Source organism: Saccostrea echinata, unplaced genomic scaffold, assembly GCF_033153115.1.
Source record: "Saccostrea echinata isolate AGI-Se365-2 ecotype Australia unplaced genomic scaffold, CSIRO_AGI_Sech_v1 ptg000009l, whole genome shotgun sequence".
In the NCBI taxonomy this organism is placed as follows: Eukaryota; Metazoa; Mollusca; class Bivalvia; order Ostreida; family Ostreidae; genus Saccostrea; species Saccostrea echinata.
In genome coordinates, this window is record NW_026889758.1 from 12,471,457 (window position 1) to 12,542,010 (window position 70,554).

Genomic DNA, 70,554 nt, shown 5'->3' on the forward strand with positions numbered 1-70,554 from the left:
TCATATAAAGGTGCACATATTCAGTGTATCAAGTTCATTTTCAACATAGGGTACCTGCCTTATTTCTGCAGAAAAAAATGTTCAAAGACAATGAACTATTTGTGAACAGAAATCACTGTTGTTTACTAGCATCAGGAAAATTAATGAAAATAATGTATTCAATTACTTAATCTTGGTCTAACATAACATTAAGAATACTTTAATTCATAAGAAATTGTGTCATTAACTGTAGATTCCCATTTATACTATTTTTCTTCTAAGGGCAAATCACTCAATAAAAATACCCTACGAATAGAACTCTTTAGTGTGCAGTGTTTAGAGCTTCCTTAAGTCATGGTTTCAGCATTGAAAGGCCTAGCTCTTAATTATTTTATAAGAATTTTCTCCAATTTTTCATAGAAAATGAAAAAAAAAAATGTTTTATTTGCAAATAAGATGCTTTATAGTTAAAAATTTGATGTTAATGAATGCATTATGTAAATATCTCAAAATATGTGAAGAAAAGCCAGATAGACATTTTAATTTTTTTACTAATTTTTTTTTTTCGAAAAAGTACATTATTTGTGAATATCTTCAAAACATATGGATAATATATTCAAAAAACAAGTCACAGCTACAAAGGATTTGTTAGACAATCATATTTGAAAAAGAAATTGAATGAAATTGCGAAATTTTAGAGAAATTATTTTTTACAAATTTTAGCCGATCCCGATCGAAATTAAACTGATCCCAACCAGAATTTTATAATAATTGATAATAGATAATATTTTCACGAGGAATACAAGTTTGTTTAGGTGTAATACGCGTTAAAAAGTAATTGAACTTGATAAATAAATAAATTTCTTAGTGGTAAATACTTAAAGAAGGCAATAATTTCATCTTATTTATTTTGTGTTAATTTTGATCGGGATTGGTCTAAATATTGAAAAAAAATAGTTTCCCTAAAATTTTGCAATTTCAATTTCTTTTTAAAATATGTTTGACTAACATGTTCTCCATAGTTCTGACTAGTTTTATGAAGATTTTATCCATAAGCTTAAAAAAATGTTCACAAATAATGTGTTTTATTTTCATAAATAAATTTTTTACTTAAAATATTCAAATGTCTATCCAGGTTTTCTTTAGATATTTTATTACACATTCATATTATATATACATTAACTATAAATGCTTAAATTTGTTGTTTATATCAAAAATATTTAAAAAAAAAAAAAAAAAAAAAAAAAAAAAAAAAAAAAAAAAAGCTTTCCAAGAACTACATGTGTAAAAGTTTTTGGTCAGCAATGATGCATTTCATGCGAGAGGCGCACCAGTCATTGTCGGATTATTTTTTTTTAATATTCACTGATATTAAGCCGATATCTGTACCAGTAGGTACGCATATCCCAAGATGACGTCGAGCTTGACAGGTTCATGAGTTTACACCGCTTGATTTTGTTATTTTTGTCATATTTCATTAAATGAATCAAAGTGAATTGTAGATTTATTGAGTCTTAATTAGCTAGCGACAAGCAGATTTGAATAAAACCTACAAATAAATCATATATCTCGTATGAAGGTGATAAGCGTACCTTGATGTTTTGGACATAAAAACCATGTGTAAATGATATCGGTACCTGCTAGTTTTATTTTTTCTAATTCTTTGCATTTTAACAATTTGCGCATAAATGTATCTGTCAAATATTTCACAGGAACGTAGCATCGTTTTTGAAAAAAAAGGGGGGCAGCAAGAGAAAAAAAATTCAACATACTCGAAAATCCTATTTCGTGGGAGGTGTAAGTGGGGGAGGGTAGGTGTTCCATCTTTCAGTACCAAATTTTATTAATACATTACCCTGAATTGACTATACTGCAACAAAAAAGGAGGAGCTGCCCTTTCAATGAATGAAATATATATAGATAACGAACGGTATTCAAGCTCAAATGTCCATTAAACAATACAAATCGGGAGCAGAGCAAACACGGACCTCTAAAATGTCAGAGGTGGGATCAGATGCCATGGTCGAGCAAGCATCCCCTGCCGACAGGTCATACCCGCCGTGTGCTCCTTGTCATGATCGTGAAATACGGAAAAATCCGTCGACAATGAACCTTTTCAATCATGAAAAGTAAAGTTTGTAGTTTCAAGTCTGTAACAATGTTTTTTAAGGTGGAGAGGGGTTGAGCCACAGGAAAACGTTCAGGATTTTTTTTAAATGTTAAAAAAGCAAAATGTTTACAAGCAATAAAGGGAAATAGGCTGTTGACTATTTTACAAAACTAAAATTCTTAAAACTGAGAAAGGAGGGGGAGGGGGTGTTGTAATACTCTCATTTTCTTTTCTGCACGAAATATATTCTGTACAATACGGTGCAAGCGGTTCAACGCTACCACAGAAAAGTGTGGAAAGTGTGTGTTGGGGGGGGGGGGGGGTCTCAGTTTAAATAATACCATGCATACAGAGGTGTATCTGCAAAAGACGGATGGGTCCAAATCCAAATCTTATGTAGAGAAAGAATACATATACTTTTACATGTACCGGTAAATACAATGTATAAAAATATTTGTTTGTTTGTTTGCTTAGTTGTTTAACGTCCCTTTGAGAATGTTTCAATCATATTGAGACGCCAACACTTGCTGGTGGGGGGCTGCAAATTTAGACCTGTACTCGACACTTGCGGCTTTTGAGCAGAGAGAGATCTTTTTCGTGCCAGCATCTACTGCGACAGGGGACTTCGGTTTATACGGTCTTATCCTAAGGACCGGTCTCCACCTTATACAGTACGGAAATAATCCATACATTGTAAAAACAGTTTAGAAATGAGGCAAAAATAAAAATTATATACATTTTTGTATGCTACGAAGAGATGCAAAAACAGATATATTCGAAGAGCCGTAACATATTTGGAGATTCGACCGAACATTATTTCGCCTACCACAATATCGAAGTGTATGCTTAAATCTTTGATAAAGTCCCAATATTTAATTACATTGTGACCCATATTCTTTTTCTTGAAATTTTGGGTTTTCTTTGGTGATTATTCAGATTTTCAGCGCTATAATCATTTCCTTTGATTTAATGTATCGTATAAAGGTATATGTTGCAAATTTCTCTCTGCTTTATAGAAAAAAAATTGTTTCCTCATCAAATCGAATAACAATTATTTCTATTTTCTGGAGAAAGAGAGAGAAAGATTATATTTCATGTAACGCATATCCAGTAACTCGATCACAAAATGACATGGTACATGTATATCTTTTTTTTTTTTTCATCAGGGTTTCCATTTACGCGTTAAATATCTATTCTGCATTTCTGGATTAATCTGCATAAAGCTATGTTTAAAGACTATATGTATATATATTCAAATCATTTTAATTCACCAACAGATTGAAGGGATATATAAGTATATCTATAGATCTAAACTCTCGAAGCTGTGGAGCTTTTCGATATCTGAGGATACATGTATGCGTACCTACTGGTACGGATATCGGCTTAATACCACTGATTTTTAGAGTTGTTGAAATGATATTAATATATAGTAAACCCAATCCCTCTAGAAAACACGGACCCCTGTTACAATGGCATAGAAAGTCACATACATTTATACATCGTCTGTATATCTATAAAGGCAAGGCGATTTAACACCCCCTCCCCCTCCAAAACGAAATAGCTATATAAGGTATGGATAAGTTTATGGTTTTTTATCCTTGCTTGACAATAATGTCTGAGTCCTCTTTTTTTGAGTGCGCGGCTGTGTACCCTCCTTCCCCCTCCGGAAAATGCCTGTATCCGCGCTTGATATGTATTGGTAATAATAAAATGTTTCAGAAATTTTATAAATAATCGCTATTCCTCGATTTTTTTTTTTTCAAATTTTTTATCAGGTTTGTCCATTCTTATCCCGTTTTCATGTATTGAGCTGTAACAGATATAATAGAGAAATAAAATTAAAAAACAGAAAAGAAAATCTATATGCATTTTTTAAAAAAATATTTATATTAATGGATAAGACAATTTGAAAAAAAAATGAAGCATTCCCTTTTTGATAAACAATAAAAATTAACATTATGATATATTTATAATTCACATATAAAGAACAATTGAGATTAGTAATAAGATTTATTTTCAAAATATCACTTCTTGTGGTTGTTCGTCCCCAGATGTAACAGCCCCCCCCCCCTCTCTCTCTCTGTAGAAAGGTTGGAGGTTGTGCCCGTCTGCATCCGCGCCGTAGTCACGCTTATGAACGTTTTAACCTGCTACATGTTTCATTCATCAATTAATAAATGTATTTTCATTTATCACTTTCTCTTTTTCTATTTGTACGGTTAAATGCATACATATACAGTGACACGGCATAGTGTCTACTTAATTGATTTAATTCATAAAAGAAATTAATATTTTTACAAAAACTATTGGATTAAATTATATAAGCTCTGTAAATTCAAAATATTCTAGTTGTTTTCCTGACAACAGCGCTTCTGATATCATTTAGATATGTCCTAGGATAAGCACATCGTCGTCTTGAAGTTAGGGCAAAGATAAGCAAATCTCCTAAGATAGGATAGCTTCGTTGCCCCCCCCCCCCCATCATATAGAGTCAAATAACCTTCCCCCCAACCCCATAAGGAGAGGAAACGCAGAGCTTTCGGAATTCATAAAATGTACATGCATTTACAAGAAGGAAAGGGGTCTGTCAGTGTAACCCTTTTCTAGTTAATTTTGTATCATTCATTTGATTTATGCCCAATTCTTTTTAGATGCATGTATAATATTCCTCTAGTCCCTTACAAAATCTTGTGTGATGTTTCCTTTTTTATTACATGTGCACTGCATGCATCGCTTGATATTGGTAAAAAAAAACCATCTAGTTCAGAACATTAATAAAAGTGTTAAAGTTCTGCCGGCAATTAATATTTCGTAGCAAATAAGGAAATTCTAAATACTAAATTTGGAGATTTTTCAAATTGTTGCGCTCATATCTCAGTCATTGTCCCAGTTTATATCAAATCAATGTATTTAAGAATAGTTTGATTTATATTAAGATTTGGGTTGTTAAGCGCAACATCTTGTAATTTTTGCTAACCAATGCAAAGTAACATGCACCAATCACCTTTGCCTAGTGAGTACTGAATCTATAAGTATTAGTATGCTGCCACGGTTGTTAAATTCCTGTTAAAGTACATCGTTGAAAGAGTTAGCAAGATTCCAGTTCCCCAAGGCCAGGACTATTTCCCGAGGCGAAGCCGAGGGAAATAGTCCTGGTCGAGGGGAACTGGATCTTGCTAACTCTCTCAATGATATACTTTTAACTGTTCTATTATACCGATACAAACGTAAAATTTAGAGGATTCGGATGGTGTGATTTCAAAGCAGGGATTAGCTCACTGAACTAACACACGGGGATAAGTTCATTCACATATCATACCAATGTAAAAGTAAAATCATTTCGGATAACCGGGAATTAGTTTTCGAAGGAGGGATTAGCTCATTTGACTAACGCACGGGGATTAGTCCATTCATAACGATTTCCAGGGAATTAGTCACATCTAATGATCTAATGTTATATAGGGAAAAATCAGTAGAGGTATAATAAAATAAAACGTTTGAGATGTTATTTTTTAATTTAATTGCACAATATGAGCAATAATGTATGATAATTATAATAGACTTTTGACATTACTCAGTGAGTTTTCCTTTGAAGTAACATACAATAACTGCGATACAAACACTTCGTGGTCGTTTCATTTTGTAAATGAGCAGAAACTGTACAATAACTACAAAATATTAACAATACAGAACTGTTTAATTTTAGCGATGATGGAAAGCTGTATGAATCATTCAAATTACATGACAGAGCTGTTACGTATTTACTCAAAATTTTAGATGAATTTAGGATAGAAGTGAACAGCGGCGGATTCAAAATTTTAGAAAGGAAGGAGGAAGAGAGCAGTTCACGGATAGTTTTCTTTGACAAAATAAAGAAAAGAAAAAAAATTGTCCAAACTCTAAAATCGTATTTCCTGGGTTAGGGATACTAGCTCATCATTAGTCCTGAAACTATGTGCCTGGTCGTTACGTGTGGATAAATTAAAAGCGTATACAAGTTAAGCAAACACAATTTACGAAAGCCAAAAAGAAAAAAAAACAACTCAAAGTTGGGGGGGGGGGTGATGCCCGACCCGCGCCAGTATGTGCTGGATCTGCCTTTGGCTACTTCTTTACTCTTCCTCCCTCCTCTTTCATCAGATTCTGTTTGTTTTACTTTCGATCCAGGAATACTGTACATGTATGTGACGACCGGTGGATAACATTTCTCTTAGAATTCAATCTGCCAGAAGCATTTTTGCTTGATACTATTAAAGAGTTTTGACTGTACACATTAAAAAAAAAAATCTTTGCTTGGTTATAGCATAATCTATAGGAGTTTTGAAAAAAAAAATAAACAAGGTTGATCAAATGCATTCTTAATTTCTGTTAACCATTTGTCATTTTTCCTTATTCTTTCTTCATATATACACTCAATATACAGTCACATGAATTTTGTTGAGTTTAAGCTAAAATTTCAGTTTCCTTGAAAGAGGCGTTCTGTCTAATTTTATGGGGTTCATGATTTCACACCTACATGTAGGGCTTTCTCCCAAAAGTATGTATTTATTTATTTTTTTTTTTTGCATCTTCTTTGGCATATTTTATAAATATGCGTCCTTGCTTGCACTTATTCACATGGTTTATTTGTTAATCTTTGGATTTTTTTAAAAGTTAGTGTAGCATATGCACTCAGAATAGCACATAGCACCTGCATGGAATTAGCATCTAGCACCTGCATGGAAATATCTCTTATATGTAGCAACTGCATGAATATGAACGTAATTTTGAATATTGACGCCCACATTCATGTACATGTATAGTTCTGTACTGTGATATACAGCGTTCTATATCATTTGTATACTAAATTATATATACATATATTATATTAATTTCAGAATATATTTACTGAAACCTTGTTCTTTTTTTTCAATGAAGAAAAATAAACTAAGATTAGAATAATAGTATATTTACTGAAAAATTGAAAAGGGGGGCTAAACCAACCCCCACCCCCCAAAAATTTTCTCTTAATTATGCGTAGAAAGGTTTGTAATCTATATAGAAGAGGAGAAAATATAACGCATTAAATTATATGACAATTCTACATTGTAAATACATTCAACTATGGAAACCTATGTTATTGTTATACAGTACTTTTTGTAATGCCAAAATATACTGCCATGGGGAGTTGTGTATGGACTTTTGTTGCGAGGATAAACATGGCAGTGCATGTCCATAAAAGATTTATATTTTCTTTTCAAAGATTTGCTTTTGTATTATAAAATGCATGTAATGAATTATAATATCTAATAATATCTATTTTCATGAATGTAAATAAAGGAAGAAAAAGAATACTATGGAAACCTAGCACTTTATATCTGTTCTATAATGCTTTTTGTTGGGCCAAATGCCATTAAAATCATCAGCCTTTGTAAGTTCACTTATTGTTAAAGTAGTTCTATCAAGGAACGGCATTGATAAAAAAGGGTGTTGAAGTTCTTTTATTATTTTCCTTAATCGGCAAAAATTATGAAAAATATAAAACAAAAGCCGAAAACTAATTAAGCTGTGTATGATCTCTCGAAAATATTGGCTTTCTTTAGTAGAAATCCTTCTCTAGATCCAGTTTTTCCGGGGGACTCCCCCTCTAAAACCATTTTCCCGGGAAATACTTGAGGGGGGAGGGGGGGTCTACCGTACAAAGTCGGTACGTTTGCTGGTTGGAACAATGTTGAGGTCTACATGAATATTTTATGTGTTTGAAGGGTCGAAAAAGGTATTGATTAAAACTATGTAAATTAAGATTTATGTCCGACGCTATCAACCCCCCCCCCCCCCCCCCCCGCCTGTGTATGACGAATGATGACCCTTATTGTCAACACACATGGCGCACATTCTTACAGCGCACCGTAAGAATGATTGAAGACAAAAAATGTTTCCTAACTTTGTTTACATCTCTTTTGTGGGGGATAAGCAAAACGTCCTCTATCGGATAACACATAGTCCTCGCAAGGTTAACACAGCGTCCTCTCAAGCTTAACACACCGTCCTCTCAAGGTTAACACACCGTCCTCGCAAGGTTAACACACCGTCCTCTCACGGCTAACACACCGTCCTCGCAAGGTTAACACACCGTCCTCTCACGGCTAACACACCGTCCTCGCAAGGTTAACACACCGTCCTCGCAAGGTTAACACACCGTCCTCTCACGTTAACACACCGTCCTCTCACGTTAACACAACGTCCTCTAAAGCATAGTGAAAAAATCATGCTTTAATTTTCAAAATACAACATAATGCAACCCCCCATCGTGTAACTAGTGCCAAACCTTATAAATATACCAAATCTTGAAAAAATATCTCAATTAGAAAGTATAGTCCTCGGAGGAAGGTGGGGTGTCATAGTCCTCGAATGGTCGGTGATGCATGTGAGGGTGTGTGTGTGTGTGTGTGTGTGTGTGTGAGAGAGAAAGAGATTCTGCAGCCATGAGAGAGAAAGAAAGATCCCTTTTTTATCAATATCGCATAATACCAGAAAAAAACTTTTATTTTTAGAAATCCTGTCTTAAGATCATCTGTGAGAGGGGTTTTGTACTTATTGGACCAAGGTGCCAACCTGTGATAAACGAAGTGAGCGAGGCCACGTACATTTTAAACAGCTTTTTCTGCTGTCCGATAAATAAAGATTTAAGCTTCGGTACCATCCTCCGTACAATACAGTATGGCCAGGAACATATATGTCAAGCTAGTTTAGAAAATACCTTCTTGCCTATACTAACTGATAAATGGGGACAATGTTTAATATTTTCAATATGGTACAAAGTGTTGCATCCACATCAGATTCTCTTCATGATAGAACGATTATATAACATACATAGAACACAACCCTTTCATAATGGGCTTTTACACAATTTATACACATCATTTCATCCCAATTTTTCAATATTTTTCAGTGATCCTAACTTTGTCAACCCTATATCAGTTATGCATTATCCAAAAAAGATTTGTTTGCAATGTTCAAGACATCCTTCTCTCACTCTTGCTTTGGCCCCATGGCAGACATGTCCGAGAGTACTTGTTGAACGGTCGAGGATGTACTTTTTTCACAAAGAGCTGTCATTCTGCTTCGAAGAATACGATGCCTGTGTCAACAATTCTTACGTGAGGGTTTCCGATGATAGACAGTATTTTGGAGTATGTATTGACCAGTACTTAGAGGCCATCAGGAACACTTACATTGGTGTAACCTCAGAAGCAAAAGGCGTATATTCCTTCATTGTCTGTATACTTATATCCTTGCTAGCATGCTTGTTTCACGTGATTTCTACCGTGTTTCTAAAAGAAAAGTGGTCCTCTATCGTTCTCTCTCAAATGAGTCAGTCTCTGACTTATTTCATCATGAATTTCATTAAAATTCTGATTCAACTAGTCTATATTGGTGAGCAGGCTTGTGGGGTTCTTGGAATGATCATACATTTTCTTTTTGTCTCCGTTGCCGTCTGGTCCAGCATTGCTTGTATTGACATGACACGTTCCATCTTTACGCTAACGAAATCTGGGGTTAGAGATCAAGACAGACCAATGCGCTTTGCTGCTTATGCCGCCATAAATCTTGCATTTTGCTGTCTCTTTGTTGTTTCCAATACTTTTCCAAACCTTGATGCAGATGATTCATTGCTTGGCTACTCGACTTCCGCTTGCGAGATTTCCTCGTCCATGATGAATGTTTTTACTCTTGGTTTGCCTATCAGTCTTTCTCTTGTCGTTGACTTTGTGTCCTTCATTTGGATTTATTTGAAAGTTAGCAGAAACGTTACTCTTATGTCCTGCCCAGAGCTGAAGTGGGTAAAATCTTTCTCAGTCGTCGCTTTTTTGGTGTGGTTATCCTGGCTCTTTGACTATCTTGCGTCTCTGACTGGTATCCCAATTTTTGCTTCCCTTCATACGATGACAATAGGCTTGATTGGAATAGTCATATTTGTTAGCTACAGCCCGGCATTTTCCGATGAGTAGAAAACTGTATCTACAAACAAATTTATAATTCTAAAAGAATATATTAAATGAATAAACAGCAAACTGTGAATTTTTTTATAAATTGTACCTATTTTGACAAAGTATCCTAGTGTAATAACGTGTCTTTTTTTAATCATTAGGAAACAGTACATCATTATTAAATTTAAATTGATTTAAATCAACATATGCAATTTGTTTTCCTGTTTCGGAAATTTTGTAAATTTATAATAATTACACTAAAAAGGGTTAAGATAACGAACGTTGATCGATCTCAAAAAATCTACAAACAATTCAAATCTGTGAACAGGGCATAAAACACGGAACCCCCGAAATTCCAGAGGTTGATAAGGTGCCTAGGAGGAGAAGTATTCCCTGTTGACCGGTCAAACCTGCCTTCGACCCTATATATTGATCAGTAGACGGAACATTCCTTAGATGAATATAGTACAAAAACAAAGACCTAACAGTCGGCATGAAACACGTCAGCCAAAATATGACTCAGTGATATATTATATGTTAATATGTTATATTTGTTAACAAGAACATTATAACGACCATAGAATTTACGAAATGCTGACTTTAAATGAGGTTGTTGAAATCCCTGTAACATCAACGTATCTGTCAGTAGCTAGCGTGCCTCAGTGTAAAAATTGATCGTACTCAGAATATGCTCTTGGCTATCGAATAAGTTGGGAGACATAAACATCATGTGCAGGTGACAGCGGAATATTACTGCATAAATAAGGGAAGTTAACGATGGAAAGGCTAAAGTCAATTAGTTTGTCATACAATCTAGTTGTCAGTCGGTCCGTATATTCTATATCAAATAGGAAACAGATGTGGCAGACTCTGTGGTGGCTTTTATTTCATGTTCACTGGGATATATCGAGTCGACATGTGAATGGAAGTAACTATTGTTAATTGATAAAACATCGTCGATATATCTGAATGTCGAGTTGAAGGCCACAGTAAGTGTTTTCTTCTTCTCATGTACATATATAAGTTTTTTGAATAAATTCTGCTTCATAGGAATACTAAAACAAGTCGGCTAATAAAAAAAACACAATTAGTGACCATCGGAATTCCAACAGTTTGTTGGAAGACCTGGTCTCCGAAGACTACATAAGTGTTGTCAAGGAGGAACTCCAGCATCCTTTAATATCAACTTCATATTACATTTGTGTAGAATCAGAGTAATTTTTAACAAAGTAATTTTGTTGATGACCAATTACAAGATGACAAAAATTCCGAGTTCATTTTTTATTGAAGAAGCAGTTGTCTATTATATCAAAAAGCCTAGATTTTAATTTATCGTCAGGGATGATTGTATGAAGTGTAGAAAACTCGCAAGTTTTGATGTAATTGACGTTAGAAAAATTGGGTGATTTTAAATTTTCTGAAAGTTCTTTGGCGTTTTTTAGAATCCAAATCTGATTTACACCACTTATATAGATATAAGAATATGCTGTAGTACAGAATATCTGAAGTTTCTCCTTTACAGCGGTTTTAAATAGTTTTGTATAAAGGGCTTGGTAGAGCATTTGCTGGACCAGACAATTTATCTTTGTAAGGATTTTTATGAACTTTATGAATCCAGTATAGGTAGGGTAGATCGAACTCACTTTGGTTGACTGGAATGTTGAAAGTATTTAACACTGAAATGTGATTTTGTAGAAGTTCATCCTTAGAAAGAGAGCTTTGAGTATAAGTTGGATTAAAACCAAGTTCTTCTAAAATGCAGTGATAATAATGAGCCTTACAAACAATGACGATATTATTACAAGCCTTGTCTGCTGTAACGATAACATATTGTTCATGTAGTCTTTCTAATTCTTTATCACCTCCTTTTTGGTGAAAACGAAAGGATAAATGGTAAACATATTTCCTTTTAACCTTTTTATACGGTTCTTTAATACATTTCTAAAACTCTTAATTCATTCTGACGAAATGTTCAGGTCTTTCCGTTCATATTTAGCCCAACGTCTGGTCTAATCTTCGACAGAATTCATGGTAATGAAGTTCTGTCACCAATTGAAAGATCGGACTTACCAGTACCTGTATTTTGCACCTTTTAAGATGATCGTCATTTTCAACTATATTAGCATCACCGGTATTGAGGTGTAAAGCGGGACTGTAGTTGAAAGACGAAGAAGAGCAGGAACTCTTAACAGGATTTTGTTTTAGATGTTCAATATCTAGACACTGCAAGGTTTGTTTATAATTGAAAAGTTTGGAAGCAACAGTTTGGGTATATCTGTAGGAAATGCAAGGTGTAGACTTCAACTTGAAATATGGTGGAATGCATTACTGTTTTTTTATGATTAAGAATGTTACTAATGTCAACAGCATCTATTCCTTTGTTGGCAAATTTAAGTTTAAGAAACCGACAGGTTGAGTTATGCAGAGCTATCTTCCGACGTGGTGGCTTAAAGAGCCTGTGTTGTGCAACATCCATAATCACAAATACAAGCTTGTATTCTGCAGTTGAAGCATCTAAGTACATGTAATGACTTGCTAAAAAGCTTCTTCAAATAGTAATGTTACAGATTGAGTTCTCTGCTTTGATAGCTGTGGTTGTGTTTTTTAAATTATCATCTGTTAAAACTGAGACTTCATTTAAAGCATTTAGGAGACGATACCAGGAGGCGGCTTCATTTCTTGTTCTATACGTTTTTAAAGACTTCTGCTTTTCTTCAGATTTCGTACAAATTAATGGAACAAACTTGAAGACGCGTGGACAAAGATATTAGTTTTCAAGAATCATTTTAAAATGCTTTTAATTTAAGAATTATACTTTTTCTGGCAAATTTCAAAACACAGTGTGACAATTTCTTTTGTAATGACTTTCGTTTCTTTGTTATTTAATTTATTTCTATTTATTTATTTATTTATTTTTAACACATTCTTGAATGCTTGCTTGCTTGTATTTGCAGATAACTGAGTTTGTGATCTGATTTGAAACTTGAGTCAATGTTTCTTATTATCCAGATATTATGACTGAGATTTATGTAGGCATTGATTTTTTAAATATGTTAATAACTTAAAACCTAAGAGATTTACAAACCTGTAACTATAGCTGTTGTTGTTAAGAAAATTCAATTATCTGTCATCATTAAGACGGATACCCTGCTGACAGTTAGGAATTTTTGTTCATTCGGCATCCATCAGATAATGTTTACTTACGGTTTAGTTGTCTTGAATTTCACCAATCAACAAAACTAACTTGAAATAACATCAGAAGATAATTAAATATACATATATCAGTTATTTCAAGGAAAGAGAAAAAGAAGGGTTTGGCTCCTGTATTATGAATTGACATAATTTAATGTTTGATATATGTACATGTACATGTATGTACAGTGTATTATAAACTTAAGTGTAAAATTAATGACGATTTTAGGTCATCAAAAGCATTAATGTGTCTAATTACTAGATTAGGATTTATAAATCCAAACAAACATTAAAAGATACCGAAGTACCCGCATACAAACCTTGAGTTAAAAAAAAAACCTTTGGGTAACTCGGAATCTTAGTCTTTGTTTGTATTTGTGTATGCTTAACAGAAAAATACGTAACAATAGAAACAGCAAATATTTTAAGGTGACCTGAGCTCTACTTCACTCTATTGTTTATTATATAATAAGAGCAGAGCAAAAAGAAATTTAAAACGTAGTTTTTAACATTAATGTCTGCATAACTGATATATTGTTAAATCAATCATGTTGAAATAAATGTAGTTTTGTCTCTCAAAAAGACTTGTTTTCTTGGCCAGAGGGTAAAGTGTTTCCTTAACGTGAGGTAGTACACAACGTATAGCTATTTTTTTCTTCATATCTTTTTTATGCCCCCGTATCGAAGATTCGGGGGTATATAGTTTTTACCCTGTCCGTCCGTCTGTCTAGCTGTCTGTTTGTCTGTTTGTCCGCAAAAACTTTAACATTGCCCATAACTTTTGATTGGTTGGAGCTATAGCTTTCATATTTCACATGTGTATTCCTTGTGACAAGGCCTTTCCTTGGGTACCATCATATTTGACCTTTTGACCTTGGTCTTGGACTTTGACCCAGTTTTACAAAACTTTACCCAACTTTAACCTTGGCCATAACATACCAACAACTTTGACCCTTTGACCTTGACCTAGGAGTTTGACCAACATTTGGAAAACTTTAACCTTGGCCATAACTTTTGAACGGTTTGTGCTAGGGCTTTGATACTTTACATATGTAATCCTTGTGACAAGACCTTTCTTTGGATACCAACAACTTTGACCTTTTGACCTTGACCTTGGAGTTTGACCTACTTTTGATAAACTTTAAACTTGGCCCTATCTTTTGAACGTTTGGTACAAGGGCTTTCATATTTCACATGTGTATTTCTTGTGAGAAGGCCTTTTCTTTGGGCACCATTAATTTTGACCATTTGACCTTGACCTTGATGTTTGACTTACCTTTGAAAATTTTTAACCTTTTCCATATCTTTTTAATGGTTGCTGCTAAGGCCTTCATATTTCACAGGTATATTCCTAGGGACAAGAACTTACTTTGGGTAACATATTTTATTTGCATTTGAGAAAGTTTAACCTTCGCTATAAGTTGCCATACGGGGGCATCAGTGTTTCACAAACACATCCTGTTTTTTTTGAAACTTTGATATTTTGTTGACAGTTCTAAGATACAAAATCTCTCTTTATATGTAATATGAAGTAAATTCAACCACACATTTTTTGCCCACATATTCTAGCAGACCATTGTAAGAAGATGGTGCAATCAGACATTCGACATGAGAATGTGCATTGTTTAAAAAATACCATTCAATATATTACAAATGTGTGTGATGCAGCGAGGGGATATATTTCCATGCCGTTATCACAATTGTGACATAGAGCAAACGCTCTAACTACTGTGCCACACGGGCGACCAACAAAAATTAAAAATAAAACAGATGACGTCATAATATTTGACCTTGACCTCTATACATGACCTTGACCTTATTGTACAGAAAGAATGGAGATTCCTTGTAGATTTGTCCAAATATCAAGTCTTTTCATGAAGGAATCAAAAGTTACACTTTATCTAATAACAAATGATAAAAGCGGATGTAAATGACAAACACATTCTACATGCCCGAATGACCGTTATAGGAAATTAATGTTTCTATTGTTTTCTAACAAAATATGGCAAATACATCTCAAAGTTTATAATTTTTCCTTCAAAGGTCATTGATTATTGACAGATCTACACGATTCGCTAGACACCTTCTTGTAAAAGGTGAAGATAACGAATGGTGAAGAATCTCATAAATCAAGTGAACAAAATGAATCGTGAACAGGGCAAAAACAGGGACCCTGGATAGAAACACCAGAGGTGGGATCAGGTGCCCAAATAAGCATCCCCTGTTGACCGGTCACACACCACTGCACACGGTTACGTAGCCGTAAGTCGTATGTACTGATCAGGTGAACGGAGTACTCCATAGTCAAAGAATGAGTGCACTTTAGTATGTGATTTAGAACCTTTTCGGCTATCCATTTTAAGCTTTGAATTACAATATTTCGCTAAATTAATCTATGATTTTTGTGCATGCATATGCTTTTGATATTTAAGCCTTGAATTTTTTGTCATGCATATTAGACAACGTCTTTGAAAAAAACATGTATAAGACTTTAAATATAATGTCCCTCTGATATAAGAGAGATAATTCTCCAAGGAAATTATTCCAAGCAGTCCACTGAATTGTCTTACCAGAGTTTAAAGGACTTTTGAACTTGAACACCGTTCGTTATCTCCCTATATTTCATCTTACCAGAGTTTAATAATGAGGACCATCATTCGAATAATAATAATGAGGACCATCATTCGAATCTGAACTATGTTACAAGTATCGATTTTTATTTTCTATTGGCAATTCTTTTATTAATTACTTATAATAGTTTACCTAAAACATTTATACTCAGTTCCTTTAAACTGTTAAAATTGAGATATTTCTATCTCTTAACAATTCTTTTAATTGTTAGAGGAATGCATTTTTATTTTGCTACCACAGAAAACAATGTGATATTCTGATTTTAAAAGCAACGCTTCATTATGTTTTCTTATATGAATTAAATAGGTATGACAGTAAATATTACTTTCATATATACCTCATATTTCTAATTTTATTTTGAGATAAAAAAAATATCGATCTTTTTATTCAACTTATCAAATTTTCTTCATATCATGATTAGACATAATATTCATTTCTCAAAAAGTAAGCAACGTTTCATATTTTACAGTATTTTCCATTTGAATCTAATGATATTGTTGTTAATGAAAATCAATGTTGGGAATTAAAAAAATTGCTGAAGTTTAGAGCAGAGGGATACTTCACCTTAAATTTCGGAAGTTTGAATTCGACCACTTTCGAATTTAATGTACCCGCAAATAGGCGGAGACATTTAGATAATAAAAGATTTATGGCAATACATATCATTTTCATGATTTGTATCAATATGTTTGCTGCCTATCACCAAATCAGTTCAATCTTATTTGTTCATATATAAATGTGTATAAAAATGCCCCCCCCCCCTTACTCTAGCCTAATCATTTTTCGTTTTATATGCTGAATGCTTTTCAATTCAAAGAATGAATGTATGTTCTAAGCAAGAGTCACATTTACATGACTTCGATGTCACACTACATTTAATCGCAATACACGTAGTAATACAAATATGTGTAGTGAAACAAATTATACGTGTAGCACTCAAGGAAATACATTTTTTATTATATGCATGTATGGATAAATACTAGTAACACTCGGAAATGAAATTAAAACTTTAACTAAAAAAATTGAGCTGTGTCGCAAAAGTTGTTTGGTAAACATGAAAATTTCCAAGAAATAATAAATTATCTGTAATTTAAACATTTTATTGACGGAACAAGTATATTTGATATTCACAACCATGGTCAACAAAAATTCACAACGTTACAATATCGATAATAACACGCTTTTGTCTTCAATATCTGTTTCATTTCGGCAATCCAAAACATTGCCAGGCATGATATTAGTTGTTATTAAAAATATCATATTACTGTATGTATACAAAAAGAAACAGTAATATTATATTTTTAAAATGTGCTAATTTCAGCGATTTTTGATTTTTATTTGAATGAGTGTATTCAGAAACACCTAGAAAAACACATAATACACAAAATACACCCTCCTGAAACCAAGCACCTATGGTCTCATCAGGGCGTCGGGATGAAATTTGCTTAAAGGCAGGCCCGTATAACGGGGGGGGGGGGGGGGGCAGCCCCCCTTTTTTCTGAGTATAGTATTTTGCTATAATAAATTTCCCTCAAATGCTGGTTGCCCCCCCCCCCCCCCCCCCCACACACACACACGCACTTTTTGATGTTGTAAGGTCGAGCACTGGCAAATTCCAGGATTTGGACAGTAAATGACTTTTTTTTGCTTGTCAGATAATTTTGGGAAGTTGTAACCCCCCCCCCACACACACACACACACACGTTGTTTTTTGCTTGTCAGATTTTTCGGGGAAGTTGCCCCCCCCCACTTTTGAAACCGCTGCTACGGGCCTGAAAGGTTCATTGAATGGCACCTGGTGAATAGTGATATTAATACATTGCAATAAATAATATTTTTGTACAGTAAAAGTAAATACAAAACGGAAAACTTTGCTATAAATGCACAACGCACATTGCTCATTTGCGCTGTCGCCGTCATCTTTTGTTCAATGCGATACTGCAGTTAGCGCGTGACATGTTAACTTCCTATTGAAAAGATGGCGGACGCTCAAAAATATCAGAAGTTGCCTTAGTTGGCCACAGAATATGCAAAGGTTTTCGTGTTATTTTATATAATTATTAAGTTATTTATTGTTAATATAGTTGCTTAAGTTTTGAGTTTATATCAAAGCTGTTTGTTTTTATTCTTCAGTGTTTTGTGTTTATGAGATATCGTCATAATTGCATGTAATGTCAACTTAACGCCCCCTTCCCAGAGATTGAAAAAAAGTCTGATTTTTGTTCTTTTGCAAAAGGAACGTAGCAGACTAATAAACGAAAAAGTAGCCTTTTGATTTAATTGTAAGAAAGACGAATATGTTTTTTTATACTTTCAATTTCGATTACTTTTTGAACAGTTGAAGCCATTAAAATATATAGAATTTTAATTTACAGGAGTAAAATTTATTTATGTAGATCATCCCATAGTTTCTTGTCATTTTTTAATTGCAGCTCAAAGCACAGATTCCTGTTCTTAAGAAGGCCTATATAGAGGAACAATCAGCTTGTACTGTGTAATAGGAGTAAACTTTAGAACACCATTTTCATTAGTGGTTCTAGAATATTTTTTTTTGTACACTCTCCTATAATTTCATGTTTATTATTTCCCAGGTTCTTATTTTGATTTGAGATTCTGCTTGGTCTTATTTCCGAACTTATTTGTACCTTAATTCAACACCTCATGTCAGTCGTAATGAACACACCAGTTCCAACAAACAACAAAATTTATTAACCTTTGTATAGACAAACAAAAAAAATATAGTATAAAAAAAATAACAACTGTAAATTCCTGCCTTGTCAAAAAAAATCCCAACAACCGTATAAAAATCACCCCCCAACCTAGTGTACGGAAACGCTAGCCCAACCTAGCCGGGGGGGAAAGGCCTAGGGTAATTTAGAAAAACCCCTTATTTATTTAAGAATACCTTAAAACCTATCTCCTAGCTTTTAGAATTATGGCCTAATAAATTTAACAGGAGCAATAGACGACGACAATTTAGTCAAAATGCCTAATATCTTAACATAATTTCTAAGGGTGCAACCTGTTAAATACCTAATAAACCTTTATTAAAGTGAGAGAACTTACAGCAAGTTAATGCTTTCCAAGATTCCCCACGTGTCTAACAGTTACACGGGTTTATATACTCTTTGGAAACAATAGAATCTTTAACTTGAAATCTAGTGAATACACCCCAAGGGTATGAACTTTGACTGAAATTAGTAACACCCAAAAGGTTAACTTCCGTATTGATAGCCAATGAGAATTTAGATCATCAAACATAAACATTTACCCGTAAGATTTGATGGAAGCAACACGTGCTATTAAGGTTTGTAAATATAAACAAAATAATATGGGGGATAAGGCAGTATACCAATATATGCATGAAAACATAAATAACGACATTACATTTAAAATACAAGGCATAAATGCATATAACAAAATTCATTCTTGCTACACTCCCCCCTTCTTAAGACATAAATGATAATATCATTTATTTCAAAGTAATATATATTATAGCAGGAATTAAAAATAAGGTAGAAGCTAAATATCTTTTAACTTCTCAATATCAAAAGTAAAATAAAAAAAAACAATTTTCTAGCATTTAAACATGTTAAATGTTAAATTTATAACTTTTTCACTGTCTTTCTGGAAGTTGGTCCCCAGAGTCTGTTCGTTACCACAAAAGTGTCTTCCCCTTGAATGACCACTTCCTGGTCCCTGGCGTTGGTCTCTTCCCGCACAAGGGATCCTGCATGAGATAAAGCTGCTTTATTCCTTCGCAACCTTGCTTGTTCATCACGGAAACGCTTCCGGGCCTCAGGGATCGGCTGGATTGGCATAAGCCCCTTCCCTGGATTTTCATATTTGATGTTCCTGACTGTTTTGCTGATCACTCGATTATCTAGACCTGGATGCCGCTTTGCCTGGTGTCGCGCAACTTGATTTCGCCTCTTAGCAGCATAATTAAAATGTCCGCACTGGAACAAGATAATCTCCTTTGAGTGTTTGTCCATCCAGTGGTGTCTACACTTGGGAAAACTTCCCAAAAATGTCCCACATCCCTCAGCAGGGCAGGTCATACCTCCCTCGATCCACTGCGGTCGTAAATCATAGTCTAATGTAGCCATCTCCTCCTCACTTACCAGAATGTCTAATATGTCCATGAAGGCTACCTATCAAAATAATTGTACAACTAATATTAGTTTTTATTTTCAAAACAAATCAATTATGCCAAGGCAATATCAGAGTATAGGAATAGGGCCCAACAGTCCAGCTGTTTTATAAATATTCCAACTCTTTTATATTACCATGAAATAATAGATAAAACAAATTTCCAAATGTTAATTACAGAAATTTTTAAATTACAAATTATGACAGATAATATTTAGAAAAATATGTAACTTTCAAATAACAGATAATTTTGAAAAATTTACTTATTTGAAATAACTTTGAATAATGTTATGGTGAGTAGATCTCTCTGGGTTTAATTGTTCTCCCAGCTCTTGTTTTTACAGGAGATCTTTGATCAGGTTGCACCAAAGGACTATTTGGAAGTGGTTCTGCTATTTCGCTCAAAGTTCCATCAGAAGTTTGGTTTTCATGATCTTCTAACCAATAGACTGGAGGTTGTCTCCCTTGGAATGGTTTCAAATGATCCACATGGACAGTTATTGGGGTACTTTCAGAGTTTAACTGGATTTCATAAGTAACATCTGAAATTTTCTGAATAATGAGATATGGACCCGTCCAACCCTGACCTAATTTATTTGACATTGCTGGTAAATACCATCTCCAAACCCATTCACCTGGTTCAAATTCCCTAGGTTTTAACCCTTTATCATAATAATGTGTCTGTCTCTGAGCAGCTATACCTAAATTCTGATATGCAAACTCAAACGCATTGTTCATTGACACTTCTAACCATTTTACATACATTGAAGGACACAGTTTCCCAGGATTTGCTGGTGGTATCCCGACCATGATATCTAAAGGGCATGAAATTTCCCGACCCAACATAAGCAAGTTTGGAGTACACTTTGTACTTATATGAGGGGTTGCACGATATGCCATCATGAGGTAAGGTAAATGGTCATCCCAGTCATCTTTATTTTCATTGACAAAGGCAGACAACATGGCAATCAGAGTTCTATTAAAACGCTCAACAAGGCCATCAGATTGTGGTCTATATGGAGTGGTTCTAGTTTTCTCCATACCTAGAAGTTTACAAAGTTCAGAAAATAATTCACTCTCAAATTCTCTCCCCTGATCAGTATGAATTTGATTTGGAACGCCAAAATGTGAAATAAATTCAGTAGCAAGTTTGTCAGCAACTGTAAGGGCAGTATGATCAGATACAGCATATGCTTCTTTCCATTTTGAAAAATAGTCACCTACAACAATGATATACTCATTTCCATTACTGGTTGTAGGTAAACCACCTAAAATATCTATTGCAATTCTGTCTAATGGTTTTGTAGATTGAAGGACAGAAGATTGAAGTGGGGATCTTCCAAACCCTGGACCTGGTTTTCTACGTGCACAAAGATCACATGATTGACACCATAATTTAACATCATTTGACAAGCCAGGCCAATAGAACCTTCTCTTGACAGATTCGTATGTTTTATCTCTCCCTAAATGACCTGAAATTCTGGAATTATGTAGGGATTCCAAAATCTTTTCTCTCATAATTTGCGGGGCAACAATCTGAAAAATGGTATGACCCTGTGGATCTTTTTCACTCACTCTGTATAAAATTTCATCAGAACCAATTTCAAACTCTTCCCACATTTGACATAAAGTTCGAATTTCATTGGAAAATGAACCAATAGTTTGTCTGTTTGGTTTACTGACTTGTTCAGTTTTGAGTTGTTTGAATTTACCAATGTTTGTACCTTCGTTTTGCCATTCTTTTATTTGAGCAGGACCCCAACTTTCAACTCAATTTGATACTTCAGGAGTATTGTCATCGGCTTGGACAGGATATATTCCCTGATCAGAATACTTAAATTCTTCTTTAAGGAATTCTCCTTTTTCCGCCTCAACCTCCGAAGTCAAATTTTCACTACCTAACATAGATTTATGAAATTTTGAATCACAATCGGGGCAATTTTCTCTTGTACATTTACGCTTGACTGGAATTCTGGACAACCCATCAGCATTTCTATGCTGAGTACCTTGACGAAGATTTATGTCAAAATCAAACATATCAATAATGCTTATCCATCGAGCAATCATTCCCTCAGGATTTTTGAAATTTTTAAGCCATTTGAGTGAAGCATGATCGGTTAGAATCAAAAATTTCTGACCAAACAAGTAATTTCTGAAATGTTTCAAAAACACTACAATAGCCAAAGGTTCTTTGTGGGTAGTACAGTATTTTCTTTGAGAGTTTTATAATGAAACACTGGCATATGCTATAACTCTTTCTTCTCCATCTTGTATTTGAGATAACACACCACCCAACCCAGTTTCACTGGCATCTGTGTCAAGTATGAATTTACCATTTGCAGTAGGGTAGGCCAAAATTGGGGCAGAGGTCAATAATGTCTTCAGCTCATTAAAAGCTTTTTGACAATTATCATCCCATTTAAACCTTTTGTTTTTCCTAGTGAGTTGACTCAATGGAGATGCTATGGTTGAAAAATTTGGAATAAATTTCCGATAATAACCAGCTGTACCTAAAAATGATCTGATTTCAGTGACATTTGTTGGAATAGGCCAATTTTGAACTGCATTTATTTTCTTTGGATCACAGCTGATTCCAGCTTTTGAAACTCTGTGGCCTAAATATGAAACTTCATTTTGAAACAGAGAACACTTTTTGGGTTTGAGTTTCAGGTTTGCTTTTCGAAAACACTCAAAAACTTCTCTAAGATTTCTCAATGCAATTTCAAATGTATTGCCAAAAACTATGACATCATCCAAATAACATAAGCATCTTGTCCAATTGAGTCCCCCTAACACCAAATTCATAAGGCGTGAAAAAGTCGCAGGGGCATTGCATAACCCAAAAGGCATAACATTGAAATGATACAATCCCCTGTGAGTAGTAAAAGCAGTTTTGTTCTTATCTGACTCTTTCAATGGACATTGCCAATACCCACTAGCCAAATCTAATGTGGAAAACCATTGTGCACCTGATAATGCATCAAGCGCATCATCTATTCTGTTCAAGGGATAGGCATCCTTCTTTGTAATGGAATTTAATTTGCGAAAATCTATGCAAAATCTGGTAGACCCATCTGATTTTGTAACCAAAACAACAGGAGCAGACCATGGACTATTACTTGGCTCTATTATTTCTTGTTCAAGCATTTTATCAAGTTCTTGTTCTACAATTTCTTTCTGTTTTGGGGATAATCTCCGAGGAGGTATTTTAATGGGACCTTCACACCCGGTATCTATGCTATGTTCTACCAAATCAGTTTGACCCAGTTTTCCATCAGGTTTCATAAAAATGTCTTCAAACTCAAGCAACAAACTCTCAATTTTCTTTTTCTCTTTCCCATTTAATTGATTGGAGCTTTTGTCTTATAAAATAGCCAAATGTTCGGGAAGTTTTGAACTTTTTGTTTGAGTTTTAGAATGAGGCTCTACTTGATGCACACTCTCAACTGGTTCTAGATCAGCTATGCAAGTATTTCTGTTGATTTTAACTGACCTGTTTGTTAGATTGAGAAGGGAGATAACTATTTTCTCCTTCTTAGGATCAACTAATGTTTTTGCCATTAACAGACCATTGACATTGACAATTTGTTTAGGTTCAACCAACCCATAATTGGTACCAAGTTTCCCTTGAATATACCCTGTACAACAAAATTCTGTGTCAGGAGGTATTTTAATCGTATCACTGAGTCTTATTCTGGCACATCTAAACAAAGTTTTAGGGTTTTCAGAAAGAGGGAAATTTTGTTTACCTATTTTCAAGGTCTCATTTTGGAAGTTTACAACTCCTTTATATTTCTTTAGGAAATCCACTCCCAATATACTAATATCACCCTCCAACTTCCCTACAAGCATTTGTTGTTCAAAAACAGTATCTGAGTCACACAAACTAAATGAAAAATTTGACATTCCTAGTATTGGGATAGATTCACCTTTCGCACACAACAGTGTTTTATTTACACTTTTCAGCTGCTTAGGTTTTATCTTCCCAGATAACATGTCAAATATGTCTTCATCCAGGATAGTAACTGCAGAACCAGTATCAACCAGAAAACTCATTTGAACATCACCTATCTTAGCTTCAATAAACAAGCAACTTGGTTTTATGGTGTTCAATGTCATCATTGGCCTATTGGTAAATTTGTCAATTTCACCAGTTTTAAGGGCTGAATTGTCGGCCTCGAATCCAACCCGACCTAGTTTCCCGAATTTTTATTTGCATTGACTGAGTTAGAAGGAGCATTTTGATTCCGTTGATAGGGTTTTGATGGACATTTCCAATGAGGATGATCCATTTTCTGACAATATTTGCATTTGAATTTTCTTTCATTTTTCAGGGATCTAATTTCAGATGTGATTTGATTCATCATTTTTCCCATTTCTTCAGATATAATGGTAGCCAAATCTTTTTCAGAAATTTCAGGAGATTTCTTATTTTCAGAAACTACATGAACATTTTCCAGAAGTCTCTCATCACTTGCATTAGGCTTCCTGAGAATTGTCTTAGGCCCATCAAAAGCCTCATACTCAACAGCCAAAGTGATTGCATCATCGACACTTCTTGGATGTCTAAACTGAACATGTTTCTTGATTTCTGTGTTATTCAAACCTGAAATAAACTGATCAATTACATAAGTTTCCCTAGCAACTCGATCCAACTGAGGGTAGGCTTTTGCAGCAAGGTGTTTTAATGCATAACCAAATTCTGGTATTGTTTCAGTGTCTACGCGTTTGCGATTTTTGAATTGACATCTATATGCAGCTTCGCGTCCCGGAGGATTAAACCTTTGCATGAGAACACGCTAAATGTCATCAAATTCTCTGATATTTCCAGGGTCTAAATCTCTAAACACTTGTTGAGCATCCCCCTTTAAACTAATAGCTAGCTGCTGTGCTTTTTCAGCACTGGTCCAGCCATTGTACATAGAAACCCATTCAAAATGTTGTAAATAAATTTCTAGATCTGATGTACCATCATAAGTTTGTGGTTCTTTTTCTTTTCTTGCAAGTCTGGATGATCTAGAAAAATTACCATGATCAGATAACTCTTGGGGCATTGTTTGCATATGTAAGCGCGTAGGTGTTACTCCCCTTGATTGCGTTTCATACGTGTTGAACTGGCGCGCACGCTGCGGCAATACGTTTTTCTGATTTATTTCACCCCTTACTTGGGAACCCCCATGTAAATGTGATGAATGTAGGGACCTCTGTGTGGGCAGAGATGTAACAGAGTGTCCTTGATCACGAGGTTGTAAAAACCTTTCGTTACCCAAGGTATCTCTTAAACTCTGCGGGGCATGTGTGCGTGGTATGTCTCTAGAGTGATCTGAGTCAAAGTGCACCCGTGCAGGGATTTTTGGCAAAGTATTTTGACTGTCCGAAATGAGTCGAGTGCTGGTAAAAATATTTGGTTTTTGTTTCTGAATTCCACTTGTAACTGGAGTTTCATTTGCATTTCCAACACCAAAGTTCCGAAATTCTGTTTCTGAAATTGATTGATCTTGTTGTAAATTTTCATTGTCATGTTCCGAAAATTCCGAAAGTTCAGGAAACATTTCTCTAAGTTCTTTTCTAACATCTTCTCTAAACTTTTCTGTATCGGGTACACTCAAACCACTCTTTGTTTTTATTGTAGTGCAAGTTGGTTTTGGTTCAGGGGAATCTAAGTCATATTGTAACAAACAACTTTCATTGACAAGGTCACCTGTGAATGGACTATGGCTATCTTTAAATGACATTGACCGAGTTTCGTCTATTGTTTGATGCTTTGTGTGAACAGGTGCGATGTAACTCTCGCCAGCTTGAGAAGCGCATGCTGCACGATCTTGATACGACTCAGCACTTTTACCTGTACGACTAGAAACACGTGGACTTTTCCATAATATGTCTGAATCAGCAAAATACTGTTTAGATTGACCCTCGGGTTCTCTACAAAAATCTTCGGGTTTTGCTAAACCGTTTGAATACGGAAAATGAGACATTTTAACTCTGAAAACGAGTAGTTTATTGGAACAGATTATAACAAAACAGCTGACACTGAATGTGCGTGGGCGTGAAATACACAAATGGTTTTACTAATAACCCTGTAATAGCTCTTTATGTACATGTACGAGTTCGAAAAGCCAAATACAGTGTGCTCAAATCCTAGATAGACAGCACCATTTTTCTGTAATAGGAGTAAACTTTAGAACACCATTTTCATTAGTGGTTCTAGAATATTTTTTTTGTACACTCTCCTATAATTTCATGTTTATTATTTCCCAGGTTCTTATTTTGATTTGAGATTCTGCTTGGTCTTATTTCCGAACTTATTTGTACCTTAATTCAACACCTCATGTCAGTCGTAATGAACACACCAGTTCCAACAAACAACAAAATTTATTAACCTTTGTATAGACAAACAAAAAAAATATAGTATAAAAAAAAATAACAACTGTAAATTCCTGCCTTGTCAAAAAAAATCCCAACAACCGTATAAAAATCACCCCCCAACCTAGTGTACGGAAACGCTAGCCCAACCTAGCCGGGGGGAAAAGGCCTAGGGTAATTTAGAAAAACCCCTTATTTATTTAAGAATACCTTAAAACCTATCTCCTAGCTTTTAGAATTATGGCCTAATAAATTTAACAGGAGCAATAGACGACGACAATTTAGTCAAAATGCCTAATATCTTAACATAACAGGGTGCAACCTGTTAAATACCTAATAAACCTTTATTAAAGTGAGAGAACTTACAGCAAGTTAATGCTTTCCAAGATTCCCCACGTGTCTAACAGTTACACGGGTTTATATACTCTTTGGAAACAATAGAATCTTTAACTTGAAATCTAGTGAATACACCCCAAGGGTATGAACTTTGACTGAAATTAGTAACACCCAAAAGGTTAACTTCCGTATTGATAGCCAATGAGAATTTAGATCATCAAACATAAACATTTACCCGTAAGATTTGATGGAAGCAACACGTGCTATTAAGGTTTGTAAATATAAACAAAATAATATGGGGGATAAGGCAGTATACCAATATATGCATGAAAACATAAATAACGACATTACATTTAAAATACAAGGCATAAATGCATATAACAAAATTCATTCCTGCTACATACTGAATTAAAAGTATGTTTACTTCATAATTTAAAATTATTACATAATACAGTGCAAACCTAAGGGCAGGTGGGCATAATGTTTACCAAAATTGATGCCTTTATATCTTAAGTTATTACAGCAAGAAAAAAAAACCCACATGGTAGCATACATGTTAACCGACTGTGATGAAAAAGAGGGAGATTCAGATCATTGTGCACATTGTTTTACGCATCGATTTAAGAAAATATATATGTAAATATGGCCTAAAATGAACACTACATTTACAATATTATAATTAAAATCAAATATTAACTGCAATGAAATAGAAAAAAAAAACATTTGACATAAATTATACTAATATTTTTCATGCTCATATCACTTTGGTTTTGATTGGCTGCTTAATTTAACCTTTTGAAGAGTGATCTATGTTGATATATCCTGGAAGCAATAATTGTGAATGTTCATTCAGTAACCAAATACAGCAAATGATGACATTATTTAATTCAGATCTAAAACTAGTTCCTTTTTTTCGTAAGAAAAAAACATATTTCCTGCAATGACAGAAAACAAAAGTAGAGATGCAAAAAAAAGTATTAAATGAAAGCTGATTCCCTATTTTACTCTCATGAATGAGTTTCATCCAGTTTTAGTATACTATATCCCCTTTTTCTTGGTGGGGATGACAACGAAATTTGATGTAACTAATGTTTGCACCTGTCTTTGTCAAACATGTGCTTGAGATCTGAGTAAACATCGGTTAAAATAAACGTTTGTATGCTCCCAGTTCAAATCAAGCAATATCTAATAAGATTTTATGATGAATGGCTTTAAAAAGGCTACCCAAGCGAACCAAACATTGTTTTTTTAGAAAATCGGTAGATTTACGAATAAAAGCGGTAGGCGGGAGATGGAGTAAAAAAGCGGTAGACTTCCATCTTAAGCGGTAGAGTTAACATGTATGTTGGTAGATTTCTTGTAATATTTATATCATTTCTGAGAACATTGAAGCATATCCAAAGTATAAGCCGAGACTGATTGTTAAGGCAGTAGTTATTTTAAAATGCTTGACATCATATGATGTACAGAATTAATAAATGCTTTACCAGGAAAAACTCAAAGAGTGTGAGCAGTCGGTTCGTAAATATGAACAGGAAGTGGACAGCTTGACCTTCCGAAATCAGCAGTTGTCAACAAGAGTACTGATTCTCCAAGAAGAACTTGATGAAGCTGAAGCCAACAAAAAGAAACACAAGGTCCAATTTCACAACATGAAGATTGATGTGTTTGGAAGTTACATTTTTAATCAAATTACCTGATCTGTAGTGTTGAAAGAAAGTTAACTGAAATACTGTACATTGTAGATACATACCTGTTACCAATAAACGAGAACTAGCATTACATGTACCATGCATAGTAGAGTTAAAATATAATACAGTCAAACCTCGTTATCTCGAACTTGATGGGACCGAGAAAAAATTTCGAGATATCCGAGGATTCAAGATATCGAGGGTAAAATACTTAAAGATTATGTAGTTGGGAATCACTTCGACATATCCATGGTATTCGAGATATCTGTGTTCGAGATACCGAAGTTCAACTGTACATAATCTTTTAAAAAAAATTTCTATTTAAATTAACTCATTAAATTTAGAACACAATATGTCAATTTAAATTTGAAAATGAAGTATATATGAAGAGTAGGTAAATAATGACATTATCTGATTTCAGCATAAACATGATGCGACCCCGGTAAATCTTCCATCTCCTTCTTCAGTGTACAATGAAGAACTCATGAACAAGATACAGGAGAATGAAAGGCTTCATAAACAGGTCACCATAAATACTGTAGATTGGCAAATAATCAAGATGGCTTTAATTTCACTATGTTCGTGATTTATCATTTTTCCGCGAAATTAAACCCATCGTGAATGGTATTGTTAGTTTTTAGAAACGTTTAAATGCTTATACAAAATTAGAATTAATTTCTTGCAGTGTGAAATTAAAACAATTGCGATTGGTACTTTTTGAGAAATCGTGAAATTTTAACACTGTGGAATTAAAACGACTTACAGTATCACTCCAAAAATAAACAGGTCACCATAAATATCCCTCCAAAAATAAACAGGTTACTATGAATATCCCTAACAAAATAAACAGGACACCATGATATCCCATAAATATTGAGTATAGTGGAGTTTTTCAGTATTTTGTCTATGCAGAGGGCAGAGAGTAACCAGAAGTACCAGAGTCGATTGGAGGAGCTAGAGAAATTAGTCAAGGACTATGAGAAGAAATTCAGTCAGCACCAAGAAGTATTAGATAACACAGTACAGATGGACAAAGCCCAGATAGACAAATTACAGGAGGAAAAAGCCATGCTGGAGGTAATACATGGGGGAGGGGGGTGTCAAAGAAGGGTGGCTTATGTGGAAATGAAAAAAAAAATATTCTAATTAGAATTAAGGTAAAAGCAAGGTTAATGTTAATGTTAAATAAAGCATAATGGGTAGCTCAACTGTATACACATGTTAACAGTTGAGCTACCCATTATAGTTTACTGTTTGTACACTTAAAGATGTATATCTGATTTTTTTTTTATCTCAGACAATTTATCACCATCTATTATTTACAAATGTACAGTGTAAAATTTCTCAATTTACGAAAATTACACACTCTAGTTTTTATCTGTTCCAGAGAAAAAGAAATTGGAAGATTTAATTTAAAAAATTATTATTGTGGTTCCACAATAATGACTGCTGATAATGCACACATGTACACTAAATAGTTTTTCTTCAATCGTAAACCTGAGATTTCAGAAGTGCATATTAGGTGTTGTGGAAAGCTGATTAATTTGATGGAATCAGGGTACAAGAGCAGAAGAGCAGTGTTAAAAACAGTCTACTTAAATATTAATGAATAAACCAAATTTTTTTTTTACATGGTATGAGGTAAATAGGTGGTAAAACTAAAATTCTACTAGTAAACAAAAACAAGATTTTTACCTCATCACATGTTTGAAAGGTCTCATGTTCTTTTTCAATAGATGTTTATGCTGATTATTCACAAGTTTTTTTTTGCAAGCAGAGAATAATTTCTTTGATTACAACTTAGGCACGAGACATGTGATAAGTGGAAAGAATATTTTTAGTCATTTGAACATATGATAAACAGATCTAGTCGATAGTATCCATGTATTACAAAAAATACTTAGCACATGTGGACCATACATCTTTACACATGAAATGTTATGGCATTATGAGAGATATCCATTATGTCATTTTTGTGTATATGTATACTGTATACATTTTCGATCCTTTCGCCCTCGTCGCATTTGGGCGAATTTAAAATGGGGCGAATTCAAAGACGGCACTATCTCTTGAACAGAACTGTGTCTGGGCGAATTCAAAATGGGGCAAAATTGTTTGCAGGTGTGACGGGACGAAAATAAGATAGGGCGAAAAATAACCCTGTATACAGTATTCTGCCTAACTTTTTTATTGGTTCCTGCAGGTCAAGTGTCAGACAATGGAGAAGGAAATCAAAACCTGCAGGTCATGGACAGACATTGCGTAAGAATTCTAACCATCGAATATAGATGTGACATTTTAGTTCTAATAATTACAAATTAAGGGTACATGTTAGTCATACAGCAATATGATTTTTATAGGAACAAATCAAAGCATTGATATACTAAGAGTAATTGCCATTATTTAAAATCATAAAAGTCAATTACTCATATTCAACTGCAAAGATGTGTGTAAAAAAATCTTAAAAATTAAGAAAAACAAAGAACTGATAGTGTGAATTTATTATATTTTTAATTGTGTTTTCATATACCTGGAGAGAACCATGTGTACATGTATCATTGTATTTGTAGGGAGAACCAGTTGAAGACAGTACAGTTCCATTTACAAAGACAATTAGAGCAGGCCAACAAAATCATTGCAGACAAGCTGCCTTTCATTGACACAACTAGGATAGACTCTTGTTTTTCCTTAAAAATAAATCCACAGGGTTGTGCATAAGACATGGGGGTCAGGGAATTTCCCTGCCTTTAATGACATAATCTTCCAGTTATCCTGGCATTGCCCCTCTACTCCTACAAGGGGAGTAACCCAAGAAATCCTATTTTTAAATGTCCCCTTCTATATAATTCTTATGGACAACCCTAAATCCACATTATGGATACATTTAACAGCTTATGTTAAAATAAGTCATAGTGATTCATTTTTGTGCATGTTGCATGAATCTCGTAGAAAAATATTTTTTATGTATGTTGAGTTACTTTCTCTAAATTATTATTGTTTAATAGTTAAAAGTATATATTTTTGGACAAAAATTATGTTATTATCCAGAAAACAGAGATCTTAATTCTATTTAAAAATTCAATACTCGAGTATTTTTCTTCATATTATTTATTAAATATTAAATAATTCATTTACCGTATTTATTTTCAAAACACCCCTTTTTAAAATCCAGGGCTGTTTTCCTGATCATAGAATCTAGCCTAGCTGTTAAGTTAGACATGTTAGATATCTAGATTGTATTAAACAATAAAATGCTTTCCTCGGTTGTTAGTACAGTAATTAACATTGCAGCTGCTGCAGAAGAAATACATAACCCGCTAAACGGGTTATGTAAATTTTTTCTGCAATAGCTGCGACGTTAACTCTTGTATCAAAAGATTCTAGGAGCTATGTAGAGCTACTACGATCTTGAACAGTACAGCTCTGCAATCACCTACGAAACTATATCTACAACTTACCTTGCACATTTTACAGTTGGGCTTTGATGGACTAGTTTCACATGGGCAGTTTTTATAACACAGCTTGCAGAACTGAAAAGGATTTTTCTTTTTTTATCTTCTTAGCTTATATATTTATAATTTAAAGTTTAAAAGTTTGCATTCCTTTTAGACAGCGACTTCACCATTTCATATAACAACTGCAACAAAACTATTTCAATGACAATTTAAATTCCGTTTATACAGACTTAAATGCTTAAAATCACAAATTATTTCCTGGTTCCTCTGCATTTCACAAACTTTGTCCTACCTTGCAGTATTCAGTGTCCACAAACTGAACCTTTCGCATAATCTACTTTTTCTTGATCAACCTTCTCTTCCTCGTTGCTTGATTCTGCAGCCAAAGAAAGTGAAAACAGAGCTAGGAAACCCAACAAAACCAAGTAGCGTGTGTTAAGCTTCATTCTTCTTTAAATCAACTTTAATGTCTTTGCCTGTCACTATAGTCAATGTTGTGACGTGTACCTTGTGCTTCCTTTTCCGGGATTAGAAGAGGGGAAATTCGGAAGGCTAAGATTTTTAGATATTATCATTGGGTTTGGTTTTTTATTTCCTTTTTTTTTTTACCTTTCAGTACTTATGAATAATTAATTTAGGTAGAAAACACTACTGGGATTGTGAAAAATATGTGTTTTCAAAGTAGAGTTTTACGTTTTTTTTAAATACTTTTGTGAAGTCTTTTATGACTATTTACAGATATTAGCCCTTTCAATTCAACATGGCTGACCATGAATTAGATGCACTAGAGAACAGATTAGATATAATTGAAATAAGGTGTTTGGAAGCTCAGAGAAAGATGCATTTTATCCCAAGGTACGTCTCAACTTGGGGAGCTTTAAAGTAACTTTGATGCATTGTGGCATTTGACTGTATGCAATTATTATTTGATTTATTTATAATTTTGACATTTTTTAAGATAAAATAATATTGAAATAAAATTGCAAGCAACCAATTAAAAAATCTTAATTAAGCTTTGCCTTATTTAATTTTGTATAGCTAAATCAAGAGATTTTGTTGGACCTGATATTATTACGAATAATGTGGTGGTATTAGTTTTATATAATCATAATTATGATAATGACAGGTCCAGCACAATACCCTGGTAAAGGTATATACCTTGATAAAGCTACAAATGTATATAGCTTTATTAAGGTTTTACAAATACCTTGATCAAGGTATTTTATGTAATGAAAAATACAAAAAAGAAATAATATCAGTAAGAAAGCAAACACCACCTTAGGCTTCTTAAGACAGAATCTCCGAAATGTCCCAGAGCAATGCAGAAAAACCGCATATACATGTATATCCCTTTTTAGATCCATCATGGAATATGGAGCTACTATCTGGAATCCATACCTCAAAGGGGATATTGATAAAATTAGAAAAGATACAAAACAGAGCCATAAGATTTTTTAAAAAGGAATACAGCAACAGGAACCCGGGAGCAATAACATCATGAGAAAGAGCCTCGACATTGACACCCTTAAGGAAAGAAGAACAAGCCTGAGACTTACACTCATGTACAAAGTGGTTGAGGGGTTGGTGCCATCATTGCCTCCTCACTCATTCATAACAAAGGCCAAACCCAAACACCAAATTAAACCAGGACATTTCAGGGACCACCATACAACAAATATAGTCCAGAAACATGTGTGTAACAACAGCAAAGGCTTAGTCATACCCACCAGCAGAACACCACAATATTAACCCTCATTTTTTTGTGGACACGTGCATACACTGGAATCACCTACCGGACTCAATCGTGCGTGCAAAAACTACAGGAATTTAAGACTGCCCTACAGGAACATCGACGCCTGCAATAACATCCGGCGCTCTCTCTACTGTTGTAAAAAGCCATAACTGGATTCTACAATTTACAGATACAGATACAGACAGAGAAAAAAATCCTAAAAAAATAAATACTGATAGTCGAGTTCTGAGTTGTTGTCAGTAAATTCACTCATGCATGTAAACTACTCAAACACAAAGAAATCAGTGTAAAAGCATGTCGTGTGAGGAGACGTTCTTTTATGCTGTCTTTTTGATACCTGAGTACTTTTCAGGTTCGAGTGAACACACTGACCACAACTCATAATTCGACTTTTAAATTTAATTTTTTAAGATTTTTTTTGGTAATTTCATTACATAAAATACCTTGATCAAGGTATTTGTAATACCTTGATAAAGCTATACATGTATAGTTTTATCAGGCTATATACCTTTATCGGGGTATTGTGCTTGACCTGAATGAAGTACCAAAACATTTATCAGGTTGGGCACAGCCCAAAAAAGGGTCTTTGAACTCCCATCAATCTCCCATATTAGAGATGGTATTTACTGACTATTTGGAAGAGAAAAGTCGTTAATTCCATGGATTGGCATGAAATGGCGCATAATTTTAACCCATGTGGAATATAATATAGGTATTTATTGGTGTTCTTAATGAAAAAATCCGTAATTCATCGTGGAATTTTTTGCAAAGAGTTGTTCAAATATTTGACAAGATTTTCTAGTACATTAACCAGTGCAATATTTCTCCATTTTTACTTAAAAAGAAAAATCCCCTTCTTCCCCAACGACGTTGCACTTGTAAATTGTGTTGCTTACTTTCTATTTCAATCTTCTGGGCAACCAATCAAATAATGCAAACCAATAAATTCGATGAATGATGTTCTTTCTTTAACATGGTTTAAAGTCGGATTTAACTACAGAGGCACATAAGTGTTAATTTTAAATTAGGAAATAAAAAGAAAAATAAGTTTTTGCTTTTATTTCCTTTCATTTTGTACGCAATGGCATTATACTTTTTATAAGAGTAGGATATACAGTGAGATATACAGTGAGATTATGATATACAGGTAAACTTCGGTATCTCGACATCGGATATGTCGACAACCTGGGATATGTCGACATCCTTCCGCGGTCCCGGTAGTATTTACTATGTAAATGATTTGCAAAAACTCTGATATGTCGACCTCGGTAATGTCGACAACCCGGGTTATCTCGACGTATATTCACAGTCCCAAGAGCAAAATTTACCTGGCATATGTCGACATCGGCAATTTTCTGCTCTACTGAACCTAACTGTTTGTCAGATAGGGTCGCTCGTCACGCACGGACGACTCCGGGTATTTCGACGTCGTCAAAGTTTCACACCTTTCACACCCATGTTTTGACTGCACGCTGCTTTTAATTAATTTTATAGACTGTGTTTGTAGGTGAATCCCAAGCCCCTTCGGCGTCTTTGAGAAGTTAATAGAGCTTGGGTAATATCATTGCTAAATCTACACGATTCTGCGTAAATGTACAGAATTATTTATATCGAAACGTAACATAACGTTTAAATTTGAAAAAGATAACTAAATTACAATGAATAACAAACACACTGAAAAATTCAAACTAAGGAATTAAAAAAAAATGTTTTAATGATATTTTGTAGTTAAAATGTATTCAACAGGAAACAATCCAATATTAACGACACGATTGACCGAATCAGTCGTAATTCGTGCATCTGTAACATCACTACGTTAGTTTAGATACACAAATCTCTTTTAAAAAAAAATAATTTAAATGTACATTCTTCCTGAATGAAATAAGAAAAAAATAATCCGCATTTAATTTTTTTACCGTATATCGGATGTCGACTTTATACGGTTCGAAGTTTATAGAGCGCATTTCGTATCCTGTTCTGACGAAAAGGCAAGTTACACGCGAATGCAGGTCAATGCTGTAACTTTGTGCTGAAACTTTGTGAATTTAGAAAGAAATCGATAAAGAACACGTTTTATAAACAAGATTTTTAAAATAACTTCTCAGATTTTTAATAAAAATAGAGGGAATTCTGAAATATGTTGAGCTACGGTCTATATTAAAATCATGTACATATAATAAGCTTGTCTGTTTTGCTATGCAATGAAATCTTGGACGTCAAGTCTCAACTCTGATATCTCGACACCTCGGATATCTCGACATTTTCCGATGGTCCCGTCGATGTCGAGATAACGAAGTTTACCTGTAATTATTGTTTTAAAACGATGCACTTTGAATAAAAACAAGAATTGCAACTGTCACTGAATTTGTAAATCTTTTATTTAAAATCATTTATTAAATATATTAAATTCATCATTAATATGCATATTAAGAAAAGGTCACATGGAATTTGCAACTTATCCTAAAAGAAAAAAATAACAACAAATATTACATTCAAGTGTACAAAATTAAATTTTATAGCAGTAAGTGCCCACCATACCAGTAAATTATTAGGAGCTCGTGTTTAACAGGCTTTTATGAAAATAAATATTGACGAAGATCCAAAGAGCGATTGAAAGTTAACTTCAAAAGAGTTAAACCACTGGACAAAATAGAATTTTTATCCAACTATAGACACAATCATTTTTTTTTTTTGATTGATTGAGCAAGAAGTTCTGCTGTTACGAACAACTATAGGTATCTTTTTTACAAAGTTAAGCAGAAATTTCACCCGGAAAATTGATCGAACTATGCAAGGAATATGTTTACTAAAATTCCCTGATGCCTATGCAAATGCACCTTTGCTTTTTTTTTTTTAATAAAAATTGGATTCGAATAGAAAAGACTACCATTTGGTCAGTATATTTCATCTCTGATATGGGAGACTGACCACCAAACAGAAGTAAATGACCGTTTGATGGGCTGTGCGCAACCTGTTTTTATGTCAGTAGTGCCATTGAATGACCATGATGACAAGTTAGAATAATCTAACCAAATCTTACTAAATATATCAAAACCAATTCAACAAATATAGTCAAATTTGGACTAGTGCTTTATGAAGTTTATTAGTCCGACACATTTTTTACTTGCCTTGGACTTGCAGCTAATTCCAAACCCTGATTATAAATAAACACCATATTAATGATAATCATAGTAAACCTTTTTGAGCTTGTATGTACCTTCAAACCATAATATATCTTGATAAATAAAATAATATTCTACACATTTTCTCATTGTTTCATATTTACTAGCTGCCATACTCTCTGAATTGTTCACAGTATATATGTCACTTAGATTAGAATTATCTCCCCCTATAGTAAGTTTTGTGACTTGTATCACTGTTGAGTGTTGATGTTATATTGTACCTTTACTGTAGTGTGTGCATGATGAACATATTGTTGTATATGTACTTTTTTTCTTTTGATCTGTGCAGGACAAAAAGAGGGCAGATGAGGTAGTTACGATGTTTATCTGCTAGATACATTTATACTACTATATATACTCACAGTTATGTGTTTGATTTTCTGTGTTTTTGAGATAATATATATTGTACATATATGCACTTGCAAAGTTCATATACTTAGTGTATCACTTTTTCACATAACCGGGTGGGGTATTGAAGATTTTATATATTATTTATTTATTCACTTTTGACCAATATTGCAATGGTACTTTATCTATATTAGAAATCCCATTTATATGTACAATAAAACTTGTCTGTAGGGACTTTAGTTACAAGGATTTTCCATAATGAATAAATCAGAATAATTCACTTCTTTTGCTTTGGAGACTATTCAACAAATATGGGTTTCTTTTCTTTTTTTTCTGTCAAGGTAATCCCTAATATTAGTTTTTTTGTTTTGTTTTGTTTTGTGTTTCATTATTTTTTTTTTTTGTCTCTAGAAAACACTGAATTGCTAGCAGACCTAGGCAATATGGGCCCTTATACAGTTGCTCCCAGAAATTCCTTGTATGAAAGTTGAATTGTACATGTATTTGGATTTAGGGCTGATTGTTGTTATATGTCTAATCTTTGATAGGAATCTGTAAAAACAGTCATTAAATAGAATAAAGTCATATTAGTTATTGCACTTGACAATATCAGTTAGTAACTATATTTATTTTCATTTTTGCAAAACAAGATAATTATGAAAAATGAATGTCCCCAGCAAGGCCCAATTGAAATAGGGACACATTAACAATGACTTTCGTCTAATGACTGTTCATACATGGTCATGACACTACTGTTGTGGCCAAGAGTATGTTTCTAGTTGTCTTTTACCAAGATATGGACTAGAAAAGAATTTAATATACATTTCTAACACAGATGACCTTGACCCAGTCAATATAACCTCTGTCTCTAAATTATGTTTGTGCTAAATGTGAAGTTTCCATGTTGTTTACTTGACATGCATCAGAAGTTTTGACTTAATGTTGAGTGAAGTTAAAATTACAAACAGACAAAGACACAGAAATGGTGACTGATTCACTTAAAATAGATACTTGCCAACTCAAGGGCATACAAAGTAGAAGTATGATAAACAGATGGTGGAATTCTAGAAAACATAATCCAAGAAGCTGTCAACTCAGGATGATGCAGTGTACTGATTTAAAGGGAAAAAAACCATTCATGTTTGAAAATGTTTCTTTTTCAAGGCATTTGATAAAGTTCTTTTATTTAATTTAGTCTCTAACCATGCCTCCTGTCAGATGGCATAATTTTCACAACTTGAATCTTTGCATTTGTGCAACACTTCTATACAGACTTTTATGAAATAGCATGACTCTTTCTCTGTTTTCATGATAAATTCATATCTATGATTTAGATTAAAGATGAAAAAAAAATCTTGATATTATCAATAAGCTGTAAATATTATCTAAAACATCCGATTACAGTTGTTTAATTTCAATAAATTTAAAGTTAGACATATTAGATGGCATAGAGACATCAAAACTATAGCCAGCGTCAAGTCATGCCATCATAAATTTACATTTTATATGTATTATAGATTCTTCACAATGAAAGGCCCCAAACAGCACAGCTCTTCTGTAAAATTAAAAATGTTCTCACAAAACTCACAAAAGCGAAGGATTTCAGCAATGATGACAGCAATACACATTGGACTAAATATGTAATTATTTGATAGATTTCTGTCTAGTCCATACTTACTGTTTATAGCTTTTAATGGTTTCAGTGCATAGAAAAACTTGCCAACATTCAAGAAAAGATTTTTACTGCAACCAAAAATAAGAAGAGGATATCTGAGATTTACGGAAAATGTAAGAAAATCAGTACACTGTAATTTGATTATTTATTATAATAGTACAGTTTTATTTGCTTATATGTAATATAGATGAACCTTATGTCTATTAGATAAGAAATACAGTGAAACCAGGGGTTGAAATTTTTCTGGAAAATCCACTAGCCCAGGGGCAACTGATCAGTTAAAATTTACTAGCCCAAATATCAAACTAACTAGCCCTACAATTTTCATGCAAAATGAAAACATAACAAATTTAAGTGTCAAACGCTTTAGTGACAGGAACAATATCAAACTAACTAGCCCTACAATTTTCATGCAAAATGAAAACATAACAAATTTAAGTGTCAAACGCTTTAGTGACAGGAACAAATAAACTTAGTTCTCAGTCAAAAGAAACTAGCCTTAGCTGCCTACATAAAAAAGCTATGGTAAACTGACAATCGAGAAATTTTTTTGTTCTGCTAGTTCGAGGGACTATCATTACATTTAAATTATCTAGCCCAGGTCTTAAGATGACTAGCCCCCGGCGTCGGGCTACCGTATATTTCAACCCCTGGAAACTTGACTAATCCGGATGTTGTATATTCTGATATCTTGTGTAATATGATGGAAACTTAAAGTCCCTTTCAGTAAATTCAATTGTTTAAGATGTTGTCTAATCCGGAATTTTGCCTAATCATGGGCTCGTTTCTCAAAAAGTCGTAGATTTGGGCCTAAGTTAGTCCGACTAAGTAAGTTACGCCAAAATTTAGACGGGCCTTAATCGCGTTTCAGAAAGCGGCGTGAGACTAGGCCTAAGACTAAGACCTCTCCGCTAAGTACTAAGCATGCGCAGATCGTATTTATACCCCCGCAAACGAAGTTTAGGGGGGTATATTGGAATCAGCATGTCTGTCTGTCTGTCTGTCTGTCCGTCTGTTTGTAGACGAGATTTTATCCGGACCATTTCTTGGAAACTGTTGCAAGGATTTCTCTGAAAATTTGTACACTTATTATTTGCCATATGAAGGTGTGCACCTGGTATTTTCATCATGATTGGATAATTTTTTTTGCATTTTACAGGTGTTTTTTTCATTTTTATTATGTGGTTTTGTCTGGATCTGTTCCCAGAGACTATTGCATAGATTTGTATGAAAATTTGTACACTTATTATTTACCATATGAAGATGTGCACCTGGTATTTTCAACATTATTTGATAATTTTTCTGCATTTTACAGGTGTTTTTTTTTTCATTTTGATTGACTTAGTCATTTCGGGTTTATGTCTAAGGTTTGAGACATAGAATCTAGAACATCTGTACAAAAATGTGAACTACAGCTTAAAACTACTTATCAGAACTAAAAAAAAATCACAAAATATTAAAAACAGTTTTTACATTACACAGCAGATAGTGTAAATCTATTTGTCCCTTTGGAGTAATGAGTGGACATGCATCCAGTTAAAGATTAATTAATGAGTTCAGTGTGGGAAGCTGTTAGGGCATCTCTGATCAAGCAGGTCTTATCTATATCTCCTGGGAATTGGGCAGAAAAAAATAAAGATCTCTGTTGTCTAAGCCTCTTAATTGTAATTTATGTCTGTCAAAATACATAGTTATTGAAACCAGCCTTCTATTTTTAAAATGAGATTGATGTAAAGGTATTAAGATCAATTTGACTTGGTTTAATTAATTATTATATTTTTTTTTCTACAATCAATTTGCAGAGTGTCATGTCTCACAAAGATGACAGATAGCTGCAAACTATTTAAAAACACTGTAATTATTAGTATTGATGTTTTATTAGGCTGCACATTAGTTTCATTCATTAAAAAAAATATAATGAGTAATTAAATTTTCACTCTAAATGTTTAAGCAAGTTGTGAACACCTCTCACATCTAGAAAACATTAGTGATTTGGTACCTTCTCTGAAAAACCCAGCGGGGGTATTTGTCCCATTTGAACAGTTCTAGTTAATTTGATTTAGAGACTACAATTACATGTGGCGGATCAAAGTAACATAAAACTTAAACCTAAATACAGAAGTAAGGCACGAGAAGCATGAGCACGCGTGCATGTTTTCGCTCTTCCACATCTTTCAAACAGATATATTATGCAAACCTATCCATATTTTCAGGTCAAAGCATTAAAATTAAATAAATATCTTTGTATGCTCAGATAAATTTCAAAAAATCTATATAGGTACAAATTACAATAGAAAAACATAAACGTGCATGTACTCGATCGTGATATTTCGATATACAACCGTACATTAAAACCCAAACGATGTACATAGCACATGTACTTGCAAAAAATTGGAATTCAATAAGCATGAAGAATTTTACTGAAGTTATTTTCCTTTGAAATAAGCCATATTGTCTTTTCACTTACGTTTACATTAAAATAAATATAGTGGAAAAGGCCTGGAACAGGTTCGTAGCAACTGTTTCAAAAGTGAGGGGAGAACCCCCTCCCCAAATAATCTGACCAAAAGGTGGGGGTTGCGGGGGATCTCCCAAATTAATGTGACTAAAAAACTTCATTAATGTCCAAGTCAAAAAATCTAATTAACTCTCCAATTCATGGAATTTGCCAAGTCAAAAGCTACATGTAATCAACTGTCCAAGTCATAGAATTATGGAATTTGCCAGTGCTCGACCTTACAGTGTGTGGGGAGGAGGGGGAGGGGGCAACCAGCATCTGAAGGAAAATTTAATACAGCAAACTACTACACTCAGAAAAAGTGGAGGGCCGGGGCCCCCTGGCCCCACCGCGTTCTACGGATCTGTGGAAAATTTAACAATTATGAAATCATATATTATTAAAACATGGATAAGAGATTTTTGAAAATTTATCAGTTGTATTGAATTTATAATTTCATAACAGGCCCCAGGATCATGAAACAAACTACTTAGACTTATAAGTCAAATTTTCAATCACCTGTAAAATGTTTATTTATTATTGAATTAATCTCCTAAAAGAAAAAGACGGTGATGTTGAAAGGATGACTGCACTTAAGGACATGCGGAATTTGCGACAAAATAAACTTTCAAAACAAGCATTTTTCTTTTCATTGCATGAATGGTCAACATCCAATCCACAACTTTATGTAATTACGTTTAATAAAAGTGTGTATTTACGAAGTTCGAATCTGTTTTCAAAGGCAGGGGTCATCATAATTTCTTGAATTTTCGTTCGATAATGAGGACGCCCACTTTTTTACTGACTTTATACATAGTCAGCGCATGTTTGTCTATTGTTCTACGTTCAACAGTAGTTGTATATTTGCATAAATAATACTGTGTCAAAAGGAGATTAATAGACAAACATGCGCTCATGGTTAAAAAGAGAAAAAACTGCTTCTTCTTACATTAGCTCTCCGTGTTGTAACCAAGGACTGTGACATGTTGAATATTATAATTCACCACGTGATTTCTACCTCAGGTAACTTTGTGAATACTTAATTCCGTCACGTGACTTGTAAGGTAGCATGTTTTGTGCTAACTAGGACATTGTGTTCGAACACGTTAAGTCATCTGGCATTGATATGAAATCTGCTTTAATCACATTGACGTGCTCATATTGTTAATTTCGTTTTGAAACCTTTGTCAGAAGTGTATTTGTGCCATACAGAATAAAGAGGGAGATTGGAAAGAGTGATCACGTTAGCTTTTCCAAACATGTCATTGTTATTTATCAAGTCTAATTTTAGACCCATTCTTACAATGTTAGTTCCACCTCTCATGCATATCTAATGTTCAATCAAGGGCAGGTAAGTGTAAATTCACTATATTTGGAAAGCAGTAAGGACAAAAAACATTGAATCATTTTATTGTATTACAGTCTAAAATCATTTTAAGATATAAATGTGGTTCCAAATTGACAATATTCTTTCATAAACATACAAAAGTGAGATAAGGTTTAGATATAAAAGCAACAGAAGCAACCGAAAAAGACCCAAAAACAGGTGTTAAGTGCAGTCATCCTTTGTACCTTTCCCGATCTAAATAAATCTGATCCCGACTGGAAATATATTAAATGAAAATATTTCAGAAATTTATAAAAATATTAGATTGCTTGCCTGTAATATGGATTACAAGAAATTGATTAAAAACTAATTAAGCTTTTGCAAATCTTTATTGAGAATGCGTTTGTTAATGGCAATGTTGTATATGCGTATTTTTACATGGACTGTGTAAATTATCATATCGATATCAATGTTATACTGTACATGTATGTCCAAAGTGTAATACATGTATTTAGTACATGTTGCAGCTTGAATGCCAAGAAATCTAATTCAGTTTGAATTGATTATTCTGGCTGAAGATTTTATCTAGATTTAAAGATATTAACAAGTCATGATTTTTATATTTATAAATATTTTAGATAAGCAAAATTTCTTCTTCTTGATATGTTTTATGAGTATATATGCGATTTATGGGAAAAGAGGATTTATCAAATGCAGTAAATGACAGCAAATTTGAAACACTGTTTCTCATTTACAATATAAAAACATTTTTAACACGCTATTGACCACTTTCTTTTCAAATGCATGTAATATAAAGTGTTTATCTGTTCATAAATCGATTAAAAGACACTCTCAAAAAAATTCCTCTGAGAAAAGTACAATTGATTGTACATTAATTAAAAACAAGTACCTATTTTAAAAAAAAATTATACCCATCTGTACATCTTAAACGTCATGACAGTTCATATTCTGAAGTAGGGAAAAACAGCATTACGGACAAGATAATTAATTACTGGAACATTTTACAAATTCATATTTTTCTGTTCTATAAATTTTATATTTATTTAATGGGGAAATTAAAGTAAAAGGTGCATTAACTTAATTGATGGCATAATTACCGAATATTTCTTATTATCGAAAATATATTGAATGTATATGGTTTGAGGATTTTTTTTTTTCAAAAACATCCATTTCAAAAATTATTAGTGTGTGGGGGAGATAAGGAAGGGGGTAGGTAATTGATTAGCCAAAATATTCAGCAAACTTTGACAGTATGAGAAAACAAATACTGAAAGTGTAGGTCAGCCTAAATTACAACTTAATTTTAACAGAAAACACCATTGCTGAAAAACCGGAAGGGTTGCAGTCCCCACCCCTAAACTACGCGTGCCTGCTTTTTTGTTAAAACTTGGGCACTTCTTAATATCTTACCCAGTTTCACAATTCAAAATTCTTACTTACAAATTTCCAGCTCATCAAACCTTTTTTACGGAAAAAAGTCTGCATCCTCACTGGATTTTTACTTATTTCTATTTACCTACATAATATCGAAAATTTCACATATTTTTCGCATATCATATACGTACATGAATAGGTATATTAGGTATTATATCGTATACGTACAAAATAATTATTCTTTATCTCTTCATGATCAAAACACTTGCCACCTTTTAGGTCACCTGAGTCACTCAGGTGACCTATTGCTATCCGTTCTCGTCCGTCGGCGTGCGTCGTGTGTTAACATTTGAACATTTTTAGCTTCTTCTCTGAAACCGCTTAACCAATTTCAACCAAATTTGGCATATAGCATCTATGGGTGAAGGGGAACAAAATTGTGAATTTCATGGTCCCTGCCCCCCTGGGGCCTGAGGGGTGGGGCTAAAACCACCAAAAATAATGCAATCTTTAAAAATCTTCTTCTTTACTCCAGGACATCAAGCAGTCAAACTGTTGGCATCATTGTAATAAGCAGTGAGCCCTCTACCAAAATTGTGAAATTCATGGCCCCAGGGTGGGGCTATATAGATCATATAGTGAAAGTGCATTATTTCTTTGAAAATCTTCTTCTCTGCTCCTGGGTATTAAATAAAGTAACTAAGTACATAGTTATGAATAGCAAGAGTGCCTCTTCTAAAATTTTGAAATTCATGGCCCCAGGGTCAGGGGTTCTGGTGTTAGTGCGGGGCTCTATTGATTATATAGTGAAAATGCATTAATTCTTTGAAAATCTTCTTCGGTGCTCCTGGGTATTAAATAAAGTAACTAAGTACATAGTTATGATGAGCAAGAGTGCCTCTTCAAAAATTGTGAAATTCATGGCCCCAGGGTCAGGGGTTCTGGTGTAAAGGCAGGGCTCTATTGATTATATTATGAAAATGCATTAATTCTTTGAAAATCTTCTTCTCTGCTCCTGGGTATTAAATAAAGTAACTAAGTACATAGTTATGATGAGCAAGAGTGCCTCTTCCAAAATTGTGAAATTCATGGCTCCAGGGTCAGGGGTTCTGGTGTAAGGGTGGGGCTCTATTGATTATGTAGTGAAAATGCATTAAATCTTTGAAAATCTTCTTCTCTGCTCCTCGATATTGAATTAAGTAACTAGGTACATAGTTATGATGAGCAAGAGTGCTTCTACAAAAATTGTGAAATTCATGGCCCCAGGGTCAGGGGTTCTAGTGTTAGGGTGGGGCTCTATTGATTATATAGTGAAAATGCATTAATTCTTTGAAAATCTTCTTCTCTGCTCCTGGGTATTAAATAAAGTAACTAAGTACATAGTTATGATGAGCAAAAGTGCCTTTTCGAAAATTTTGAATTTCATGGCCCCAGGGTCAGGGGTTCTGGTGTTAGGGCGGGGCTCTATTGATTATATAGTGAAAATGCATTAATTCTTTGAAAATCTTCTTCTCTGCTCATGGATATTAAATAAAGTAACTAAGTACATAGTTATGATGAGCAGGAGTATCTCTTCCAAAATTGTGAATTTCATGGCCCCAGAGTCAGGGGTTCTGGTGTTAGGGCGAGGCTCTATCGACTATATAGTGAAAATGCATTAATTCTTTGAAAATCTTCTCCTCTGCTCCTGGGCATTAAGGTGATAAACTAAGTACATAGTTATGATGAGGAGGTGGGCTTCTTCCAGAATTATGAAAGCCATGGCCCCTGGGTGAGGGGTTCTGATGTTAGGGCGGGGCTCTATTGATTATATAGTGAAAATGCATTAATTCTTTGAAAATCTTCTTCTCTGCTCCAGGGTATTATTTAAACAAACTAAGTGCATGGTTATGATGCATAAGGGTGCCTTTTCAAAAATTTTGAAATTCATGGCCCCAGGGTCAGGGGTTCTTGTGTTAGGGCGGGGCTCTATTAATTATATAGTGAAAATGCATTGATTCTTTGAAAATTGTCTTCTCTGCTACTGGAGATTATTTAAACAAACTAAGTGCATGGTTATGATGCATAAAGATGCCTTTTCAAAAATTGTGAATTTCATGGCCCCAGGGTCAGGGGTTCTGGTGTTAGGATGGGGCTCTATTGATTATATAGTGAAAATGCATTAATTCTTTGAAAATCTTCTTCTCTGCTACTGGAGATTATTTAAACAAACTAAGTGCATGATAATGATAGGCAAGGATGCCTCTTCCAAAATTTTCAAATATATGGCCTCAGATTTTGGGGTTCTTGAGGAAGGGGGGGGGGGGGGGGGGCTCTATTGATTATATAGTGAAAAAGCATTAATTCTATTAATTAATCATTAATTAATCCTGTCTGCTCCTTAGCATTGAGCTGATAAATAAATTGCTTAGCTATGATGAAAATGTGAGCTTTGAACAGAATTTTTAAATCTTGTGGTCCTAGGGTCAGGGGTTCTGGCATAACTGGGGGGGGGGGGGGGCTTTTGATAATATAGTGGAAAAGTGTTAATTCTTTGAAGTCCATATGTATGATGATGAGGGTAACTCTTCCAAATTTGTAAATTTCTTGACCCTTGGTCTTGGGTTCTGGTGTTAGGGTAAGGCTTTGTTGAATCTGTAGTGAAAATGCATTGTACCTGTGAAATTCTTCTCTACTTCTGGGCATATTGGAAGAAAACTGAGTAAAAGTTTAAATGATATAAATAAGCGTATTTCTACCAGATTTTTGAACATCTGGACCATTTGTCTAAGCATTCTAGTCCTGGGCAGGGCTCTATTAATTTGTATTCTACTGAGAGAAGTTATTCCCCTTTTCCATTCACCTTTGATAATTAATCACTGTAAATAATGTATTTGAAAGGTTAATAGAATAAGATAATTATGCAAGAATGTTTATCATATAATTCAAAAAGTATTTTTTTAGTTTTAATAATCAGGTTGACCTGTAAGTAATAGATAAATAAAAATGAGACAAAAATAACTTATCTTATTAAAAGTTCTTCAAAGACCATAAGAGAGGTTAATGCTAGAGCTCTTAATATGGGTTTAAAAATAGTACTGAAGCACTAATAGTTTGTTAATAGTCTGCATGGTGATAGTGTTAAGTGGGGGACAGAATTTAGAACTTAATTTATGAGTTGATACTGAATACTGGACTAATTATTTTGTTGATCCTGATCTTCCTACTTCTCTTGCTTTAGGGCAACAAAGCTTCATCCATCAGTGTATTTAACTTCTAAATTGTTGTATTATACTCAGGTGACCGTTAAGGTCCTTGGGCCTCTTGTTCAAGTTGTGAACAGACTAGAACTTACGCCTACTCATGAGCAGGCGTAGATTTAAGCTTAACTGTAGTCTCGACTAAGTCTGCGCCTTTTTGTGAAACGCTGCTTAGTCTGATTTTTGGGTTTGTCACTGACTTAGTCCGGACTAAGCTTACGCCCGGTCGTAGGCCTTTTTGAGAAACGAGCCCCTGGAATTTGCCTAATCTGGCCAATATCTTTAGAACCAGTGGTGTCCAGATTAGACAAGTTTTTAGCTCTTCTGAGCCAAAGGCTCAAAGAGCTAATGCTATGGCCATTTGTGCGGTGTGCGTAAACTTTTTAGAATATGGGCCATAACTTAAGAACCCCTTGGCCAATTATTGTCAAATTTGTCACAGGGTATCCTTGGCCCAAGGGCTCCCATTTTTACTAAAACTAGTGTTGTGACCCTTAAACAAGGGGAGATAATTAGGAAAATAGAAACAAAAGTACTGGTTGCTAAAAAATCTTCTTCTCAAGAACCACTGGGCAGATTATCACCAAACTTACACAAAAGGATGAGGATATGTTGAAGATTAAAAATTATTCAAGGTATCACCCTGGGGCAAAGGGCGTGGTCTCAAGGTCATTTCAAAGTTGACCAAAAATTCCATTTTATTAAAATGTTGATATTTTGCTTACTATAAGGACTAGGATCATCAAATCTTGTCAGTTGATGCATCTAAGGACCTCATATCATGTTGACTCAAAAGTAGGTCACGGTGACCTACTTTTTAAATTTTGCGGCTATTCTTTCTCAAAATGATTAAGAGGCATGTTTTGAACAATTTAAGGCCTATGATCATCAAACTTTGTCAGTTGATGTATCTTGGGTTCTCGGAGCACGTCAACTAGAAAGTAGGTCACCTTGACCTACTTTTTGAATTTTATGGCTAATCTTTTTCAAAACAATTAAGGTCATTAATTCGAATACTGAGAGGTTTAGAATCATTAAATCTTGTAAGATGATGCATCTAGGGGCCATTAAAACATATTTATTAAAAAGTAGGTCATTGTGACCTACTTTTTGAACTTGGCAGGCATTCGATTTCAAGGCGTTTTAGAGGCATAATTTGGACATTTTAAAACCTATGATCATAAAACTTAGTAAGTTGATGCATCTTGGGTCCTCAAAAAATATCAACTGAAAAGTAGGTCACCGTGACCTATTTTTGAAAATTTATGGCTTTAATTAAATATTTCGGGTACTATTTGGCTTAGAATCATCAAACTTTGTCAGTTGATGCATCTTGAGTCTTTGGAGTAGGTCGAATGAAAAGTAGGTCACCGTGACCTACTTTTGAAAATTTATGACTTTATTTAAATATTTCAGGTACTAATTGGCTTAGAATCATCAAAATATGTCACCTGATGCCTCTTGGGTCCTCGGAGTAGGTCGACTGAAAAGTAGGTCACCTTGACCTACTTTTCAATTTATATGACTATAATTAAATATTTTGGGTCCTAATTGGCTTAGAATCATCAAACTTTGTCATTTGATGCATCTAAGGTCTTTGGAGTAAGTCGACTGAAAAGTAGGTCACCATGACCTACTTTTGAAAATTTATGGCTTTATTTAAATATATCAGGTACTTATTGGCTTAGAATCATCAAACTTTGTCAGTTGATGCATCTTGGGTCCTCAAAGCATGTCATCTGAAAAGTAGGTCACTGTGACCTAGTTTTGAAATTTTATGGTTGTGATTTTAAAAATATTTTAGGTATTAATTGGCTTAGAATCATCAAACTTAGTTGATGCATCTTTGATCCTCAGGAAATAGCAAGTGATAAGTAGGTCACCATAACCTACTCTCAGGTACTAATTGGCTTAGAATTATCCTGGGTTCTCAGAGTGTTTTATCTAAAATGTAGGTCATGATGACCTACCTTTGGAATTTCAAGGCTTTATTTAAATATACAGGATACTTAGAGGCTTCAAATAGAAGTGATAGGTTGTACAGTTTTTCAGAAGAGTGATTCAAGGCCCTTGGGCCTCTTGTACTGTACATATATTGATTACCTTTTCCATACAGGAGTACTTTATTTACATATCAAATGACAGTACAGGATGTTCTGTAAATTACTCTGAAACATAAGAAGAATAAATAACAAGCTCAAATTTCAACATAATAATCTAGGCTTTATTTAATTATGACCTGAATGATGATTCAGTTCAATGGTGTTTACAATATAATTTTCCTTCCCTGTGGCTTCAAAACTTATCGTGAACTTATCAGGTAGAAGGACATATTATTTTCATACAATCATTGATAGATTTTGATATCATGTGTCAAAGTAAAGAAATGAGGATTGACCGGGTCTTTCTAAATATAAACATAAAAAACTCGGGTAGACCTGTACTTTCAAGTGATGGACAAGGGATGCTTTGGTAAGATGAGGGTAATTAATGACCTGATTTGCTGGCATATTTTATTCAAAGCAAATAAATCTTCCAGATAATGTGGTTAATCAGCAAATACCCGGTAATAGGGTTTACTGGTACTTTCTAATAATATACTTTTTATTACATCCAGACAATCTTCATTTTAAAAAAATTGTAAGAATGTGACCTTTTGTAAAAATGATATAATAAATGTAGCCCTTTCATGAGATCTTTCCATATATAGATGTCAAGTCAATATATCTATGGATTGACCTCATGAAAGGGCTACATTTGTACAATATTTTCATTTTCATGTTTCCAGCCAAGGAAGTACAGAAGTATTTAGACCCAGCCTATACTGATGAAATGACAATGAGTGATGAAGCTAAGGAAGAAGTTATCATAGCAGGTAATCAATGTTCCAATTACTCCCAATAACTACATACTGTATATCATAAATCTATAGCAAGTAATGACACATGTGTTACTCTTAATAACTTCATACTGTATATCATAAGGTAATTGCATATACATGTGTTACTCCCAATAACTACATACTGTATATTATAAATCTATATCAGGGAATGGCACATAAATGTGTTACTCCCAATAACTACATACTGTATATCATAAATCTATAGCAGGGAATGGCACATTTATGTGTTACTCCCAATAACTACTTACTGTATATCATAAATCTATATACAGCAGGTAATGACACATACATGTGTTACTCCTAATAACTACATACTGTATATCATAAATCTATAGCAGGGAATGGCTCATACATGTGTTACTCTCAATATGAACATTGTATATACTGTATTGTTAAGTTGTAGATTTCAAGTAGGAAATTTGTTCTACTTCTATTTTTTCCAGTCCCCTGAGTCACTCATTTATAACTTTCACATGTTATGATTGTTTAGTAATGGAGATTTACTAATAAGTTATTCAAATCATAATGTAGGGCTAGTCCCCTTCTTATTACAAAGTAATGGTCTTGTAAAGTAGGCTTTTCCCTCTAAAACTTTTCTTCCCAGAAAACTGGCTCTACAGTAGGATTTCCCCCATGCGTGGATCTAGAGTGGGGGTCGGGGGTGTCTGCAGTAACTGTGGCCTGTGGGGCAGGTGATGGTAGTATAGAACCAAACTTGTTAAACTGTGACCCCTGGGGCTAGGGATTTGGCATAGAATCAGTTTAGTTCAACTGTGGCCCCAGGGGCAGGGAATGTGGTATAGAATCAAACTGGTTAAACTGAGGCCCCTGGGGAAGGAGATATGGTATAGAATCAAACTGGTTAAACTGTGTCCTCCTAGAGAAGGGGGTGAGGCTACAAAAGGACTTGAGACTTACAAAGAAAACAAAAATTGGGGGAAGAAAATTTTCAATTCATCTTCTCAAGATTTTCAAACTACAAATAATATTTGTTTGTATGTTTGTAAATATTTTCTTGTATCTGGATGTACTGTAGATTCAAGTTTGTTCTAATCATTGACTTTGGGGCAAAATGAGATCACAAAGAGAATTTAAAATTTTTTTACCGGTACTCTGAAATGTATTACAAAAATATTTCCCCATCAAGGACTATCGTCCAAAATGGAAGCATGCTTAAAATAAGTTAAAATTGTTAAATCATGGTCCTTAGGAGAGGGATAGTGTCACAAAATTAGTTAATCTTTTTAAAAAGAAAGATGGAAGTACATTTTAAAATCTTTTTCTTTTCTCAAGATTACAGGACAAGAAACTGTCAAATTATAATGCAAAGACAAGTCAGACAACAGAGGGAAGGGGGAGGGGTGCTGTCAATTCCTTATGTTCTAATTAATTTTATCCATAAAAATATACTTTCGGAAATATCTTCCCTTACTTTCAGTTCAGATTTGTAATTCATTGCAATTTGGACCAAGGGGCTCTCAAGTTTTACAAAGGAGTTGATAAGTTTATAAAAAAAAATCTTAACTGAGAAGAAAACTTGCAAAGTGAGTGACACTTAAGTGACTGTAAAGGCTCATGGACCTCCTTTTTTTGATTCAATAATATATATATATATATATTATTAGTTGTTGACTATTAATGTTGTTTGATGTTTAATAAAAAAGATTTTCTTTGATTTGACAGAGGAAGAATTTTTGAGGGGCCAAACCAAACATTTGGAAATGATGGAAGAATTAAAGTCAACATTGGACAGTGAACACCTTAAATGTAGAGTTAGATTAGAAAGTTTACAGTGAACACATGATTAGAAAGTTTACAGAGATTACTCCTGCTTATTTTTCCTTGTATTTTTATTTTCCATACAATCCTGTATAAAACTGTAAAATACAAAATTTTAAAAGCATTAACTAAATACATATACATGTATATATAATGATTTTGCAAAGAATTTAGTCTCTTTTAGATTTCAAAAAATAAAGGACAAAAGTTTGAGCTCAACAGCAACAATGATTGAAATTTTTAATTTGAAATGTGAACCTTAAATTGAGACAACAATATATTGCCAAAGAAAGAATGAATTTAGCAAAGTATCAAGTTATTTTCATTTATGGATTCAAGAAGTTAGTCAAGTGAATATACATGTAACTTGATAGTTCCAGTAACCTTGACTGTTAAATATGGCCTTAAATCATGATCATATTATACACACCATCAGCACAATTTATCAAAGTATTCAAAATCTACAGAGTACATTACATGTAAATGATTTATTTTACAGCTACTCCAAAGTTTACAGAAAAGTTTGAGGCTCTGAGTCATATTCAGATAAAACAGCAGGTAGGATTTCAAAGTACCCACCTGTGTGTAACTCAGAGATATATGACAATGAACGCATACGATTTTTAAAAGTGTAACTCAGAGATATTTGACAATGAACGCATACGATTTTTAAAAGTGTAACTCAGAGATATTTGACAATGAACACAATGAATACAATTTTTAACTCACCTGAGCCAAAGGCTCAAGTGAGCTTTTCTGATCAAAATTTGTCCGTTGTCTGTCGTCGTCGTTGTCGTTGGCGTCGTCGTTGTTGTAAACTTTTCACATTTTCTTCTTCTTCTCCAGAACCACTGGGCCAATTTCAACCAAACTTGCCACAAGGTATCCTTGGGTGAAGGGGATTCAAGTTTGTTCAAATGAAGGGCCACGCCCTCTTTCAAGGGGAGATAATTAAGAATTAGTGAAAAAATAAATGCATCATTTAAAAATCTTCCTCTCAAGAACCATAAGGGCAGGAAAGATGAAACTCATGTGGAAGCATCTTCAGGTAGTGTACATTCAAGTTTGTTCAAATCATGATCCCCGGGGGTAGGACGGGGCCACAATGGAGGATCAAAGTTTTACATAGAAATATATAAGAAAAACCTTTAAAAATCTTCTTCTCAAGAACAGCAAAGTCATGATGAGTCATATTTATATGGAAGCATCCTCAGGTAGTGTAGATTCAAGTTTGTTAAAATCATGACCCCCGTGGGTAGGATGGGGCCATAATGGAGGATCAAAGTTTTACATAGAAATATATAGGAAAAACCTTTAAAAATCTTCTTCTCAAGAACAGCAAAGTCATGATGAGTCATATTTATATGGAAGCATCCTCGGGTAGCGTAGATTCAAGTTTGTTCAAACCATGACCCCCGGGGTAGGGCGGGGCCACAATGGAGGATCAAAGTTTTACATAGAAATGTATAGGAAAAATCTTTAATAATCTTCTACTCAAGAACAGCAAAGCCACGATGAGTCATATTTATATGAAAGCATCCTCAGGTAGTGAAGATTCTATTTTGTTCAAACCATGACCCCTGGGGGTAGGGCGTGGCCACAATGGAGGATCAAAGTTTTACATAGAAATATATAAGAAAAATCTTTAAAAATCTTCTTCTCAGGAACAACAAAGTCATGATGACTCATATTTATATGGAAGCATCCTCAGGTAGTGTAGATTCAAGTTTGTTCAAATAATGACCCCCGGGGGTAGAGCGGGGCCACAATGGAGGATCAAAATTTTACATAGAAATATATAAGAAAAATCTTTAAAAATCTCTTTCTCAAGAACAGCAAAGTCATGATGAGTCATATTTATATGGAAGCATCCTCAGGTAGTGTAGATTCAAGTTTGTTAAAATCATGACCCCCGTGGGTAGGATGGGGCCATAATGGAGGATCAAAGTTTTACATAGAAATATATAGGAAAAATCTTTAAAAATCTTCTTCTCAAGCACAGCAAAGCCATGATGAGTCATATTTATATGGAAGCATCCTCAGGTAGTGTAGATTCAAGTTTGTTCAAACCATGACCCCCGGGGGTAGGGCGGGGCCACAATGGAGAATCAAAGTTTTACATAGAAATATATAGGAAAAATCTTCTTCTCAGGAGCAGCAAAGCCCAGATTGTTCATATTTATATGAAAGCATACTCAGGTAGGGTAGATTCAAATTTATTCAGATCATGTGCCCCCGGGGGTAGGATGAGGCCACAATGGAGGATCAAAGTTTTACATAGAAATGTATAGGAAAAATTTTAAAAATCTTCTTCTCAGGAACAGCAAAGCCCTGATTGATCATATTTATGTGGAAGCATCCTCAGGTAGTGTAGATTCTATTTTGTTCAAATCATGACCCCCGTGGGTAGGATGGGGCCACAAAGTCTTAAATAGAAATATATAGGAAAATATCTTCTTCTGAAGAACTGCAAACCATGATTAGTCATTTTGATATGGAAGCATCCTCAGGTAGTGTAGATAAAATTTTGTTCAAATGATGACCCCCAGGGGTTGGGTGGGGCCCATTGGGGGATCGAAAGTTTTACATAAGAACATATAGAAAAAATATTTCTTTTCAAGAACAGGAAAGCTATGTTGAGTCATATTGATATGGAAGCATCCTCAGGTAGAGTAGATTCAAGTTCAAATGATGACCCCTGGGATAGGGAGGAACCACAATGGGGGATCAAATTTTTACAAAGGAATATATGGGGAAATTTTTTAAAAATCTTCTCAAGTAACCAACCCCCCCCCCAACCCCCCGGGTAATCTTTTCAATACTGAACTGATTTGTGCTTTTGCCTAGCCAATGTGCTCAGGTGAGCGATGTGGCCCATGGGCCTCTTGTTAAAAGTGTAACTCAGATATATTTGACAATGAATGCATAAAATTTTTAAAAGTGTAACTCAGAGATATTTGACAATGAACGCACACGATTTTTAAGAGATGAATTATGGGAAACGATTGAAAATTTACCGGTACAAAGATGTATCATTGGACTGATTTGTTTGTAATTTGATTTCAGGACCAAACTTCAGAGCTTACTGAAGAAGCAAGAAAAGTGCTGGCAACATATAACAATATTGTATCCTTCAGATAAATTTTAGATTTAATTCTTACTGTAGAATCCTGAATATATTATCGTGTGCACTTTCACATAAAGCACCACTCGCAAAGTAAAGATAGTTGCTTTAATTTTTATATTGCTGAAATACAATGTTAAAAATCAACAGTCCATTCACAAATTCTTGTTCTCGTAATTTGACATTTGTGAGTCATTTTGTGATATTAGGTACTCAAGTTCAATAAGGAATGTACAGTATTCTTAGATCAAAGAACAGGAGGCATTTTGGTCCGTCTGAGCCACAGTCTTATGCTGCCGTTCTGGGTTATGAATAAACAACAGTATATCCTCACAGGGACCCTAGCGACTATTTTTTGCGGAGACAAAGTAATGAAAAAATACGTTATGTTTTGCATTATGATTTTTTTTAATATCTACTTTTGACAGTTTCAAAGAAAAATAGAATATACATTAACAAAAAATGTGGCTATAGATAAATTTATAAATTATTACATAAATCATGAATTTCAGTAACTCTGGATATTTCTATCAGATTACATCATAATACATAAGATAAAATTTTGTAACTGATTATCAGTTTCTACTAAACAGGATTCCATTTTAAAGACGTGTACAATATTATTCCAAATCTTTAATATTGTAATATATTGTAATATATCACTTTATTTTATACGTAATATTATGCGGTCGTCCAGTTTTCATACTTGTTAAATCTATGTTTATCATGTGCCTGCCAGAAAAGTTGTTCGTTTACGATTTTATTGAAAATAATATGTCAGCTTATCTTGATACGATTGTAGTAATAGCTATTATCATCATATTTGACCTATTATTGCTTCACGTAAAGTCGTAGGATTTATAATATCAGGGATAAGAGGGTGGATTTTACATTTCATGTTTTGGTAGCCATCATATTTTACTCGGATCGTCACTTCCGGTTTAGTGACATATTAACTATAGTAATCTATTATTCAAGTTATGAATATTGGATCAGATTCTACATTTTAATTTGAGTTGTTGTGTATTTTGAGGCTATAAGTAGTTCTTTATTGTCAGCATTAACTTTATTATCAGTCAGCTTAATCGGAACTACATTTGTTTACGCTATCGTTGGTAGTTACGATATACATACGCTACTTTGTTTAGTACCTATTGTACAGCCTAGGAATGTTTTATAAACATTGAAGGTATAAATTTATTCGTCTAGTCAAGTTTATTTTATGTATTCTATTTCCAGTTGTTAATTTTACGTTGTTATATTTGTTACGATATTGTACGGCAGCTTGTGTGGCAAAAGTAGTTCTGTGTGGGAACTTGTGTGGGAACTCAGCTTCCCGTACAAGCTGTTGATTGGTTGATAGTTCGTACGGCATATTTTCATTGGATAATTTGAGTCATGTGACAGGGGATGGGAGGTTATATAAGCAAGAACGTACTACGTTACGACAGATTTCAGCTAGTTGTACGGCGGCAAGATTTAAAAAGATGAAGAAAACAAAGACGGTGAGATACTTATAATGTAAATTACACGTAATTAGCCTAGTTAGAAATCTCCTACCACACTGGACGACCTAAACTTGTGTTTCTGAAGAATCAGCCATGTTTTCTTATGTTGTTATTTGTGTATTGCCTATATTGTTATGATAATGAGATGCTGTACATACAATAAATGATAAGTATGACTGATCATCATCTTAAGTATTATTCCACCAAGTATCTACAGAGAGAGGCGCCTGGTCTATTTTACATGAGAACAAATTAAATTGGTGCATCATGGTAAATAGATGATTTATTTAGATGATGGAGCAATGACCTGTATACATGCTGAGGAGTCAGAAATACTAGCCACCCCTTGGATAGCTTACAATATACATCTTTATGAGTTAATCCAGCCAAAATAGAAAATAGACTTCTCATTTTGTATGGAATTTTGTAAGAAAAAGCAAATTGACTCCTCACTTTGTGTACAGGAAAACCGTGTGTAAAAATTGACTTCTGGGTGTTTTGTATACAAATTGACTCCTTGTGTACGAATCAGTTTGTGTACAAATTGACTAGACACGCATTACATCATGAAGTTGGACACTATACTGTTGGATTTAAGCTTGTGCAAGTGTAGTGCGGTGTTATTTACAGTTTTCAATGATAAAAAATATATTATCGGTCCTTTTTGATTTGTTTTTTGTTTCCTTGACAACAAGTAGATTACCTTGGTATCCAGGCAGTTTGTCCAATGAGATGAAATACTGACTAATATAGAGGCCAAGAAAACAAAGACCAAAGACTAATATCATAGAAAAATGGTGTTAGTGCAATATTTAATAAAACTATCTGTACAATATAAGATTATTATAAAGTTATTATTAGGTCTGTATTTCTTTTCTCTAAGTTTTTTATTGTTGCTTGATGTTGTAATAAAATTGAGAACCAGTGATGTTATTCATTGTCTGATTTTGGAGGGAATTTAAGATGCAGTTGAACATGGATGGATATGTTGAAGTCCCAACAGCTTTTTTTTTCTTTTTTTGACATATTTTAACCTCAGTATCTGAAATGTTTCGATATCTCAAGGTTTTTCCTGAATCCTATTGAGTTTGAAAAAACAAGGTTGAACCTTATTTTACATGTACACATACATGTATGTGAAGATATGTTTTAGTATTATGGCTCGTGGAGTGAATGTAAAAAGTATACATTTTATATAAGATAATTACATGGTCATGCATCTAAAGTTCTAATATTAGCAAGGAAATTAGTATTCCAGTGCCTAACACTTGAACCAGCTTCCTTCTAACCCAAACTGAGTCACTCTGTCTCAGGTGACCTATTTCTGTATGTTTTTGTTGTTCCTTGTGCATTAACATTTGAATGTTTTCAGCTTCTTCTCTGAAACTGCTGAACCAAATGAATTTCGACCAATTTGGCATGTAGCAACTATGGGTGAAAGGGAACAAAATTTTATGAATTAAACCCCCCCCCCCCCATGCCTGAGGGATGGAGCTAAATCTATCAAAATTAATGCAATCTTTAAAAATCTTCTCCTTGACATCAAGCTGTCAGATTGTTGGCATGATTGTAATAAACATTGAGCCCTCTACCAAAATTGTGAAATTCATGACCCCAGGGTCAGGGTTCTGGTGCTAGGTAGGGCTATATAGATCATACAGTGAAAGTGAATTATTTCGTTTAAATTCTTCTCTGCTCCTGGGTATTAAACAAAGTAAGTGTATAGTTTTGATGCTTTTTTAGGTCACCTGAGTCACTCAGGTGACCTATTGCTATCTGTTTTCGTCCGTCGTGTGTTAACATTTGAACATTTTCAGCTTCTTCTCTGAAACCGCTGAACCAATTTCAGCCAATTTTAGCATATGGAATCTATGTGTGAAGGGGAAAAAAAATTGTGAATTTCATAGTCCCCCCCCCCCCTGCGGCCGCCTGAGGGGTAGGGCTAAAACCACCAAAATTAATGCAATCTTTAAAAATCTTCTTCTTTACTCCTGGACATCAAGCAGTCAAACTGTTGGCATGATTGTAATAAGCATTGAGCCCTCTACTAAATTTGTGAAATTCATGGCCCCAGGGTCAGGGGTTCTGGTGCTAGTGCGAGGCTATATACATCATAAAGTGAAAGTGCATTATTTCTTTGAAAATCTTCTTCTCTACTCCTGGGTATTACTGAAACAAATTGAGTACATAGTTATGATAAGCAAGAGTGACTCTACCAAAATTGTGAAATTCATGGCCCCAGGGACAGGGATTCTGGTGCTAGGGCAGGGCTATATAGATCTTATAGTAAAAGTGCATTATTTCTTTGAAAATCTTCTTCTCTACTTCTGGGTATTTTTTAAACAAATTAAATGCATAGTTATGATAAGATAAGCAAGAGTGACTCTACCAAAATTGTGAAATTGGTGGCCCATAGGGTCAGGGTTCTGGTGCTACTGGGCGGGACTATATAAATCATATAGTGAACGTGCATTATTACTCTGAAAATCTTCTTCTCTACTCCTGGGCATTATTGAAACAAATTAAATATATAGTTATGATGAGCAAGAGTGACTCTACCAAAATTGTGAAATTCATAGCCCCAGGGTCAGGGGTTCTGGTGCTAGGGCAGGGCTATATAGATCATATAGTGAATGTGCATTATTTCTTTGAAAATCTTCTTCTCTACTCCTAGGTATTATTTAAACAGATTAAATACATAGTTTAGATAAGCAAGTATGCCTCTTCCAAAATTGTGAATTTCATGGCCCCTTGATTAGGGGTTCTGGTGTTAGGGTGGGGCTCTGTTTATTATACCCCCCGCAAACGAAGTTTAGGGGGGTATATTGGAATCCATGTCCGTCTGTCTGTAGACAAAATTTTGTCCACAGCTTTTCTCGGAGACTATTGCATAGATTTGTCTGAAAATTTGTACACTTATTCACCATATGAAGGTGTGCACCTGGTATTTTCATCATAATTGAATAATTTTTCTGCATTTTACAGGTGTTTTTTCTTCATTTCTATTATGTGGTTTTGTCCTGACCTTTTCTCAAAGACTATTTCATAGAATTGTATGAAAATTTGTACACTCATTATTTACCATATGAAGATGTGCACCTGGTATTTTCAACATTATTTGATAATTTTTCTGCATTTTACAGGGTTTTTTTTTTTCATTTTTATTGACTTAGTCATTTTGGGTTTATTTCTAAGGTTTGAGACATAGAATCTAGAACATCTGTACAAACATGTGAACTACAGCTTAAAACTATTCATTAAAACAAAAAAAATCACCAAGTATTAAAAACAATTTTTACATTACACAGCAGATAGTGTAAATCCATTTGTCCCTTGGGAGTAATGAGTGAACATCATCCAGTTTAGAGATAAATTAATGAGTTCAGTGTGGGAAGTTGTTGGGGCATCTCTGATCAAGCATGTGTTATCTATATCTCCTGGGAATTTAAAGATCTCTGTTCTTTAATTCTCTTAATTGTAATTTATTGTCTGTCATAGTGCATACTGGATGACCAGCCTTTCATTTTTAAAATGAATTTGATATAAAGTTATCAAGATTAATTTGATTTTGTAATTAATTGTTTTCTTTTTCAACAATCAATTTGCAGAATGTCATGTCTCAAAAAGATGGCAGATAGTTGCAATTTATTTTTTCAATGTATTAAAAAACAATGTAATTACAATGTATTGGTATTGATGTTTTATTCGGTTGTTCTTTGGTTTCATTCATTAAAAAAAATATAATGAGCAATTATTTTTTCACTCTAAATAAGAAAATTGAAATAAGAAAATTGTGAACACCTCTTAGATCCATAAAATATTAGTGATTTGACACCTCTGAAAAACCCAGCGGGGGGTATTTGTCCCCTTTGGACAGTTCTAGTTATACAGTGAAAATGCTTTAATGCGCTTTATAAATCTTCTTCTCTGCTCCTGGGTATTATTTAAACAAACTAAGTACATTGTTATGATAAGCAAGGATGCCTCTTCCAAAATTATGGAATTCATGGCCCCAGGGACAGGGGTTCTGGTGCTAGGGTGGGGCAATATAGATCCTATAGTGAAGGTGAATTATTTCTTTGAAAATCTTCTTCTCTGCCCCTGGGTATTTTTAAACAAACTTGGTGAAAAGGGGGGGGGGCTCTATTGATTATATATTCTTTTCTGCTTCTGGTTAAAAAGCAAAGAAGCTAAGTGTATAGTTATGATGAGCAAGAGTGCTTCTTCCAGAGTAGTGAATTGCATGACTCCTGGGTCAGATGTGCTGGTTTAAGGGTGGGGCTCTTGATAATGTAGTGAATATGCATTAATTCTATTAAATAATCCTTAGTGTTAGGCAGATAAACATAGTGATTACTTATGATGAGCAAACTTCTGGTCCCAGGGTGAGAGGCTCTGGTGTTTCTCGATGGGGAGGGGGTGGGGATCTATTTATAATATAGTGAAGTAAAAAAGCATTATTTCTTTAAAAAATTTCTCTGCACCTGGGCATATCAGAGGCAAAAAGAGTAAAAGTTTTAATAAGGAAGGGTATTTTTAACAGAGTTTTGAACATCTGGACCATTTGGTCAAGTGTTCTGGTCCTGGCTAGGGCTCTATTAATTTGTAATCTACTGAGAGGAGTTATTCCCCTTTGCCATTTACTTTTGATAATTAATCACTGTAAATAATGTACTTGAAAGGTTAATAGAATAAGAGAATTATGCAAAAAATTTTATTGTATAATACAAAAAGTACTTTCATAGTTTTAATGATCAGGTAGACTTGTAAGAAATAGATAAATAAAAATGAGACAAAAATAAGTTGTCTTATTAAATGTTCTGTTAAATGGGGAACAGATTAGAACCTAATTTATGAACTGTTAATGAATGCTAAACTAATTATTTTGTTGATCCTAATCACCCTATTTTTCTTGCTTTTGGGCAACAAAGCTTCACCTTTCAGTCCATTTTATACTCTTACTCTATGGATCCTCTAAATTGTATTATACTCAGGTGACCGTTAAGGCCCTTGGGCCTCTTGTTGTATTATACAGTTAAAAATATTACATAATTCTCTTTTTCAATCAACCTTTCAGTTACATCATTTGCAGTAATTAATTATCATAGGTGAAAAGCAAAGGAGAATAACTCCTCTCAGTAGAATACAAATTAATAGAGCCCTGGCCAAAACCAGAACACTTGACCAAGTGTTTCCGTGAAACGAAATCCATTGTGAATGCTATCATTAATTTTTAAAAACGTTTAAATGCTTATACAAAATTTAAATTAATTTCTCGCAGCATGAAATTAAAACCATCGCAATTGGTACTTTTTGAGAAATCATGAAATTTTAACACCGTAGAATTAAAACGACTTGCAGTACTAAAAAAAGCGGGGGACCTGTTAGTTTGCAGCTGTATTGATTACATAGTGAAAATGCATTATTTCTCTGAAAAATCTTTGCTACTTGGTTTTAAGCAAAGAAATCTAGGTGCATGGTTATGATGAGCCAGGGTTCCTTTTCCAAAATTATGAATTTCATGGCCCATGGGTCAGTGATTCAGGTGTTAGGGCAGGACTCTATTAATCATATAGTGAAAATGCATAAATTCTTTAAAAAGCATTTTATCCCTCTGTATATTCAGCAGACAAACTACGGTTACATGTATGATCAGCAAGGGTGTCTCTTCCAAATTGTGAAATTCACGGTCCTTGGGTCAAGGATTGTATCGTTAAGGGGGAGGGGGGCAGTATTGATTAGTGAAAATGCATTATTTCTTTGAAAATCTTCTTCCCTGCACCTTGGTATTCAGCAAACATACTAAGTCAACAGTAATGATCATCAATATTTAGCAGATATACTAAGTGCAGAGAGTGCCCTTTTCTTAAATTTCTGAACTTGAAGGCACCTGGGATTGGTTCTCTGGTGTTAAGGTGGAGCTCTATGGATTATATAGTAAAATTGCATTAATTCTTTGAAATTTGTCTTCTTTACCACTATGTATTTAGCTGATAAACTAAGTGCATAGTTATGATGAGCAAGGGTGCCTCTTACAAATTTGTGAAATTCATGGGTCTTAATGTCCTGGTGTTAAGATGGAACTCTATTGATTATTTAGTGAAAATGCATTAATTCTTTTTAAAATCTTTTCCAGTTCCTGGCAGATAAACTAGTAAGTGAAATTTCATGATGAGCAAAGGTACCTCTTCTGTTGACAGATAAGAGAGTGACATCGTTTATATTACCATAGTGGTGTCCATGACTATGCCCCCCACATTCACAATGGTTTTTTTTGTGGGCTTGAAAGATTCCCAATAATTTTGATATAGTCATTAAAACTGTATGGGAATGCAGTACACAGTTTCCTGATCCAGTATTCCTCTCTTTATCTACGGAACAGAGTGTTTAAAGTAGGATTATTTGTAGGATGGTATGTTTTTCTCCAAAATTCTAACCTTCATTTAAATGATAGAATGTTTAGTGTTATTGAATTGTTTATAAAAGTGTTGGTGGCCTCTAGTGTTTACTTAAAACCTACTACTCAGTATGTCCCAGCATTTTTAGCTCACCTGAGCCAAAGGCTCAAGTGACTTTTTCTGATCAAAGAGTGTCCAGCAACCGTCAGTGGTCTGTAAACTTTTCACATTTTGGACTTTTTCTCAAGAACCACTGTGCCAATTTCAACCAAACTTGCCACAAAGCATCTTTTGATGAAGGGGATTCACAGGAAGTGTCACGCCCTCTTTCAAGGGGAGATATATAAGAATTCATGAAAATTTGGTGGCATCTTTTAAAAATCTTCTTTTCAAGAAACACTGGGCAAGAAAAGATGAACCCTATGTGAAAGCCTCTTTACAGACTCTAGACTCAAGTTTGTTCATATCATAACCCCTGGGGGTAGGGCAGGGGAAGAAGAGGGGTTCAAAGTTTTACGCAGTATAGGAAACGTCTTTAAAAATCTTCTTCTCAAGAACAGCAAAGCCAGGATTAGTCATATAATTATAGAAGTATCCTCAGGTAGTGTAGATTCAAGTTTGTTCAAATCACGACCCCTGGGGGTTGGGCACAGACACATCAGGGGGCCAAAATTTTACATAGGAATATGTGAGAAATATTTAAAAAAATTTCTATTCAAAAACAGTTAAGCCATTATTAGTCATATTTATATATTAATACAAAAGTATCCAGTTGCAGTGTAGAACAACCTTGAACCTTCATTCAAGGTTGTTCAAATCATGACCCCTTGGTAGGACAGGCCACAACAGTGGGTTAAAGTTTTACATGGGAATATATAGGTGTAATGGTTAAGGGGCATTTGTTTAAACACATTGAAGACTTCAGATAGTGGAATGACCTAACAACCCTTGGAATGGACTTGCCAAATGATTTATAAGGCAAAGCTTTGGGAAAGTCGGGCATTCAGAAGGTAGCTGAAGAAGTTGGTTTGAATCAGCAATAAAGAAGATCTGAAGAAGATTGAGACACCCATTTCTTATCTATCAATAGGAACCTAGGGGAGAAACACGGTGCAAGTAGAACCTTACCCAGTCCCCATCTCTAGATAACAGAAAAATTTTAATATTGTGTGATTTACCCTCAGACAGAACAGTCTTAATAATCATTCCCATCAATAACTCAGAGGAAAAGGAAAACCTATATATGTCCCTTGTAAAAACCTGATCATACATGTTACATAGGAAATGCCTTTAAGAATCTTCTCTCAAGAACAACTAGGCCATTATTCGTCATATTTATTGAAACAATGTTAGGTATTGTAGAATCAAGTTTGTTCAAATTATGACCCTCATGGTTTCGGGGGGGGGGGGGGGGGGGGGGCAGAGGGTCAAAGTTTTACATAAGAATATGTAGAGATCATCTTTAAAAAATTCTGCTCGTTTTCCCAATATAATTGAGCACAACTATTGCAGAAAATATTCTTGAAAAAAAAGCCATAAAATTAATGAAATTTGGATCACAAACCATGGAAAAACACGAATGTCTTTTCATAATCTTCATTGTTTCGATTAGAAGCAAAAAATGCATTGCTGTAAAAATGTTATTTTTCACTAAGCACGACATTAAATACCAGAAAATAAATTCGCAGATTTACGGATTTTTCGAAATGACCGGCATGATTAAATGGCATTGTACAGTAACTTTTGAAAAGTCCAAGATTTACTGTCTGTGGATGTCGCAAATTTTATATATATTTTGTTAAGGTATCATTGTAAATAAATGTGCGTGCATTAAGTTTTTTTTTAATAAAAAAAGGTATTCACCTTCCGTTCAAAGTCTTGACTGAAATTAAAAGCTTACTGACTATTACCACATTTGGTTATTAGACGCATATAATCCTCTTGCTTTTGGATTTCGTCATCTAGAATTTCTCTATATTATAAATTATGATAAATATCGTAAATGATGATAATAATACTGGCTTAAATTAGCCGATACACAGTGCGTTTTAAGTTTCTGTGGAGAGAGAGAAACAGCAAGGTCGAACACTCTTGTTAGAGATGATATAGAGTAATCCTAAAGCCAGTATCTCCATAAGGAGAATGAGTACCCTTATTCTTTTCATAACGGTGAGTAAATGTTAATATCACATTTTTTAAAAGCAGGAATTAACGGTTTTCTTTAAGAAAAGTATGCCAGTGCTATTTTCTTCCTGATTTATTCTTACACAAAAGAAATCTCATATTTGCGTTTGATCACCGAAGCTGAAAGCTCTAGTGAGCCTTTCTGATCACATTTTGTCTGTAGTCCGTCCGTCCGTGTGTAAACTTTTCATATTTTTGACTTCGACTCCAGAACCACTGCACCAATTTCAATCAAACTTGCCACAAAGCATCTTTGGGTGATGGGGATTCAAGTTTATTCAAATGAAGGGCCACACCCTCTTTCAAGGGGAGATAATTCAGAAATAGTGAAAATTTGTTGGTATCTTTTAAAAATTTTCTTCTAAAGAACCACTGGGTCAAAACAGTTGAAATTTTTATGAAACCTTCTTTACATAGTGTAGATTCAAATTTGTCCAAAAATGACCCCAGAAGATATGGTAGGGCAAAATGGGGGTTCAAAGTTTTACAAAGGAATATATAGGAAAAAATCTTCTCAAGAACAGCAAATCCATTATATTAGTCATATTGATATGGAAGCATCCTCAGGTAGTGTAGATTCAAGTTTGTTCAAATCATGACCCCCGTGGAGTGGGGGGTGGATGGAGCCAGGATCAAAGTTTTACATAGGAATCTTTTTCACAACGTTTAATCATATTGATACGGAAGCATCCTCAAGTAGTGCCGATTCAATTTGTTCAAATCATGACTCCCTGGAGTAGGGTGGGTCCACAATGCACTATCAGAGTTTAGCATATGGATGTATAGGGGTAAAAATATTTTTGTCAAGAACAGCAAAGTTATGTTTAGTCACATTGATATGGAAGTGTCTTGAGGAAGTGTAGATTAAAGTTTGTTCAAATCAGTTCCCTGAGGGGTATGTGGGGTGAATCTACAAAAATCATGACACCTGGGGTTAAGGTTGGGTTACAATAGGGATCAAGTTTTACAGCAGGGCCATATTGACTCAGGTTGGCGTTGTGGCCCATGGGCCTTTCGTTCCGGTTGTAATACATGTAATGTTATTTAAATTTAAAACGTGTGATACCGTGCCAAGTTTTTCGGTTTATTATCTATTTTAGCAAATTGTCTTTACATGTACCAGTCAAGTATCACACCGATATACATCTTATTCATTCATTTTTACGAAGACGTTGGGCATATTTGGCGTGTGATCTGCAGGAATCGTGTGCGAAACATTTTTGGGTTAAATGTCCATCATTTGGTCGGTTGACCACAGCTGGACAGACTTTACACGGACAAAGTTACGCACATAGGAAAATGTTACATTTACATTGAAATACTTTGTCAACTTGTAATATCTTAATAGTTATGATATCAAATTAACATTTATATATGCAATTACATTAAAGTTTCAGTAGGTTGGAAAAACTGTGTTTTCTTTCGTTGCAACTGAACCAAAATTTATAAATCTTAAAATTTAATAGCAGTACAGAAAATTAAATTGACATCGACTTGATTGTTTGAATTTTAAAAAAAAAGCTCCATGCGAGGATCGAACGAAAAACATCTCGATTCCTGACTGCCCTGGACTGGTAGCGCATTCTACTGAACTATTATCACTACACACTTTTCACATTTTCGACTACTGCGCCGATTTCAATCAAACTTGCCACAAAGCATCTTTGGGTGACAGGGATTCAAGTTTATTCAAATGAAGGGCCACACCCTCTTTCAATGGAAGATAATTCAGAAATAGTGAAAATTTATTGGTATCTTATAAAAATTTTCTTCTAAAGAACCACTGGGTCAAAACAGTTGAATTTTTTATGAAATCGTCTTTACACAGTGTAGATTCAAATATGTTCAAATCATGACCCCGGGGGATAGGGTAGGGCCACAATGGGGGTTCAAAGTTTTACAAAGGAATATATAGGAAAAAATCTTCTCAAGAACAGCAGATCCATAATATTAGTCATATTGATATGGAAGCATCCTCAGGTAGTGTAGATTCAAGTTTGTTCAAATCATGATCCCCGGGGGCGAATGGAGCCAGGATCAAAGTTTTACATAGGAATGTAAAGGGGAAAAAAATCTTCAAAAATCTTTTTCACAAGGTTTAGTCGTATTGATAAGGAACCATCCTCAGGTAGTGCCGATTCAATTTGTTCAAATCATGACCCCCTGGGGTAGGGTGGGACCACAATGCACTATCAGAGTTTAACATATGGATGTATAGGGGTAAAAATATATTTCTCAAGAACAGCAAAGTTATGTTTAGTCACATTGATATGGAAGTGTCTTGAGGAAGTGTAGATTAAAGTTTGTTCAAATCAATTCCCTGAGGGGTAGGATTGGGCTAAATCTATAAAAAAAAAATCATGACACCTGGGGATAAGATGGGGTTACAATAGGGATCAAGTTTTACAGCAGGGCCATATTGACTCAGGTGAGCGTTGTGGCCCATGGGCCTTTCGTTCCGGTTGTAATACATGTAATGTTATTTAAATTTAAAACGTGGGGTACTGTGCCAAGTATTTCGGTTTATTATCTTTTTGAGCAAATTGTCTTTACGTGGACCAGTCAAGTATCACACCGATATACATCTTATTCATTCATTTTTACGAAGGCGTTGGGCGTACTTGGCGTGTGATCTGCAGGAATCGTGTACGAAACATTTTTGGGTTAAATGTCCATCATTTGGTCGGTTGACCACAGCTGGACAGACTTTACATGGACAAGGTTACGCACATAGGAAAATGTTACATTTACATTGAAATACTTTGTCAACTTGTAATATCTTAATAGTTATGATAACACAACATTTATATGTGCAATTTTATTATAGTTTCAGTAGGTTGGAAGAACTGAGTTTTCTCTCGATGTAACTGAACCAAAATTTACAAATCTTAAAGTTTAATAAATCAGTACATAAAATTAAACTGACATCGACTTGGTTGTTTTGATTTAAAAAAAAAAAAAGCTCCATGCGAGGATCGAACGAAAAACTTCTCGATTCCTGACTGCCCTGGACTGATAACGCATTCTACTGAACTATTATCACTACACAGATAAATGACAGTGAAGCATCATTTACAAATTGGGAGTTTTTTTTGGAATAAGTTCATTTTATGGTCTCTGGGTCTTCTATCCAATTTTTACAAATGTTTACTCGTTGCTTTGAATTTATAAGCACACAAAAGTGCGCCAAGTCGGTGAATATTCCAGCCGAGTGCAAATCAAATGCGCCCTCGTTCTTTTGAAATTTTAAAGATAAATTTAAAAAAATAAATTAGTAGTAAAATTTAATTCAAATTTAAAAGAAGAGGGGCGAAAAAGGCGAACAAAATACCTATTGTGCAACAAATAAAAAAAAGTGAAAAATTAAATCTCAATAACGACAAATTTCTATGGTACTAAATGTGTTTCACTTAACATTAACATAACTATACTCTATGTTAAATCTTCACAAATCACAACAATCTCATAAAGATTGAAATTTTTCATCCATGAAATAGAATACATACACCAAAGAGAGAAAATTATCAAACTTTCATACTAAATAACAATTTTTCCATATGAGTGAGTCTTCGCTCCATTTTTTTGAAAGATGATACTTAAAGTTTTTACAAATATACCTTCATTTGGTTATCAAAAACATGGAACAAAGACCCAATATACCTTAAAAATACACTTCTATGACACAACTTTTGTATCCTTCCGAGAAATATTTAAAGTCCATTTAGTCAAGGGGTCATATCACAAACATGATTTAAATGTCCATATTTGGTACGAGCGGTATAGCTTAGTGGTTAGCGTGTTAGTCCCGAAGGGAAAATTGATACTCAGGATTTTTTATTGCTTTTTATTGCCCTAAGATTATCACTTCTTTTAATCATAGAATGATTTTTGCCCAAAGAATTTTCCGCAGAAAAGTTTTTTTGGGGGGTCACAATTTCATACCTTTCAATGATAAGATACTAAATTTAAAAATTGAATATGACATGTATACATTTGAAGCTAAGGCATTTTGCACGCCTTGTTCTCCCATCTTCTTTAGATTGGAATAATACTATCATGTATGGCACACACATATGTGCACAAATCAATGGAATTAGGAAACTTTATGGTTATCGTCATTGCAAACCACGGGTTTCGACTTGATCCACCCTCATTTCTACAAACAAATTGTTTTGAAGAAGTCGGAAATATTGTTAAGTGGGAGCGGATCAAAACTGGTGGCTTGCAACAATGTATTGCAATAATGCTTTTTCAAAAAGGCGGAATGTTGATCATATACTTGGATTTTATTATATGTGTTTTTAAAATTTGTTAGGTCCTTTGTTGGGTATTTAGTTGTACTCAAGCTGCTACAAACAATACGGTCAACGAAATTGTCGACACGGTGGACAATAAAACTGTCTGGATTCAAGATGACCGCATTCGGAAATTGATAAGAGATTACATGTTATTTTGTCCAAATCAAGACATGTGTCTTGGACCGGAAATGATAAATAAAGTGAATGTAAATGTATTCACGAAAATGGCGTGCTCAAAATGCAGTTGTAGAGAGGATTGCTTCCGGAAGTCCAATTGCTGCCCTTCTAAAGAACAAATGGACAACCATTCAAACAAAACCAAAGGTTCCAAAAAATTAAATTTTCAACTGACGTGCATTGCAACAGAAATTAAAGCTCTTCGATTCAACTATATTGAGAAAGGAAAAAAGATGTACTGGATGATCGCAACATGTCCTCCAAGCTACCCCAACAAGGACATTTTGTATAAATGTGCTCAGAACGTTTCCTTGACTACACACAGAAACATATCATTTTACAGCCCAGTAACTTCAGCTGCTACCAATGAGACGTACAAGAATATCTTCTGTGCCGTTTGTCACGGAGAAAACAGTAATGCTACCGTCCGCTGGAAAATGTTCGTGAAAACTGATATACGAATGGATATCCCGGATGTAAGAAAGACGGAAGAAAAACTCTTTGAGTTGATCATGTCAAGCAAACGCGATTTAGGTGTTGTCTTTTGGCCACCAGAATCATTCAAAAACAAAACAGAGACATGTTATACTGATTACATATCCTCCTGCAATGTATCTGGTCAATGGATGGATTACGATCAGATCACCAGAGAAGCATGTGAAGACACTAATTTGATATCAATTTTTACAGACTGTGATGTCCTTTACAAAAACGTTTATTGTGCCATCTGTAACAAGAAGGATCCATACCATTCCCTGAGCTATTACTGTCCAAAGACTATCTCTGAAATAACCGAAATTATCAATGATACTTCCGTACTCCTAAGATCCTCTGGACCAAGCTCTAAACTCCTAGATTACAAACACAGTCAAAACTGCGGTTCAGA

At 34.3% G+C, this 70,554-nt stretch overlaps 1 protein-coding gene and 1 pseudogene across 1 annotated transcript; both read left to right on the forward strand.

Moving 5' to 3' along the window:
- The first annotated feature begins 28,875 nt into the window (after positions 1-28,875).
- On the forward strand, positions 28,876-31,145 carry LOC133182449 (protein phosphatase 1 regulatory subunit 21-like). The gene is made up of 4 exons (XM_061317299.1): positions 28,876-28,950; positions 29,340-29,504; positions 30,631-30,689; positions 30,998-31,145. Exons 1-4 carry the CDS (start codon positions 28,912-28,914, stop codon positions 31,143-31,145), a joined length of 411 nt encoding a protein of 136 aa, XP_061173283.1. The 5' UTR covers positions 28,876-28,911.
- Positions 31,146-32,642: 1,497 nt separating this feature from the next.
- Positions 32,643-57,530, forward strand: LOC133182450 (dynactin subunit 3-like; annotated as a pseudogene).
- Positions 57,531-70,554: the final 13,024 nt, after the last annotated feature.

Excerpts from the sequence above, each read along its gene's own strand:
- LOC133182449 (XM_061317299.1), top strand. The coding sequence starts at position 28,912 with ATGAACAAGATACAGGAGAATGAAAGGCTTCATAAACAG. Across the intron at positions 28,951-29,339 it reads ATGAAAGGCTTCATAAACAG|AGGGCAGAGAGTAACCAGAA; the intron begins GTCACCATAAAT and ends TTGTCTATGCAG. Across the intron at positions 29,505-30,630 it reads AGGAAAAAGCCATGCTGGAG|GTCAAGTGTCAGACAATGGA; the intron begins GTAATACATGGG and ends TGGTTCCTGCAG.